This window comes from Lepisosteus oculatus, chromosome 14, assembly GCF_040954835.1.
Source record: "Lepisosteus oculatus isolate fLepOcu1 chromosome 14, fLepOcu1.hap2, whole genome shotgun sequence".
In the NCBI taxonomy this organism is placed as follows: domain Eukaryota; kingdom Metazoa; phylum Chordata; class Actinopteri; order Semionotiformes; family Lepisosteidae; genus Lepisosteus; species Lepisosteus oculatus.
The window spans coordinates 8,972,693-9,043,875 of NC_090709.1; the positions used below are offsets into that span (position 1 = coordinate 8,972,693).

General features: G+C 45.3%; 1 protein-coding gene, 2 long non-coding RNA genes and 6 other non-coding genes across 9 annotated transcripts; 6 read left to right on the plus strand and 3 right to left on the minus strand.

The window, feature by feature from the left end:
• Nucleotides 1-3,987: 3,987 nt before the first annotated feature.
• Nucleotides 3,988-6,029, plus strand: LOC138242879 (uncharacterized). Its single transcript, XR_011191748.1, has 3 exons — nucleotides 3,988-4,053; nucleotides 5,637-5,784; nucleotides 5,866-6,029. It is a non-coding gene; the product is annotated as an uncharacterized lncRNA (long non-coding RNA).
• A 1,956-nt stretch (nucleotides 6,030-7,985) lies between these two features.
• On the minus strand, nucleotides 7,986-8,058 carry trnak-uuu (transfer RNA lysine (anticodon UUU)). The gene has a single exon. It is a non-coding gene; the product is annotated as a tRNA-Lys (tRNA).
• A 1,490-nt stretch (nucleotides 8,059-9,548) lies between these two features.
• Nucleotides 9,549-9,620, plus strand: trnaa-cgc (transfer RNA alanine (anticodon CGC)). Its single transcript has one exon. It is a non-coding gene; the product is annotated as a tRNA-Ala (tRNA).
• Nucleotides 9,621-11,382: 1,762 nt separating this feature from the next.
• Nucleotides 11,383-11,476, plus strand: trnai-uau (transfer RNA isoleucine (anticodon UAU)). Its single transcript has 2 exons — nucleotides 11,383-11,420; nucleotides 11,441-11,476. It is a non-coding gene; the product is annotated as a tRNA-Ile (tRNA).
• A 5,177-nt stretch (nucleotides 11,477-16,653) lies between these two features.
• LOC138243396 (uncharacterized) lies at nucleotides 16,654-48,578 on the plus strand. The gene is made up of 13 exons (XM_069198960.1): nucleotides 16,654-16,714; nucleotides 16,855-17,211; nucleotides 17,404-17,560; nucleotides 17,723-17,951; nucleotides 18,042-18,140; nucleotides 18,231-18,347; nucleotides 46,829-47,257; nucleotides 47,359-47,474; nucleotides 47,551-47,657; nucleotides 47,712-47,865; nucleotides 47,943-48,060; nucleotides 48,259-48,359; nucleotides 48,437-48,578. Exons 1-13 carry the CDS (start codon nucleotides 16,654-16,656, stop codon nucleotides 48,576-48,578), a joined length of 2,187 nt encoding a protein of 728 aa, XP_069055061.1.
• On the plus strand, nucleotides 28,454-28,535 carry trnal-aag (transfer RNA leucine (anticodon AAG)). The gene has a single exon. It is a non-coding gene; the product is annotated as a tRNA-Leu (tRNA).
• trnat-agu (transfer RNA threonine (anticodon AGU)) lies at nucleotides 29,551-29,624 on the minus strand. The gene has a single exon. It is a non-coding gene; the product is annotated as a tRNA-Thr (tRNA).
• Nucleotides 48,579-48,687: 109 nt separating the features above from the next.
• On the plus strand, nucleotides 48,688-49,010 carry LOC138242961 (uncharacterized). The gene is made up of 2 exons (XR_011191842.1): nucleotides 48,688-48,839; nucleotides 48,919-49,010. It is a non-coding gene; the product is annotated as an uncharacterized lncRNA (long non-coding RNA).
• Nucleotides 49,011-51,879: 2,869 nt separating this feature from the next.
• trnaf-gaa (transfer RNA phenylalanine (anticodon GAA)) lies at nucleotides 51,880-51,952 on the minus strand. The gene has a single exon. It is a non-coding gene; the product is annotated as a tRNA-Phe (tRNA).
• Nucleotides 51,953-71,183: the final 19,231 nt, after the last annotated feature.

Sequence of the window (71,183 nt, forward strand, 5' to 3'; positions counted from 1 at the left end):
AACACATCTAACACAGTGCCTGAGGCTTTTTACTGTATATATCGTGTGTGCCGCAACTAGGAGTATACGGCACTCTGCACAGTGTACGAAGTAAATTATTTTAGCAGTAATTAATTTATTTACACATGTATAATAAATATAGTAATAAATATAATACATTAATTAATTACTGCGAAAATAATTTACTTCGTACACTTTGCAGAGTGCATATATGCGTTTATTAATGTCGTCGATTTTACGGTTGCAATTCGACGTTGATTATACGTCGCGGCGACGAGAATATACGTATATTTGACGAATCACTGCCCACTGGGAATGTTCAATTATGCGGGTGTTTACGCCAATTTAAGACATGTCATTGTAGCGGTGAGGCTTATTAATAAGAAAGAATTAAGTGTTCTGAGCTTTCCCAAATGGTCCCATCTCTGTTCATCTCTGTGGTGCAGCCACAGAGAAACTATTCATGCAGGCTGATTTAAGGTTCCTTTGATAAGGTTTCCTAGGACAGCTCCCAAAGGGGGATGCACTTAGCTAAGCCTGGCTATCATGATCAATGGTCATCCATTGGCGCCTATCTGTCTAGGGAGTGCCAGATGGACATCTGGACTGCATTCCTAAGTGTCAGGAGTAAATGACTCATATCTCACCTTGATCAACCAATCAGGGACTGGTAGGGCCGAGTAACCCACGTGGGACTCTGATGCCCATGGAACTTTCAGCCAATGAACGAGCTGAAGTTCCTCCAGGTAAAAACAGGCAACACAGAGAGCCTGAGGGATTTCTGGAGAATTCTGTGGACAATTCTAAAGGGAATTCAAAGTGAATTCCAGGGCAGGACGGCCCAGGAGCAGAAGGCTCCCAAGGGCAGGACATTCTCGCAGCACGCCTCCTGACCATCCTGAGACTCAGCCAGGACAACCACGGAACGGCCAGTGTGTCTGAGTGCCAGAACTTTCCTTTGTTCTAAGAGTCTAGAGCGGAGGTTGCCAGAGAGTAACCAGAGGATCCACCCGAGGTTAGCACCAGCAGCAGGCCTCGTGAACAGGTCGGAACTGTGGACAGCTGAATCACTATTCAGAACTAGCTCTTCATCAGGAATGAACTGGTCCTCTTCCTGACTTGCTGGGACCCACAGTCATCTTTTCTCCTGTGCACAAACTGTGCTAGTTAAAGCCAACACTAACTAGCTGGTCAGTGAGCATCAGCAGCGCACCGTCGCAAACCGCACAGCACAGCCTGGCACCGAGCCAGAGACCGCGGATTGGACAGCAACAAGCCTGCAACTGCTTCTTTGTGCCCGCAGGAGATCTAAATCCCCAAAGATTGGATGAGTATTCAACTTCACTACATTTCTGCTCGAGAATTCAATTGTTATCCCAACCAGTTGATATCAATTTAATTCCTAAGAGTTATGTACTTGTTTTGAGTATCTAATGTAGAAGTTTTAACCAAGTTCAATTACGAACCTATCTAAATGAATGATATACTGAACGTATGTCCTCTTGATATGTGTAACACTTTGTAACTGACTGAATATACACCTTTTGTATTCTGATAACCCTCTCGATAAGATCTGTTAGGTTTATATGCATATTCTATGTATTAATAAATGTATCCTCGCGTATTAGTACCTGTGTGTGTGCGTTGTTTGAGTTATATCGCATGGTTGGATTCTAAAGCCATCAAAAGAATCAACTTTGTGATTTACTGCTACAATTAATAATTGTCCCAGTAAATGCCCAAACCCTACAGAACTGGTGCCCTCAGAGAGCACACTACATTACATCATAAATGTTAATCGACCATCTAAAATAAAAATGAAATCGAAACATTTTATTGTCTGTGTGGTTATTATTCAAAAAAGAACGCAAAATATTATTTAAAATCAATACAATATTTTTATTATACATTCGCGGTTATATTGCTCAAGCTTTTTTTAATACGTTACATTCAAGCCATTTTATTACAAACATTTTTAACTACATTGCTCACGCTTTTTAATATACATTTCAAGTCATTTATCACAAACACACATACCCACAGAAAAAATGTTACAAAGTCAACCATGTGGGTCTAGGTATTAATGATCATCTCCTTTCTGCGGTTATCTTAGAGACCGGGTCGGGCGTTTTGACCGATGCTGCACACCCCAATGGGGCAGCCTTGAGTTTTTCAAGTAGCTCTCGGCTATCAGCGTTGGCTAGCAAGGTGCCCAGCATATTGATTTCTGCCATAGCCTCCATGAACACATCCCAACCTTTTGGCTTCTTACCGACCACAACTGCTTGCTGCTGCGTGAGAGCCCTGACAAGACCAATCATGTGAGAGCCCTCAACGGGTGACCCCTTGTACACAAATTCCCCCTTTTCATTCCAGGCTATTAATGGTTCATTGCGGGCCATGGTCTTTAACAATATCTCGGCATTTCTCCGGAACCGCTGAGACACGCTGTCCAAAATATACCCAAAGTCAGCGTCGCTCGATGACGGTGGTTGTGCTAATGTGCGTGATAGCTCGGCGGGTGCATTTTCCGGTAGTACAACAGTTAAAGTCCCCTTTTTCGGAAGTCCCCTGGCGTACTAATGTCAAATACGGTTGTAACACCTCACTGTACAATTTCACTTTTTCAAATTCGGCCAGATATGAGTTCTGAAGAATGTCTCTCATTTCATCATCCAACTGACGGGTTGTTCTTTTTCTTACATCGCTTTCGAGCCCAGACCGCTCTCGGAGTCGATCGAGCTGTTTCTGAGGTACCAGGTACATTTTTCAGCGTGCTCCATTATTGACATTGTACAAGCCCCGTAATCAATGGTACTGCAATACTCAACAGGGTCCCGATAAAACCGCCGGACTGGTTCACCAAGAGTCTCTTTCTTTTAAGAGAAAGACCCTTTCGACTCAGTCTTTATAAGCTTACGCTTTCTCTTCAAAGTCCCAAACTGCTTAGCAGATAACGGTATGTTCCCTTTCAAGGTATTCAAGGCGATTTCAGCTATGGCCTGTACAAGATCATTTGTAGCCCCGCAGAGAATAGCTTTCCGCTGACTGGGGCTGGCTTTCACCGGAAAATGTAAGAGAGTCAGGTTTCTCCGAACGACATGACAACGCCCTGAACATGTTTTTTCGACTGAGTCTGTGGTTGCGAGATCACCGACTTTTAGATTTTTTAAATACATAAGCCGTGGGTACATCTGGGGGGAAAAGACCTGTTCGCAAACAATAGTCATCTGGGGTGTCGTCATTTAAATCCACCAACAACTAACCGAAAGGTTTTTTAGTAGCGTCATCGAACACTTCCAAAAAAAATTTGGTTTTACCGGGGTACATCAGCAGTTTTAAAATAAGGTTTTTAACACTCCCAAACAGAAAACTACGCGAAGTAGGATCTTTCAGCGAATTAACATATTAACAAAAGAAGTAACGTTTGCCGTAAGTGGATCATAACACATCTTGACCACGCTTAAATTATATTAACCTTTGCTTGTTGATTTCAGATGTTTTGAGCTCGTTGACCCAGTTAACGTGTTGGCGCGTCGCAGTTTATTTTTTGAAGGTCCGGGGTCTGCACGGAGAGGGAAAATACCATTAGTGAAAGAACTCAACACCGCAAATTACCAAAAAACGGTGGGGGTTTTTATTATAGACACGTTTAAATGGCCATGCTAAAAGAATGTTTTATATAATACCGACCTCTTCTCTCAGGCGATCTGATAATATGCCCCGCACCCTCTGGTATGGCGTGAACATCTGCATGTGTCTCCACAAGGTTTTGCGGTGGGATTGTAAACCCCAAACGAGGTTTTTTAAATGTGTAGCTACTTGTCCCTTCGCCCGCGTCTGTGGAATAGACACATACGAGTTTTGGTGTGGAGTATATACCCCGGTGTCTTTAAGACTCACATGGTTGTAAAGCGTTATTCAAAACATTGTCGTAAATACTCACCAGTGTTGGGCTGTGCGGTAACTGGCCTTTTTACAGCTGTGGTTTTTGGGGCTAATGGAAATGAATGGATACACACAGTCACGACCACATTATGGAGCAACTCCCTGGTAATTCCATTATAATAATTCAATATTGTCTAGTATACAAATATTATACAACGTTTTGTAACTATATCAAACATGAGACATGCACCGTGACGTTGTAATTGTCTCACAAAAAGCCGGATATACATACCGCTGAAATTCGTGGAGTCCTGGCCTTCGTCTACCAAGTCGAGCAGTGTTAAGTCTGTAAATAGAATATCTTCAGACTGTTGAAATTGATCGGCGTGATCCATTCTGACAAGTTAGGCGATAACGTGAGACTGTAAGAAATGGAATGCAGCCAAAACTTCGCCTGTTAAACCGCTGGTACTTATACACAAACCGATAAACTCTTCTAAGAAACCCTCCCACATAAACCATTAATCTTCGGTATCGTTGGGTGTGCACGTACTGGGCTGTAGAAATTAAGAAACATTTTAGAAAACGTTTTAGTCCGTTATAATGTTAAAATCTATATTATTTTAAGACATACAACGGTGTCTAAATTTCATAGCTGTTAAACGTGGTGAAAATGTGTCGCGGTGTCTGTGTTTGATTCACCAACAGACCGCTAAGAATATTATCAAACAAAATGTTTTTTATTAACGCTATAAGAAAATGTATCTGTTCTTTATAGGCACTTGTTCACAAACCAAGCTTGACGTTTTGAGGTTTTATTTTTTAATAATGTTAAGAACATTTTTGCGTGAAATACATGGTGTGCTTGTAAATTAGAAAACTTTACATGAATTTAAAATGTTTGTAAACTTTTCCCTGGGGGTTTCTCCCACTACTCTGCATTCCAGAGCCTTTAAGTAACCCCTACACACCGACCGTCTCCAACAACATCACAAATTATCTCTACTGGGAAACAATTTTAGAACATTAGGACCAATCCGTTAAAGTATGAAAAACAACACCCCATCATTTTTTGTCTGTTAATACCTTAAAGACTTTTACGCTTGCGCTGTGTGGAAATTTATCTCAAACGTTCAAAAAAGCTGTGGCGCGAATGTGTTATTAAAAATAAACTGTGTCTTATTACGTTATTTTAAAAACTTAAAGACCAACCCCTGCATGTTTAAAATTTATTTTCTGGGGAAACACATCATTTGTGTTTGCGTTGCGTGTTAATACTTTAAAACTTATAAACTGATAAGTGAATATAGACCGTTATAATGTTAAAATCTATATTATTTTAAGACATACAACGATTTCTAAATTTCATAGCTGTTAAACGTGGTGTAAATGTGCCGCGGTGTCTGTGTTTGATTCACCAACAGACCGCTAAGAATATTATCAAACAAAATGTTTTTTATTAACGCTATAAGAAAACGTATCTGTTCTTTATAGGGACGTGTTCACAAAACAAGCTTGACGTTTTGAGGTTTTATTTTTTAATAATATTAAGAACATTTTTGTGTGAAATACATGGTGTGCTTGTAAATGAGAAAACTTAAAATTTATTTTCTGGGGAAACACAACATTTGTGTTTGCGTTGCGTGTTAATACTTTAAAACTTATGAACAGATGTGTGAATACTTTTCGCGCTCGATAAATCGGGGGGGGTCATCACAACCAATTGAAAAATGTCTTGTGTTATGTAGGCGTGTTACACCATTGGCGCATATTCTTAAACGCTCAGGCCTGACAGGGTCGCAGTGCGTGCTTGGAGCTGTCAGACACCGCAGAGGTGCTGAGATGGCTTCTTTGTGTGAAGAAACAACGGGGTCCGCTACTCTGCAAAGTGAAGAGGTAGGCGGCTAAAATATTTTTCTGATCGTGCTTGTATCGGTGCTTAGCCTATGTCATTTTAATACTTGGTCTTCTTTTTAGCAAAACCCGACCCCACCCTCTGCACCCTGTGACAGCGGCAGGGGTGTGAGTTCAGCTGGGGTACCAGATGTTGAAGAACTGCCGGGTGCTAGCGATGATGCCACGCTACAAATGGTAAATATTAACGAAAAACCTTAGCTCACAAGCGCGTTAAATGCTCGATATTTTAGGTACAAAGCATGTCTATTTTGTTAAGCCTTCCTTTTCTTTTTCCTTTAATAGAATAAAGAGGATGTGGACGGGTCAATCTTCAGCCTACCGGCACATGTGACTGTCTCGTGTCTATGCTAGTGTGTTCGCCCAAATGTTAATAAAGCTGATGCCTATGTCCCTAATGAGCCCGATGTTATGCCCCAGATTGTGAAAGCAGTAGTTTATTGCATCTTCAAACACTGTTTAAAGGGGGTCCTGGTTGATGACTGCCCGGCCTGTCTGATTGACCATCCCGGGCAGTGGGGTCACACATGCCTGTCTGGCGGCTACACAGATGGGTCTGAAGACGTGACGTTTGCCGCTTTAGAAATGTATAAGTCTCTCAGTTTAGCCCGAATTTTATCGGCTGTTCTGTACACCGCCCGGTGTCTGGGTTCGTACACCATTACAAATGACACTGAGCGGCGCATAAAACAGTTGCTAAAAAATATAATTGAGGACCGCTCCCCATACGAGCATGTACACACCACAGTTGAACAGCTGGATGGAAAATTAGTAGACGTGACTGAGTTGCAAAAGAAACACTATTCTTATTTTTACAGACGCAAAAAAAAAGATCTATGTAAAATGTGAATACAGATTTCACTCTGTTTTACAGACCCGGGTGTGCCATAGTCCGAAGAATGAAGAATTTCGAATGTCTGAATTCTTACTAAGAGTGCTTTACACACTTCTCTCTACAAAGCTTGATATGCAAAACAAAGAGTCGAATGCTAATGTCCTTAAATTTGTTAAAGAGATAGATGTGTATGTCAAGAACTTGAGTGAAATTATTGCGGATCTGATGTTTTCAGATCAGAAAAGGAAGCCTGGGGGGTTCTACAGTGTGTATTCCAAAATACAGCGTGTTTTGCACAGAACCTGTGGTAACACCATCCCGCTGATTACGCAGGCAAATTTTTCCGCACCAACATTTAATTGTTGAATGCAAACAGGAGCCGGTAACGCATGTGTGCTGCGTTGTTTCACTGTTTGAAAACCCCCTGTTGAAATAAAGCGGTTCATATTTCACATACTTGCAAACTGGAGTCTGTAACATGTGTAAAAAGTGCTGCTGCGCTGTTTCGGTGTTTGAAAACCCACTGTTGAAATAAAGCGGTTCACATTTCACATGGTGTTTGTCCTGTGAATTCTTTCCGTGAGACTTTACGCAGTCAGTGTGTGTGTGTGCTTGCACCCCTGCTGCTTTGGAGACACGGCTTGTGCAGCCGGACAACCACTCGGCCAACCGGCCGAGGCTGGCGCCGCTCACACCCCGGGATCTCGCGGCCTGCAACAGACTCCCCACGCCGCCGTAACTACCCGATTTCCTAGGGTTATAATAGAGCGCACTCAACCCCGCGGCAGACATGGTCCCCTTCCAAACCAATACACACTTGCACACACCTAAAGCGAGGGATGCGCCGCCTTGGGGCTTTGGGACCCTGAGGCGCCGGACCGACCGGCCGGGGGGAGGCGGGGGTTCCGACCCACACCATTGGCTCCTGAGGGGGTGGGACATGCACAAATAACAACACGCCATTGGATGGCAAGGGGCGGGACAACCAAACACCGCGGACGACCATTGGCTGGAAAAGGGGGGCGTGGTACCTGTCAAAAGTTTGACGAAAGGTGTCGCTTTATACTACTGATGTGCAGTGTGCCTTTCCTCTTGTCATATTCAAGAGTACTCACTGTGTGAGCTCCTCACTGCGTGTTCTGTACTCTACTGTGATTTAATTTAGATGATTACGTGGAGTAGAGTGACAAGATCTACTTGAACATTTTTGGTTTGTGAAATGAAACACTAAATACACTACTGTAAATACAGGTAATGGACATTTAAAATAACCACAGTACAGCTAGAAGAGTGAAAGATAAAAGACTATTTAGAATGACATTCGCAATAGACTTAAGAACAGTTCAACCGCCCGAATAGGGACTTGAACCCTGGGCCCTCAGATTAAAAGTTTGATGCTCTACCGACTGAGTTATCCAGGTTCTGAAAGAATGTTGACACTGTCGGGATCCTCGCAAGTCACGTGTCTCTTGTGCGGAAGAGCAGTCATTACCTGACCCGTCTGGAATGACCACTGACAGACTTTATCCAGAAGCGCCGGCACCACTCCCAGTAGAATGAGTGAGAAATACAGCATGACATGGGTAGTTAAGGGGCTCCCACAATCCATCTTTCCTCACATTACTGATTTTTTTCAATAGCATTTTGACCTTTTTTCACATTCAGATTTTTTTCACATTTAATAAAATCTTTTAATCAACAACATTAAAAAGAAAACAAATGGAACATTTTTTGGAACAATAATTAAAAAAAAACTTTCAATGCCTTGGTTGTATACGTTTATAAAGGGAGTTGCAACATTGCTGAAATGTAAAGAGCATTTCTGTAGAGAAAACAGCATTTTTTCTGCCTTGATGTTAAGCTTAGAGAGTCTGTCTTTCAGAAATTATATTTCTTAACACCTTGCACAGCCTCCCGACAGACTAACAAATATTTTTTGGAGAAATTGGCTCACACACCGGAAAACACTAACGTTTATTTATGTGAGAGTATGTAAAACTCAGGCTTTAACAGATGTTCATGGTGTTTCACACGGGGTGTTACCTGTTGTAGTGTTTCCAAAGATGTGTTAGCGGACCAAAGATTATCTTGAATAGATTTGTGTTTGTACTGGCTGGGATTCAAACACGTCTCAATTATTTGGAAGGCGCCTGTACCACCAACGCACTTCCGAGAAGCACCTGCAAATTATCACAATCCTCTCTCTCACCTACAAAGTTATGGAGACACAGACGTCCAATGAAAACTCAAGGCTCCACTCAAGGCTTTATTCACTCAAGGCTCCACTCTTTTGTTGTGATGTCATTTTAATTAATATTAGCTTTGATAAGGTGTCATTTTTGCCTCTTAAAGGTAAAGTCTGCTCCTTTCTTCCTGGTATAGAAATAACGTGTTCCATCTTTGTTTAAAAACACCACTAAAAGTAAATTATTCAGCTCTACCGCCTGTGTGCATTGACAAGACATCTCAAAAGGACATATTGAATAAGAACACGATCCTTCCTGTTACCATTCCTGTGCCAGGGCGTTGTTTCACCCTTTTACGTTAAATCATCAGTACTGCTGTTTTTCTATGCATAGTTTAATCAAGAGCACTTAAAAGATGCAAAAAGCTTTCAAATAAAATAGAATTGAAAGACAGTCGAGTAAGGACGTAGAAAAAAAGCACTCCCCCGTCTGGGAATCAACCACCGTCGCCCATGTAACTGGATACAAAAATAACAGATTAATTTGTGCCCAGTCTCTTGAAGCTTCGATGCGATTATTTTTCCTTCCTTATTTCTTCATTCCTATGAATTTACTCTGTAGTAGAAGAAACGCGAAAGTGGGAAACTGCAGGCATTCTTCGTGAGTGGTGGATTGTGATCAGTGAGCATTTGCACATCTCTAAGTCTGTTCCATAAACTTTCATCGGGGATGTAGCTCAGTAGTAGAGCACATGCTTCGCATGTATGAGGTCCCGGGTTCAATCCCTGGCATCTCCAGGTACTTTATGTTATAGTACTCACATCGCAATCTTCTGTTGAGTGAGAACTCTTTGCTCGTGTTCAGAGAGAGCCAGGTTTACACAACTAAATGCAGGCACACTCGACGTGCTGCAGAGTTGCGCTGCTGTTTTAAATGTACCTCATTTAGTTCTGTTTAATCTTAAATTATTTGAACTAATAATTTAGTTCAAATTCAGGAAATCCAGAGATTGCTTCACACTTGTCGTGGCTGTTGCAGAAAACACCTGTTGAATCTCACCCGGGATTTTTTGAGAGATCATTCAGCGAGCGAATCCTCCTTCTGAACCGCACTAAACTGAAAGCTTCACGAACTCCTCACTCCGTGTCCTGTACTGCTCTCGTGTAAATGTGAAGCACAGCCATAAACACACTTTGAACTTTTTCCGTTTGTTAAGGTAAATGCAAAAGAGCATGACAAGTATTGATCGTATAAAATATCCATGGCACAACTCGAGAAAGTACTGAAGGACTACACATCGACTCTTGATGATTACAAGAGATTCAAGAAACACAACCGTCCGCACCTGGGTTTGGATCCTGAACGCTAGAGTTAAAAGAACATAAGTGATGGATATGACCTATAAACTCTCTTAATTGTCTTATAGTTTATTAAATAAAACAATTTCTTAATAATTTCTTACTGTTGATAGACGATTTATTGAATTTTAACAAAATCACAATTACAAACTTTTTCTGTTAAACTGTTATTCACATATTCTAACGTAGATAAACGTTAGTGTCTTCCAGTGTGTGAGCCAATTTCTCCAAAAAATATTTGTTAGTCTGTCGGGAGGCTGTGCAAGGTCTTTAGAAATAGAATTTCTAAAAGACAGGCTCCCTAAGCTTAACATCAAGGCAGAAAAAATGCTGTTTTCTCTACAGAAATGCTCTTTAAATTTCATCACTGCTGCAACTCCCTTTATAAAGGGTGTGCACACGTATACAACCAAGGCATTGAAAGTTTTTTTTTAATTATTGTTCCAAAAAATGTTCCATTTGTTTTCTTAATGTTGTTGATTAAAAGATTTTATTAAATGTGAAAAAAATCTGAATGTGAAAAAAGGTCAAAATGCTATTGAAAAAAATCAGTAATGTGAGGAAAGATGGATTATGGGAGCCCCTTAACTACCCATGTCATGCTGTAGTTCTCACTCATTCTACTGGGAGTGGTGCCGTCGCTTCTGGATAAAGTCTGTCAGTGGTCATTTCAGACGGGTCAGGTATGACTGCTCTTCGGCACAAGAAGAGATATAACATCACAGCAGCACCATTTAAGGTGGAACGAAAAACGCGAATAAGAAGCCAACTTCAGCCTCGTAGCAGACCCTGGGAGGCACGCTCAAAATAATCATCTTTCCCAGTACTTAAGAGTCATATTTAGATCGCTTTACTGCAATTTTATTTGATTGATGGGAGATGTGAAGCCATCGAGCCTGTACTGCGCTTTCACATTGAAATTGAAGCCATTTCTCATGCTTCTCTCAGTGTCGGGGCTGCAATTGCGTGTAAAGGAGGCGACTTGAAAATGTCGCTACAAAAAATCCGCCGGGTTAATTTACTTGTCCGACCACCTCCCTCCGTCCCCCTTTGCTGTTAGCACAATTCTTTCAGTTTCTTTTCTTGTATTTTCCTTGCTATTTTACTGTTGCTTTTCCCCATGAGGAGATGGATCCACAACCGAAACTGTTTTCACCCTGTTTGTGTAACGTCAGTCTGTATGAGGAGCATATTTCGCACAGCTCCAGTGGCGCAATCGGTCAGCGCGCGGTACTTATACAGCAGTGCACAGCGGAGTCATGCCGAGGTTGTGAGTTCAAGCCTCACCTGGAGCAGTGTCTTTAGCTACTGAAAGCAACTGTCGAGTTTAGATACTCTTAGGTATCTGATGGAGATAAATTAACATCAAACGAACAAGTAAAGCAGTGTCTTTAGCTACTGAAAGCAACTGTCGAGTTTAGATACTCTTAGGTATCTGATGGAGATAAATTAACATCAAACGAACAAGTAAAGGTAAAACCTTACTTTTAAAGGTTTACTTCGAGTCACAATCAAAGAAGGCTCCACAGCTGAAACATTGTGTTTCCTTCTCTTTTCAGCATGGAATAAACCTATACTTTTTCCTTTGAAGCCCACCCATGCTGACGCAGCTCCCTACTTAAATTACCATCAGCTGTGTATCTCCAGCTGACCTGTACACAAATATATGAGAGAGGTCTACTGAGACGAGAGGAGCACTGGGCTTGATAAAGCTCTTGCATTAGATTATGTTTTTGTTGTTCCCCAGATTTGTTTTTGACCTCAATAACTACTACTCTGTTTCCCTTTTTTTAAAAAAAAGGCAAAACTGATGTTTTGTTTCTCCCTGTTGCTGATTGGTAGCTACAACGGGTCAGTTGCAACAAACTTGGCCTCTGAAATTTTTCAGCAGCTCTTTACTGAACCTGTTCTCAATTGCAACAAACCTAAAATAACAGCTGCTGCCCATTAGATGTTACTGAAGTAGCAGACTAAGCGAAACAATAGATTACATTGGAACTGTCCTGAATGTAGTGGAAATAATATCGTCATTAAGTAATGAACTGATGCACCACTTGTTTGAAAATTATTTTTATATTTAACTAAAATTGCTTTCCAGACACTACAATTATTCACAAGGAATTTTATCAATACATATTTTATTAATAAAAGCGTGATATCTTAATAATAAAGTTTAATGTTATCTTTAACATTAGTACTTTAGTAGCTGTATTATGCTTTTGGGAATTTCCAGGTATCCTGGTGGAGAGAACTGAAATTAAGGAAATACATATTTAAAGGGGTGTAAGTCTTAAATGTGTTCTGTCACATCTGGGTGTTAATTGAATAGATTTGTTGTATTATTTAATTTGATTTGACTCTACACTTGTGTTTCTTATGAGATAATATTGGGGATTTGCAGATACAGATAATAAGTTGTACTATACAGGCAAATGTATGGTTACCTTAATGAAGAAACTGTTATCATTACCCTTTTCAACGTTATTGTTTAAGACAGTCTTTCAGAACAGTATTCTCATGTTAGTGGCTATAGTCTAATGATAATGGTGGTGAAACAGGCGAATGTGTGGAAAGATTTGGAGATGGAACAGGAGACTCATACAGTCGATAGAAAGGTTGGGTAGGATTGCACACACCACCATGCCAGTGCTTAGTATAGTAGTTTAAAAACATAATAATTTATTTAACAACCTCAACTGCACTACTGAGAGCTCAGCTCCACTACTAGTAATACATAGCCCTTTTTGTCAATTAGATAGATGTGTTTTACTACATGTTAATTAGTGATTCTTTCCTTTTAACTGATTTAAAATAGAATCTCTATAAAACAGATAAATGTGTATGTGTCGCGCTGAAATTCACACATGAGGGAAGGCACACGAGTAAGGAAAGATATCGCGTTTAGGAAGAAATCCAGGGTGATGACCCCGGTGAATGGAAACAGCCTCATACATGAGTGGCATGTGCTCTACCACTGAACTGAACTCCCGACAACTACCTTTATCTGCAGCACTTTTAGGAAGAGTGAGGAGTCTACAAGTCCAGAAAATGTGAGGAGAATTCAGAACAGGAGGCTCTTCACCTTTCACCGGCTTTTGTTGGACGTCTAAGTGAATGACAAATTTTCACTTTTTGATTAAAGAAAATAAAAAACACCTTTCTTTCAGCCAGATTCATAATACAAAAAGCACAATGTAGTGAAGTGTTCCTATTTATTTAAATCCCAGTTCAAAATCAAATCTCATTGCCATAGTCCTGATTAGTTTAAATTTAAGCAATTAACCAGGCTTCTACTGTATAAACTTCTAGAGATATTACAAATTGTTTGAAGGGACATCATTTCAGATGGAAATTGACTTTTGTTCTAGAGGGATCACATTAAACCTTTCTTTTGGATTGAGAACAGGATCATGGTGAGATTCAAAACACATCTATCTTTGCTTCTTTCAAGGATGAATGGATTATTGAGATGCAAACATTGGTTCAAATCAAAACAAAATTGTGATATACAGTACTTCTGTTTTTATTTTCAGGTACCAAAATTTAGTCTTAGTTGTAAAATTCCATATTAATATTCAATATTAAGTGGATTCAAACATGCACAGTAGAGAAACGGAATAAAGAAGTAATTGTTTCACTAACATCTAAGTGCAACCTATAGATCGTCTTTGGCCATTGAATTGCATAAGGCACCGCACAACTTTTACTGGAGGAAATACTGTGTGTTCTGAGTGGCTGCATCTGTATATAATGTTATTCAGATAAGTTTAGGTGGAGGTCAAATTCTAACCTCTGTAATGTGCTCTCTGAAGGCACCAGTTTTGTAGGGTTTGGGCATTTACTGGGACAATTATTAATTGTAACAGTAAATCACAAAATGATTCTTTTCAGGTACTAGAACATGAGGATACATTTATTAATACATAAAATGCATGTAAACCTAACAGATCTTATCGTGAGGGTTATCAGAATACAAAAGGTGTATATTCAGTCAGTTACGAAGAGTTACACATATCAAGAGGACATATGTTCGGTATATCATTCATTTAGACCGTTTCGTAATTGAACTTGGTTACAACTTCTACATTAGATATTCAAAACAAGTACATAACACTTAGGAATTAAATTGATATCAACTGGTTGGGATAACAATTGAATTCTCGAGCAGTAATGCAGTGAAGTTTAATACTAAACAATTTCTGGGGATTCAGATCTCCTGCGGGCACAAAGAAACAGTTGCAGGCTGTTGCTGTCCAATCCGCGCTCTCTGGCTCCGTGCCAGGCTGTGCTGTGCGGCTTGCAACGGTGCTCTGCTGATGCTCTCTGAAGACCAGCTAGTTAGTGTTGGCTTTAACTAGCACAGTTGTGCACAGGAGAAAAGATGACTGTGGGACCCAGCAAGTCAGGAAGAGGACCGGTTCATTCCTGATGAAGTGCTAGTTCTGAATAATGATTAAGCTGTACATAGTTCCGATCTGTTCACGAGGCTTGCGGCTGATGCTAACCTTGGGTGGATCCTTTGGTTACTCGTGGCGACCTCTGCTCTCGACTCTTAGAACAAAGCAAAGTTCAGGCACTCGAACGCACTGGCTGTTACGTGGTTGTCCGGGCTGAGTTTTAGGATGGTCAGAAGACTGCCTGGGAATACCAAGCTTTTAAGCTTTTAAGCGCAGGAGGCGCCCTATCCCCGCTCGCTTGCTTATTCCCCTGTTCACACGTGCAGTGCGGCTTTTCCGTCTGTTTATTTGTCAGTTTTTGCGAGACACGAGTGCTTGTGTATTAGCGTGAGCGTTTTTTATTCTGATCATGAACAGTTTTACAAGTCTGCAAAGGATCGAGGAAAGGTTTATTGCCAGCTGAAAAGAGACACAGTGCTTCGGTTGTGGAGACTTGTTCAGCTGGCGTTCTGGGAGTCGCGTTGTAGTGGCAATGCTTGTTAATAAGTCAGAATAAAGTGTTGCTGTTCTTTCCCAAATGAGGTCCCATCTCTCTCATGGCACTTAGCTAAGCCTGGCTATCATGATCAATGGTCATCCATTGGCACCTATCTGTCTAGGGAGTGCCAGATGGACATCTGGACTGCATTCCTAGGTGTCAGGAGTAAGTGACTCATATCTCACCTTGATCAACCAATCAGGGAGTGGTAGGGCCGAGTAACCCACGTGGGTCTCTGATGCCCATGAAACTTTCAACCAATGAATGAGTTCCTCCAGGTAAAAACAGGCAACACAGAGCTCCAAGACTATTCAAAGGACTTTTCTAAAGAGAATTCAAAGGAGAATTCCAGGGGTGTGAGACAATTCCAGGGCAAGATGGCCCAGGAGCAGAAAGGCTCCCAAGGGCAGGACATTCTCGCAGCGCGCCTTCTGACCATCCTGAGACTCTTAGGTATCTGAGCCCAGACAACCATGGAACGGCCAGTGTGTCCGAGTGCCAGAACTTTCCTCTGTTCTAAGAGTCTAGAGTGGAGGTTGCCAGAGTGTAACCAGAGGATCCACCCGAGGTTAGCATCAGCAGCAAGCCTCGTGAACAGGTCAGAACTTTGGACAGCTGAATCACTATTCATACCTAGCGCTTCATCAGGAACGAACCGGTCCTCTTCCTGACTTGCTGGGACCCACAGTCATCTTTCTCCTGTGCACAAACTTTGCTAGTTAAAGCCAACACTAACTAGTTGGTCAGTGAGCATCAGCAGCGCACCATCGCAAGCCGCACAGCACAGCCTGGCACGGAGCCAGAAAGCCCGCAGGAGATCTGAATCCCCAGAGATTGGATGAGTATTCAACTTCAATATATTACAGCTCGAGAATTCAATTGTTATCCCAACCAGTTGATATCAATTTAGTTCTTAAGAGTTATGTACTTGTTTTGAGTATCCAATGTAGAAGTTATAACCAAGTTCATTTCCGAAACGGTCTAAATGAATGATATACTCAACGTATGGTCTCTTAATATGTGTAACTCTTCGTTACTGATTGAATATATACCTTTTGTATTCTGATACCCTCTCGATAAGATCTGTTAGGTTTACATGCATATTCTATGTATTAATAAATGTATCCTCGTGTATTAGTACCTGTGTGTGTGCATTGTTTGAGTTATATCGCATGGTTGGACTCTAAGGCCATTAAAAGAATCAATTTCGTGATTTACTGCTACAATTAATAATTGTCCCAGTAAATGCCCAAACCCTACAGAACTGGTGCCTCGTGAGAGCACACTACAGGGCTTAGCCCTCTTACATTTGCTAGTTCAAAGTTGTACAACCCATTTGTATCTGCTAGGCGGCGCAGTAGTCGTGCACAAAGAACGCTTTGAAAAGTGTCAAAAGCAAGTCATTCCGGATTGGTTGTTTGTGTTTTCTGTTCAGACGAGAAATGCTGAAATGATCTCTTGGCTCCTCGGTGGTCATTTCTGCTCCGTAAAGGAATCACAGCACACGTCGGCTTCCAGCATGGTGTTTCGGGACACGATGTCGGGGGTCGGAGAGAGCAATGTCTTCCTCGTAAGTATTGTAATGCCCTCGCCCAATGGTGAGGAGGAAGAGCACCTAGGCACTCATAGTACCGCGGAGCAGGTAGAGAGCAGCAGCAGCAGTCGCGGGGGCAGACTGGGCCTGCGAGCCGGAGCGCAGGCGTGCCGGTTCCTGCCCCTGAGTCACCCGGGGGGCCAGACAAGGCGGCGGGGGCCAAGCGTTGCGTGGAAGCTAGATGCTCTGTTGAGGACCTCTACCAGCGAAGCTGCAAGGGCCTTGATCCGGACAAGTGGCAGCAGCTCCAGGTGCTACTCGCCCAAAACGAGGACCTCTTTGTGGCGAGAGATGAGGACTGCACCCGCACTGCCCTGGCTCAACACGACATCGAGACTGGCGACGCTCGAGCCATCCGCATCCCACCTGGACGCATGGCTCACATCAAGCGGACCACCACCAAGGAAAAGATCTGGGAGATGGCCGCAGCAGGGGTGATTGAGCCCTCCGCGAGCCCACGACGCCGGCTGTACTGGTCCAAAAAAAAGACGACTCGTGGAGGTTCTTTGTTAACTACCGCAAACTGAACGAGGTCACCCGGAAGGATTCCTACCCAATGCCGAGGATAGACGACGCCTTGGATCACCGGGTCGACCTGGTTCAGCTCCCTGGACCACCGGCTACTGGCAGGTACTGCTCACTCGAAGATGTGTCATTCCCGTTGGCCTGTGCAATGCCCCGGCGATTTTCAAGAGGCTGATGGAGAGGGTGCTGGCATCGGTCCCGTGGAAACCGTGCTGTATCTGGACGACCTGCTGGTTCATGCCCAGGGTTTCGACCAGGCCTTGGCGAACCTCCAGGCAGTGCTGGCCTGCATCCGCCGTGCTGGCCTGAGGCTCAACCACCACAAGTGAAAGCTCCTGCGGCGGGAAGGAACCTTCCTGGGACATGTTGTTGGACCGCAAGGGGTGGCTACAGACCCAGGTAAGGTTGCTGCAGTGAGGGGATGGCCGACTCCCCGCACCGTCGCAGAGCTATGCAGGTTTCTGGGGTTGGCTTTGTATTATCTGAGGTTCGTCCGGGATTTTGCCAGCATCTCTCCCCCGCTGCACTGCCTCACAGACAAGGGCCGCTGTTTTGACTCGGACTGCGAGATGGCTTTCGGTCGGTTATGTGAAGCTCTGGTGGGGGCCCCCGTGCTAGACTACCCCGATCCGTGGTTACAGTATATCCTAGTTACCGACGTGAGTGTCTCGGAGGTGGGCGCGGTGTTGGCACAGGAGGGGCCAGATGGGGAGCGGGTAGTTGCCTACTAGAATCGGGCTTTGAATAAGGCTGAGCGGAACCCGTCGAGAGCTGCTGGCGGTGATGGCGGCGGTCCGCCACTTCAGGCCGTACCTGTTCGGGACCCGGTTCCGGTTGAGGACCGACCATGCGTCCATGCGTCCCTCACCTGGCTGCTCCACTTTAAGGAGCCGGAGGTGCAGATGGTGAGATGGATAGAGGTCTTGCAGGAGTATGACTTCACTGTCGTACACTGTGCCGGATCTCGCCATCTCAATGCCGACGTTCTCTCGCAGCGCCCCTGTGAGGCCGCGGACTGCTGCTACTGCGCCCAGCGGGAGCAGTGTGAGGGGGCCGTCCGCACCGTGGTGGAGTCGAGCGCTGTGGCCACGGCCCTGGAGGGGCCGCTGGGGGTGGGTCTGTCAGACGTGGTGCAGCTGATCCAGATGTGGGGCCGGTGCTCCGCTGGAAGGCAGCAGGGGCGCGGCCTATGCAAAAGGAGCTCGCCCCTCACCAAAAGTCCGTCAAGGCCCTCTGCACCCTGTGGGAGGCCTTGGAGGTAAAGGATGGGGTGCTGCGCCGGGGGTGGCAGGCACCCCCAAGTGGCAAGATACAGTAACAGCTGGTGGTGCCACAGTCGCTCCGCGCGGCTGTGCTCAGAGTGGTGCATGGCCAGCCGGGCGTGGGGCATTTCGGCTGTAAAAAAACCTGCAGCGTGTCCGAGGCCATTTTTATTGGGGTCTTTGCCACTGGGACGTGGAGCGGTACTGCCGAACGTGTGCATGGCGCAGAAAGGTCCCCTCTCCAACAACACCAGGTAGGGGCTCCTATGGAGCGGGTGGGGGTGGACGTTTTGGGCCGAGGCCAGAAACCGCTACAGATGCAGCCATTCAAAGTGAGTGGTACAGACACGTACCGGAGGTAATTGGCTACGGAGTCGCGCATCGTGGCGCAAGATGACGCAGGGTACAGCGGTACGTGATTGGTTGACCGACAGGGGCACTCGTGGTCCGTTGGTCTGTCGTAGAAAGACTTACAGTACAGTAAATGTCATTTTGAGCATCGAAGTCTTTAACTAAAGAGATACCGGAGTCAACAAGCATACTTTTAGAATTTGATTAAAAGGGAATATAATATGGAATCGCGTATCTAAAGAATTTAATAATGATATGATTATATTCGTGTACTGCGACAGGGCTGTGTAGGGCTGTTTCGCCTCCCTCTTCATGTGACTTCCCTTGTAGCCTACTGGTCTATGTGCCTGATTACCAACTCATGGGTTGTATGTTCAAGTCCAGTTGGTGCTGGACTTTTCTTTTAACAAACATTTCTTCGAAAAAATAGAATAGCGATGTTATGGACAATCAATTGACTTTTATATTTCAAAATATCACAACATGATCAATTCTAAGTCATTTTTGATAACAATGAATAGTCACCTTCTTCCCTTCTGACAACGGTCCCTGCTTCTGCTTCCTGCTTCTATTGTGTGTATGTGTGAGTAAATTTTTATAGAGAAATGGAGGCTGGACAGTATGTGTTACAATATAAACATTTATATTGATTTAAATCGTGTTTTGATTTAAATCACAAACGCGTGTTTAATTATATGTGTTTTTTTTATCATAATCAGGCTAATGCAACATAAATTGATACAGTATCTTTGTCTTCTAAGTATCTTAATAAACTTTCAGCATAGCTTTCTACCCGTTTAAATTTATATTTCTTGGGATTTTGGGATCAAACGTGGAAGGATTAGATTGTAATCGTTTTTATTTTTTAAATACGTTTTAGACAAGTGTAATCTATACCTGCCCAGACTGTACGCCTTCCTATACACCGCCTTTCATTCCTGTCCTGCTCTTCCCCGCGCACCCCAGCCGGGCGCTCTTCGGCCTCTGCCTGGGACGAATGTATATTTTGATATTTACACCCGGCGCGGCACCGAGGGAGAGCCTGCATTTATAACTTAGTTTTTAAAATTAGTCAAGCAATATGAAGCATCTCCTTTTACTTTTAAGTCCCTTAAATACATTGAGCACAGCTTTCTCACCACTTAAGATTGCTTTTCAATACCATCCTTACACAAAGCAGAAACTTTCCGATGACATACAGTACAAGTGGAAAGATTACAGATTTTAATCGTCTTTAATTTTGTTACGTTATATGTTTTAGGAACGTTTCATCTAAACAAACACCACAAAACTATTCTCGATTGTATTTCTGAATGTTATGTTACACCTACAGTAGTTCACTGCTTTAAATACATCGAATTAAGAAAGTTAGGTTTAGCACTTTAGATCTTTTTTTCTGAACCAGGGAAAATCTGATCATGTTTCTCTATAACAATAATAAAAAACTTTAATTCACATATCACCTTTAAAAGTGGCATCTCAAAGCAATACAGTAGATCGAAAAACAGTTAAAAGGGACCAAAGTAAATACCAGACAAACGCAAATGCGTTTTTCATAAAAATGCTTTTATTCATTCAGCAGAGAGTGAGAGGGACATCCAGCAGAGAGAGACACACACACCGGTTTCCATTGACAAAATTGGAATGTTTTGTTTGTGGACAGACTGTTAGACTAGAGGAAAAGAGCGCCTCCTTCTACAAAGCATTTCGTAGATCCGATCATGAATTCTTTTCCAGTCGCACGAAGTAAGGGTTGTAAAGCGCGAAGTAAAGCGCTGATTCTTATGGAACGCGTTCCGCCGGGGATTCAAAAAAATTATTTTTTTGTAATCGTGTATCTAAGGAAAATTGCAGTATAACTTTGTTCATGCACATCATTATACAGTATCTCATTTTGTATTTCGATTTAAAAAATTGTTTGCCCAGCCACTATTGTTGTTATTGTTTTTATCCTGTAAAGCGCTTTGAGGAGCACAGCTTTCTCACCACTTTCTCACCACACCATCCTTACACAAAACAGAAACTGATTGTATTTTCCGATGACATACAAGTGCAAAGATTACAGATTTAAATCGTCTTTTTTCTGAACCAGGGAAAATCTGATCATGTTTCTCTATAACAATAATAAAAAACTTTATTTTACATATCACCTTTAAAAGTGGCATCTCAAAGCAATACAGTAGACTGAAAAACAGTTAAAAGTGACCAAAGTAAATACCAGACAAACGCAAACGCGTTTTTAATAAAATGCTTTTATTCATTCAGCAGAGAGTGAGAGGGACATTCAGCAGAGAGAGACACACACACCGGTTTTCATTGTCAAAAAGTATTTTTTTTTTAACATTTTGTTTACATGTTTTGTTTGTGGACAGACTGTCCACAAACGTGAGACTGTCTTTCTCAGACTTACATTCCCGAATGTCCCCCGCCCCGGTCAACAATCCTAGGAAGAACACGAAACAGCCTGTTAATAAAATTGTTACAATTTTGTTCGGTCAGTTCTTCCTCCCAGAATTTATAGATCGCATCGATCAGTTCCTGCTTTGTGACGGGCTTAGCAGTTTTCCGAACGTAGTCTTTCAAACCATCTCTATCGGATTTAGATCTGGGGATTCGGCTGGAGTTTTCACCCAGTTCACTCCTTCTGCTACAAGCCTCGCCCTTGCTGCTGTGTGTTTCGGATCGTTGTCTTGAAACAGACGGTGCCTTGATCCAGACTGCTCCCTGATATATGGGGCAGCATGGTGTGTGACCACGACTTCCTCGAAGAATACACGGTCCATAATTCCTTTGAAAATAAGAAGTGGTCCCGGGCCTCTTCTAGATATACCCCCCCAGACGTGAACCTTCAGTGGATGTTTGGGCTTTGGCTTGTCCACATATCTCCCCTTTTTGCAAAATGCCATTGTTGAAAACTGTTCCAGAGCCACTGTTGTTTCGTCGGTGAAAAGTACATCCTGAAATGCCTCCCGCTGTTCAGTCCATTGGAACGCTTGCTTGAGTCTTTCCTCTTTGTTTTTTAGCCTTATCATGGGGCATGTGTTGGTTTTTCTGTATCTCCATCCAAGCCTCCTGCGTACTCTTCTTATCGATGTCGGGCTAATGGTCGCACCGAGGTCAGCCCATAGCCGTCTTTGGACTTGCATCACCGGTAGCTCATCATTTTCATCATTTAGTTTGTCGATAGCTCGCACAATAGGACTTGAAAAAAAAGAGATCAACAGTTAGTTTTAAAAATAATGTGCGTAGTTGTATTTACATGCAAGAAAGGTATTTTTAGAAATTTATTTACCTTTGAATCGTCCTCGGTTTAGATTCTCTTTGCCTCCTCTCCCCTTTATAATGCTGTCTCACTGTGCTTTCAGAAACGAAGATGTCCATCGAAGCCAACTGCTGTACAATGTCCCGTGTCGACTTCCCGTTTCTTTTCATCTTCTTTATGTGGTGTGAGAGAGTCTTCGTGATTTTGGTCATTGTCTGTCTCCTTACCAAAGCGATACAGTGGTGCAGCTTGAATTCTGTACCTATATACTGTATGGTATGGTACAGATAAAACTTACACCATACCGATGAGCTAATACAAGGGAAAGACACTCCTATTTTATTTAAAACACAATACGCCAGGAAATGTGTCTGATGCATTAGCAAGTTAAAACAATTGGGTCGAAAACCTGTGCGTAACACCATTTCCTTTTTCTGATCACTCGCTTTCTGGATACACGTCTCACCTGTCCTGTTCTTTGTTTTCCTGGTTTGCTGATTATGCCTGCTGCGGTCCACTCCTACCCTCACACCTAAAGAATAATATTTTAAATTTCTTGGCGCAGTTCATTAACCCTTGTATGTGCTGTCCGCGCCCAAAATGCAATTTAAAAAAAGTCAAAAACCGCACTCAAAATGCAATTTAGAGCTTTCTGGCAAGAGGAGACACCCAAATCAATGTAACATGCCAGAGTTTGTGCATGAACAGGGTTTTACTGCCTATTCCCTTTGATACCCAATTAAAAAAAAATGTTTTGAATCCCTGGCGGAACCGGGCATCCATGAATCAAGTAATAGGTTTATTCCATGCTGAAAAAAAGAAGAAAGAAAACACATTCCATAAGAATTGACTGAGCTCCGCTCTGTACCACGCAATGATCCCCCCGGAGTCTCTCCCCCGGGTTATTTGGGTTTTTAGACAGAGGGTAAAAAACTCTCTCTGGCTTGACCTCCCCCTCCATGGGTATTGTCTGTTTTGTTGTTAACAAGGCTCGCCAGCTAATGTGAATCATAACCTGTCTTTCTAGCTTTTAAAGTCGTGCGATGTGTAAGCCACAATTCAAATAGAGAAAAAAGACCTGACTGACAAGATTTAAGATGTGGCTGTCAATGTTGGATTAAAAAAAACACATTACCCGACGTTTGTTGCATTGCTTGAAAAATAACTTTATTTCGAGAGACTGGATAAGTAATTCAAGTGTTTTTTTTAACTTCCTGAAAAACAACTAATAATTTAACTATACGTGCAAACGTTTTATGATATGTCACTGTTGTGAATGTCTTTGGACATGTGCTGGCTGGACAGGAGGCTCTACTGTACACAGAGAGGGGCGGGAGGAGGGGACAAGCCGATACATACTCTTAGAGTTTGATTAATAGGGAATATAATACAAAAATATAGTACAACCACTTTTAAAGGTGATATGTGAATTAAAGTTTTTTATTATTGTTATAGAGAAACATGATCAGATTTTCCCTGGTTCAGAAAAAAAGATCTAAAGTGCTAAACCTAACTTTCTTAATTCGATGTATTTAAAGCAGTGAACTACTGTAGGTGTAACATAACATTCAGAAATACAATCGAGAATAGTTTTGTGGTGTTTGTTTAGATGAAATGTTCCTAAAACATATAACGTAACAAAATTAAAGACGATTAAAATCTGTAATCTTTCCACTTGTACTGTATGTCATGTGAAAGTTTCTGCTTTGTGTAAGGATGGTATCAAAAAGCAATCTTAAGTGGTGAGAAAGCTGTGCTCAACGTATTTAAGGGACTTAAAAGTAAAAGGAGATGCTTCATATTGCTTGACTAATTTTAAAAACTAAGTTATAAATGCAGACGCTCCCTCGGTGCCGCGCCGGGTGTAAATATCAAAATATACATTCGTCCTGGGCAGAGGCCGAAGAGCACCCAGCTGGGGTGCGTGGGGAAGAGCAGGACAGTATTGAAAGGCGAGGTTTAGGAAGGCATACAGTCTGGGCAGGTATAGATTACACTTTTCTAAAACGTATTTGAAAAATAAAAACGATTACAATCTAATCCTTCCACGTTTGATCCCAAAATCCCAAGAAATATAAATCTAAACGGGTAGAAAGCTATGCTGAAAGTTTATTAAGATACTTAGAAGACAAAGATACTGTATCAATTTATGTTGCATTAGCCTGATTATGATAAAAAACAGATATAATTAAACACACGTTTGCGATTTAAATCAAAACACGATTAAAATCAATATAAACGTTTATATTGTAACGCATACTGTCCAGCCTCCATTTCTCTATAAAAATTTACTCTATTACACACACACACAACAGAAGCAGGAAGCAGAAGCAGGGACCATTGTCAGAAGGGAAGAAGGTGACTATTCATTGTTATCAAAAATGACTTAGAATCGATCATGTTGTGATATTTTGAAATATAAAAGTCAATTGATTGTCCATAACATCGCTATTCTATTTTTTCAAAGAAATGTTTGTTAAAAGAAAAGTCCAGCACCAGCTGGATTTGAACACACAACCCATGAGTTGGTAATCAAGCACGTAGACCAGTAGGCTACAAGGGAAGTCGCATGAAGAGAAAGGCGAAACAGCCCTACACAGCCCTGTCGCAGTACACGAATATAATCATATCATTATTAAATTCTTTAGATACGCGATTCCATATTATATTAGCGGAAAAGCTTAAAACTACCACTTTTTCACACGCTATTTCACACACTAGTTAAGTACTTCGATGCTTAAAATCGTTAGGTAGAAATGGAATACCGGTGTGTATTTTTCCTTTAAAGTACCGATTCCTGGAATGACTCGCTGACACCCTTCTGAAGTGGTTCCATAAAATCTGGTATACGGAAAAGAAAGCATTGATAAAAAAGCCTGGATTCTCATGTATCTCATACAAGTATCTTTTAATACAGTCTTTGCTGTGCTCTTGAGTATCCTTGTGATATTTTGAGCTCTAGTTGAATGATAAGTGTCGCATTTTAAATCATTTTCGTAGTTAGAAATTATGAAACGCCCTGTTAAAAGCAAGGGAGTTTTTATGCCCGTTGAAGTAAAACAAAATGCCTGACGATTTAAATCAATATAAATGTTTATATTGTAACACATACTGTCCAGCCTCCATTTCTCTATAAAAATTTAAAGTATGGCTTGGACAGATTCCAAGTGCTTGTACAGATGCAGCCATTCAAAATGTGCGGGCGATACCGCATTATTTTGCGGTAAGCTGTACGCAGTCTACTGCAAGCTACCAGTAAATACCGCGAGTTACCGGTAAATACCGCTAGTTACCGTAAATTCTCCTATAATACGACAAGCAATATAATAGTATCCGGAATTTCCGCAAGGTGGAGCTAATAAAGCTCAACCTCTCATGTTTGAGCTGTGGCCATCAAAGTCTTTAACGAAGATATTACTAATAGTATTAATAATGAATGACCTTGGACAAGCTGTAAGTGTAAACTCAAAGTATTGCCCTGGTCAACATTCTTTTTTTCATTGACCGTCTTTGTAAAAGTAACACCACAGCTTTTCGCAATCACGCATTTGTTTCCAATCATGCAAAGTACAGTAATTTTTGAGAATCGATTCACCATGCCTTTCACATGCTCATAAAAGAGATTGATTTAGGAACATAAACATATTACCGTATGAAAACTGTACTGTATACAGTATGTATATGTATATTTAATGTCTTAACTGTGCCCGTTTAAGTATTGAATATTCATATCTAATTTTACCACTGAAGGGAAATCTTAGTAGCTGAGCATAAAAAGAATAGGAGCATATGTAATGTTGCCATAGCCAAATTAAATGTAATGTAGCTCTCTGAAGGCACCAGTTCTGTAGGGTTTGGGCATTTACTGGAACAATTATTAAATGTAGCAGTAAATCACAAAATTAATTATTTTGATGGCTTTAGAATCCAACCATGCGACATAACTTAAACAACGCACACACACAGGTACTAATACACGAGGATACATTTATTAATACATAGAATATGCATGTAAAACTAACAGATCTTATCGAGAGGGTTATCAGAATACAAAAGATATATATTCAATCAGTTACAAAGTGTTACACATATCAAGAGGACATACGTTCAGTATATCATTCATTTAGACCGTTTCGTAAATGAACTTTGTTATAACTTCTACATTAGATACTCAAAACAAGTACATACCTCTAAGGAATTAAATTGATATCAACTGGTTGGGATAACAATTGAATTCTCGAGCTGTAATGCATTGAAGTTGAATACTCATCCAATTTCTGGGGATTCAGATCTCCTGCGGGCACAAAGAAACAGTTGCAGGCTGTTGCTGTCCAATCAGCACTCTCTGGCTCCGTGCCAGGCTGTGCTGTGCGGCTTGCGACGGTGCGCTGCTGATGCTCTCTGAAGACCGGCTAGTTAGTGTTGGCTTTAACTAGCACAGTTGTGCACAGGAGAAAAGATGACTGTGGGACCCAGCAAGTCAGGAAGAGGACCGGTTCATTCTTGATGAAGTGCTAGTTCTGAATAATGATTAAGCTGTCCATAGTTCCGATCTGTTCACGAGGCTTGCTGCTGATGCTAACCTTGGGTGGATCCTTTGGTTACTCGTGGCGACCTCTGCTCTCGACTCTTAGAACAAAGGAAAGTTCTGGCACTCGGACACACTGACCGTTCCGTGGTTGTCCGGGCTGAGTCTCAGGATGGTCAGGAGGCGCTCTGCGAGAATGTCCTGCCCTTGGGAGCCTTCTGCTCCTGGGCCGTCCTGCCCTGGAATTCTCCTTTGAATTCCCTTTAGAATTGTCCACAGAATTCTCCACTGAATCCTACTGAATCTTACTGAATCTCACAGGCTCTCTGTGTTGCCTATTTTAACCTGGAGGAACTTCAGCTCATTCATTGGCTGAAAGTTCCATGGGCATCAGAGTCCCACGTGGGTTACTCGGCCCTACCAGTCCCTGATTGGTTGATCAAGGTGAGATATGAGTCACTTACTCCTGACACTTAGGAATGCAGTCCAGATGTCCAACTGGCACTCCCTAGACAGATAGGCACCAATGGATGACCATTGACCATGATAGCCAAGCTTAGCTAAGTGCATCCCCATTTGGGAGCTGTTTAGGAAACCTTAAATCAAAGGAAACCTTAAATCAACCTGCATGAATAGTTTCTCTGTGGCTGCACCACAGAGATGAACAAAGAGATGAGGCCTAATTTGGATAAGCTCAGAAACACTTAATTCTTTCTTATTAATAAGCCTCGCCGCTACAGTCTTAACACCGATACTACAGTGCGTAAATACTGCTCACGTATATGTTTCTAGGTTTATATTATACATTTCATACAGTCAAATTACTTTTGAGGAACTAATAAGAAGTGCGAAACGGTATGCGTTTTAGTATCGTTTTGTGCTGGGACCCGTGGATTGATTAGAGATATCAAGTACATACAAGTCATTTTTTAAATGTTGTAGTTCGTCTTGTAAAAATGTTACGAGTACATCATCTATCAACAATTACACAAGTTCTGTTTCCATATTGCGGATTTTGGTTACGTAATATTATTTTCTAGATTTCACGTTGTGAATATATGATTTGGGCAAACAGAGCCGCAAAGAAGTACATTATGGGTTGTTGTTTTTTTTTTGCAGTTTTATCTAGAACAAGCGATGCTTAAACCTTTGTCTGATTCTTGTGAAACTATCCACACGACACTTACAGTACCTACAGTATAGCACAGATCTGCAGTCCACCATTAGAATACTGTGGGTGTGTTGTATAAGCCATACCGCCCAAAAGAGTTCTAAAACAGGAGATGCATCCTCGTTTAGGAACGTGGTATAAAGTAAAAAGGTTTGGGAAGAGTCCTCCGTTTGAACAGTTCAAAATAGACGTAAAGGGGTATTTACGGACTCTTTCGAAATGTAAGAACAAGCTGTGCGGACCTTATCTTTATTTACCTTGTGTAATCGTTTTCCAAAAAGTGTAATTGTATTATAGCATGTGCCCCTGATGATTTTCTTGATACCTTATATGTGCTCTTGTTTGTATTGTATGTAGTTTTGTTGTTCAAATAAAAAATAAAAGACACAACTTTCCGGATGCGGCTGCTGTAAAAATAAAATGACATCAAGGGTGCTGTACACAGAGGTCTGAAACTTGCTTCGCAGCAGATCTTTATCCAGAGGTGTTAAAGAAGTCGAAATCTCGCCATGAGAGGGGAAGCATCTCAGAAAAAGCAGGTGCAGTCGATTCCACGGTCATAACGCCACTAAGTTGGGCAACAAGAGCAAAACCCAACTGGCTTCCTCCAGGCAAGTAGTGAGACAAAGAGAGAGGGCACAGCGGGTAGCGTGGCCGAGCAGTCTAAGGCGCTGGATTAAGGCTCCAGTCTCTGCAGGGGTGTGGGTTCGAATCCCACCGCTGCCAGGTGCTTCTGTCGAGACCTCCTTTCAGCTGACTTCAGACGAAAGGGAGGGAGCTGCTTTTTGGCAGTCTCTCGAGAAACTAAGTAAAGTGTTTAAAGATACTTTCTCAGTTTGACATCAAGGCACAAACCAAAATCCTTCTTGCGTCCTCTCAACCTAAATGCGTTTTGCCACTTTTTGCGTTATGCAGGGAACGACGTCTGCCGAGATCACTTTTGTGTCAATGCAAATCGTAGTGTCCCCTCCGCTTTAATGTTGGTTGTACTGGCGTGCTACTTCTGTCTGTGAAACTTGAATGTTCTGCTTCTTCACACCAAATCGTTGGCGGGGGTTGAGCTTGTTAAATCTTTGCGCATAGCGCTCCTTGGAAGTACTTTGTCCAAGTTCAAAAGCGATCGTGGGATTTACTTCATGCGTTCAAAAAGCATGCCTCGCACGACAGATTTAAATGGGGAATGGAGTCTGCTTCTTGCTGTTTTTCCTGTGGTTGCAGTTACAAAGTTGATCATGCTTTCACATTCTGTTAAATTCTGTATTCACTGGCTGAGCTTCATCAGTTGGTTCGAAAAGGAATCTCTGCTTCGGTTCCAGAAAACTCATCAGTGGTGTGTTTTTTTAAGTGCCCATGGCAGTCTTTTAAAGCTGGTAGTAATGGCGGCGAAGTTAATTTTTTATCCGCTTTAAAAGAATAAGGACGGGCTTGGGCAAGCTCCATTTACCACTCTTTCAGCTAACCGCCGAACTCGCAAACTGATTACACTGCAGAGCCACAGGCGCCTCGCTTTTCTCCATTCTCTGGGTCAGGTTGAAAAAAAAACTTTGCTGGTATTAGCTGGCCTGCTGGGAGCACCTCTTCTTCACTGATAAGCAAGATTTGTGTTTCATCTTTCGCAAGCTGTATAGATTTCTTTCAATACAAGTTGTTCCAGAAAGGAAACGAACACTTGCATTCACCTGGATTAAAAGGCATGGGATTTGCCCATAAGGATACATTCTGTACAGTAAGACAGGAAGAAAGGCACCGCTGGGAATCGGACCCAGGATCTCCTGTTTACTAGGCAGGCGCTTTAGCCAACTAAGCCACGGCGCCAGCAAAGTGCTGTCCTTTGACAGCCACTTGGACACGTCTCAACTGCTCTGAGACATCTGCGTTCGGTGTGCACCGAGCCTGCTCGCCTTGCAAGTTGCCTCATTTACATGCGATAGCTCCACCACTAAGAGAAAGGATGAGAAATGGCTTTTATCTGGCACTTTTCATGTCAGAGGATCTCAATCTGCTTTCCGTGTACAAGAGGATGTCCAACTCATGTAGCTAAAGTTGTAGACGACAGTGCTCCACTGAAATCTTGATCTCACAACCCTCGGCATGACTCCGCTGTGTTCTGCTTTAGACAAAAGGGGGGAATAGACTTCTTTCATCACACGTTTTGCACTGTTTACGGTGTTTGCAGTGCTCTTTCTTAAATGAAAACCAGGAATCGGCACCATATGAGGTGAGACTAGATAATATTGGAACAAGTAGCCTCGCCATTCCATGCGTGATGTGAGCAAAGTGTAATTCCTGTCTTTATAATGTGCTTGTTAGAGACTTAGCTGGCACCCAGAGCGCTTTAAATCCGGGAGTCAGCAGCCCAAGACAAGAGAGCTTCCTTCGTCTATGTTTTTTGCGTGGAGGGGGGACCCATGCGTGTGCTGCAAACGATCTTAGTATCGAAGTGCCGTCCCACATAACCGATCCGAACAATCTGCTTTACAGAGGAGCACTGCCGGAGCTTATGGTTGGCAAACTGAAGACCAGGCCGACCTCTTCTGTGACTCTTGAACACTGAATCTCAAGATTGTGAATTCAAGCTCCACGCTGACGGGAAATTCCATAGGTAATGATCACATTTTCTTGCATGCTAATCAAAAGAAATATTAAGAAACTTTTCCCCATACCAGTTTTTTACAAAAGTAAAGGCCCACGGCAGATGTGTGCCACATCACGTCCGAGTTTAGTGACAACTACCTCAGAGATTGGAAGCTGGGTAGTTTCAGATCAGATCACTTTTTTATCAAAGGTTCAAGCAAACCCAAATAGTTTTGCAAGAGACATTTCAGTATCCCAGTCAAATCCAGTACGATTGCTGGATCCTTCGAATTCGACTGAACTATAGCACAGATCTGCAGTCCACCATTAGAATACTGTGGGTGTGTTGTATAAGCCATACCGCCCAAAAGAGTTCTAAAACAGGAGATGCATCCTCGTTTAGGAACGTGGTATAAAGTGAAATGGTCTGGGAAGAGTCCTTCGTTTGAACAGTTCAAAATAGACGTAAAGGGGTATTTACGGACTCTTTCGAAATGTAAGAACAAGCTGTGCGGACCTTATCTTTATTTACCTTGTGTAATCGTTTTCCAAAAAGTGTAATTGTATTATAGCATGTGCCCCTGCCGATGTTATTGATATTTTATATGTGTTCTTGTTTGTATTGTATGTAGTTTTGTTGTTTTCAGCTGACTTCATATGAAAGGGAATGAATTGCTTTTTCTCAGTCTCTCGAGAAACTCAGTTTTAATGCTTTCCATTTTAATGTTGGTTGTGCTTGCGTGCTGCTTCTGTCTGTGAAACTTGAATGTTCTGCTTCTTCACACCGAATCGTTGGCAGGGGTTGAGCTTGTTATATAATAATTATAATAAATAACTTTATTTTATATTGCACCTTTAAAGGTGGCAATCTATATGAGAGCGCATGTAACAGCACAGGACACCCAGTTAGGAGCTCACACAGCTTTCAGCTCAGTGTGCAGCGCTCTCTTGCCTTCCTGAAGATGACGTAAAATTAGTTAAAATCATGTGATAGTTAACAAAGCTAAATAGTGAAACAGCCAGCACAAATGGTTGCGTTTGTGATTATGTCACTTCTCTACTACAGCAGTGTCGATAAAAGAAACTCTGAAACCACTAAAGCACTGCACAACTGAATTCGGGAGAATAATATTAGGGATTCTGAGCGATGTCTGCATACAAGCAATCCAATACAGATGCTGAAGTCTTTAAATATTGACTCTCCCTGTTGTGCTGCCTTTTCCTTGAAGGAAAACTATTCAACTGGAAGAATGTTTATCGCAGGTTTAAAACTTGCTGTTGCTATTTGGAGAAATCCACAAACTCGTGTTTTTCTTGTGTTTTAAAAGACAGCCATACCCACTGACAAAATAACGACACTGCTGCTGATTTTTTCTGGAGCCGAATCACAGTTGACCTTCACCAATTGATGAAGCCGACCCAGTGAATACTATGGCAGAAGGTGGAAGAGCGTTCAACTTTATAACTACCGCAACCACAGGAACAACAGCAAGAAGCAGAATCAATTTCTCATTGAATGGTGCTGTTGTTTGAGGTATGCGTTGTGAACGCATGCAGAGAATCCCACAATTTCTTCTAAACTTGATAAAGTATTCCTGATGGAGCGCTGTGTGCAAAGATTTCATAAACTGTACTCCTGCTGACAATTCGGTGTGAAAAAGCAGAACATTCGAGTTTCACTGACAAAAGCTGAATGCAAGCCAAAAGCAAAATTAAATGGTATTGACAGCACACTACGATTCGCACTGACTGAAAAGTTATCTCGGCAGCTGTTGTTCCCCGCATGAAGCTGAAAGGGTCAATGAGCATTTCTGTTGAGAAGACAAATTAAAGCTTTTTTCTCCCTTGATGTTGAGCTGACAAAGACTATCTTGAAAGATATCACAATCTCTCGACAGACTGTCGAATAAATTCTTAACTGATCAAATTCTCATCGGAAGCAAGGTCTTAACATAGAAGAAACTGGCAGCAGCGGAATTTGAACCCCAAAAAGACTGTAGCCTAAAACCCAACACCTTAGACCGCTCAGCCACACTACCTTCTGCAGCACATTCCTTCCTCACATTACTCAATTAAAGAACACTGGGCTTTAGCTCTTGTCCAACATGGAAACGACTGTCACTTGGTGAAATCTCAACTTCTTTGGCAGCTCTGAATATAGTTCTTCTTTGGAGCAGATTTCAGACCTTTTATTTAATTTATAAAGGAGGGCGCATTCCAAAATGTGTAATTCCTGTTTTAGAAAAGCTCTGGGCGGTGTGTCTTCTTTTAACGCACAAACAGTGTTCTAACTGTATACTGTAGATCAGTGCAGCTATCGTACTGGATTTAGCTGGGATTCTCAATTTTTTCTTAAGAAGGTATTCAGGGTTGCTTAAAACTTGAATAAAAAAGTGATCTGAAACTACCTACTGTACCTTCCAATCTCTGATGTTGCTGTAACTAAACTCAGATGTGGTCTTTTGCAGATGTGCAGTGTGCCTTTACTCTTGTCGTATTAAACATTACCTCTGTTGTTGGGCAGAGTTGAAGGGGAACAAACTGCACAGAAAATTACAGAACGATAAAATGTTTCTACACTTCAAAATGTCCCTTTAAAACCCTCCTCACACACGTCGGTGTGGGGAGTGGGCAGGTAGAGAGGTTTTACAGATGCTCATGATATTTCTCATGGGGTGTTACCTGTTGTAGTATCTCTCTCTGCGCCTCTGCGGCTGAAGTGTGAGGTAACGTTTTGAACAGCCTCTTTGTCTTACAAAACAAGAAATGAAAATCAACTGGTAAATTGAACAGTGCAGTAATCAGCACAGTATACATTAAGAAGCAATTAAACAAAAGATTAGCAAAAATTGAAGTTGAGTAGATTGGAGTAAGAAATTAATTCTATATGTAAGCAAACGAGAACCCACGCTGGGCATGAATCACACCAATCTTTCAGCATTTCTGAAACGTTTGATTGAATTGACAAAGAAATCCTCTCCCGATCTTCATCTTTGAAAAGGTTAACCTTTTGAGCCAGCAGGTGTAACACTGCAAAGCTGCCTGTTTCTCGCAGATGTTTGAAGCTGTAGATAAAGTTTTGCTTGTTGGTGCATTGGCTTAGCTGATTAGTGTGCCTGACTAAAAAACAAGAGATCCTGGGTGTGAATCCCAGTGGTAACTATTCATAAACAGCAGGCCAATCACTGCCAATATTTATGGAGCTCAATTTAAGGATGAAAGGATATGCATGTGTTACAGCTTTCTGCAGGTGTTTTATGTTTTAGCACAAGTGTTGGCTCTGTTGCACAATGGAGGGCGTGTTGGACTTCTAGATGTTAATAGAATTAAGTCATTCAAAGGTTGTGGGTTGGAGTCCACCCAGAGTCACATGTTATTTTGATTCAGACTTTCGAAATCCTCTAGGGATTGGTGTTGATCAAGTCAAATAGAGGACTTCTTATGAGTCGACAGTCGAAAATGAACAAGCGGCCACAAGGGAGAAATTAGCACTGGACCTGGTCGGTGATCGCATTATTCCTATCCTGTAGTCCTTGCACTGGTTCCCTGTCAAGTTTCATGTCGACTTTAAAATCCTCATGCTCACCTATGAGCCTCTCCATGGCTTGGCACCTCAGTACCTGTCTGAGCTCTTATTGCCCTACTCCCCTAATCGCAACCTTGGCTCTTCTAATTCTGGTCTCCTATCTGTCCCCCAAGCCCGTCTACGCTCTACGGGTGACAGGGCCTTCTCCGGTTATTCCCCCAACCTCTGGATCTCTATCCCCAAGGATATCAGAGAGTCACCTTGTCTAAACTCCTTCAAATCCAGACTCAGAGCCTCCTTCTTTAGAAGAGCCTTTAATTAACTATTCTTTACCCCTTTGCTCCTACTGTATTTAGTACCACCATCTACTGTCTCCTTTAACTGTGTATTCTCATCCTGCTTATCTTATGTATTTTTTCATTGTATTGTTCTCATTCTGCAAAGTGCTTTGAGAAGCCACCTTTAAAGGTGTTATATAAAGTAAAGTTTATTATTATTATTATTATTATTATTAATAATGAACAGTGCATTTAACACTGAGCACACTTGGTCCTTCTTTGAGAAGGACTGCAGGGGTAGGGAACAAGCTTTTCATGTGTGTTGTTGAAGACCATATCATCGCTTTGTTGCAGGAAATGTCTGAATGCCATCATCGGAGTAAGGACAGGATCAGGGTTTGGGGAAGTCTTTTTGATGCCTGAAACTGTGTGGTTCCTGGTTGTAACGGCTGACACTCTACACCTAAACAACAGAGAACACAGTTGACATCGCTGAACTGCCTAGCGGACATTTTGTCGCCTTCTTCTGACCTGTATTTAAAGCAATTCTCTAAAAACGTGGCACATTATATCTGTGGTACCTTTATGGAGGGTGAGCGCACTCATAAGGATCATAGATTCGATCACAAGCATCCAAAAATTAGCGTGAGAAAATGACATCACGCTATAAGGTTGAATGGCACGAGTTCTCCTTTTCCCTCTGTAGAAAATGTGTGTTTTAAAGGAGATGTCATGTTATTTTTTTGCCAGACAAAGCCATGCCGTAAGAACAGTGTGGTTATTTAAATGTATTGGTATGAAATTGGTTTAAATCAAAGGAATGTAACAACAAAAAATTAAGTGCTTCTTAACACAGAGATAGTTGGAGATATTTGGCAGCAGTGGGATTCCAACTTACCTCCCCAAAGAGTCTGGACCTTTAATCCAGCTCTTTAGAGTGCTCGGCTGCATTAGCCCTGACTGCCTCATACCTCACACTGGCTCAGAGAAAACTGGGTGGCTTGCAAAGACTGGTAGGAGAGGAAAGGAATAAATACTTATTTTTTATCTGCTAAAAGAAGAAAGGAAATATTTGATAATTGTCTAGCAGTTGTTTTGATCAAATTATTGTAATGCAGTGGCAGGTACAATTAAGGTATAATATGTACATGAACTGAGTCTGAAATCTGAGTTGGTGATGGCAACTGACTATCACTGGAGGACAGTTCACCATGAGTGGGTAAGCCTGCATAATGAGGGAGAAGAGATTGGCCTCTGTGGCGCAGTGTCCAGTGACACTAACTATCTGTCCTACTGTTCTCTGCTAACGTAGAGGGTGAATGTAAGGTTTCTTTTTTGTAAAATATTTTCGAGCACATTTTTGTTGCTGAAACTTTATCTTGTGCATTTGAATTAATTCCAATATTGTCACCTAATTCTATACATTGTTTCATCAGACTAGAACATTTAGAGGAGCTCAATTGCATTCATGAATTGCATAGTGATAGTATTTCTTGTCGTTTAAATATTTCAGTCAAAAATGTAGAGAAGGTGCTCCTGTTTTCACCATTATAAAAACTGTTTCACCAGTAATATTTACTCTCATAAAAGTATTGTAATTGTTTTGTTCTGTTCTGTGACAGTCTTGAGTGTCCTTCTCTTTTACTGCACTACACTTCTCCAGGAGCCAGTTCAGCACACGAGGATCCTCAGTCAAACAAACACTGCAATAGCTTGATAAAATACACTTCTCATCCTTTCTCTTAGTGTTGGTGCTACTATTCTATGCAAAGGAGGTGCCTTGACAATTAAAGGAGTCTTCATGAATGTGTTAATGGCAACCTCTCCACTGGCAATTGACCGGGCTTTTGAAGAAACCAATCTCATTCAACAACCATACAAATTGCATAGCTTAAGGCACATGAAGTGAAATTCGTGAGCAGATAGACACAAAACAATGTCGCTTCACATTATTTGCAAAGCTGTTTTGCTTGTCTAACCACCTCTTCCTACTTTGCAGTGAGCACATATATTTTATTTTCTTCTCTTATATTTTCCTTGATATTTTACTATCCCTTTCCCCCATGTGGAGATGAATCCACATCCAAAACCCCATGTTTCGCCCTGCATTTGTGCCAGTTTTACAATCTGTGTAAAAGCCTGCCTTACACAGGTCTAGTGGTACAATCAGTCAGTCTGGGTTACTTATATAGCTGTGTAGAGTGGAGTCATGCTGAGGTTATAAGTTCAAGCCTCCCCTGGAGCCATTAAGTCTTCTGAATGTTTTTCACTCATAAAAAGTTCATTCGCCGTAGCAGTTTCACTGTGACTTTGCAGGTAAAATATTCTTAATGAGAATAATATTTTGTATGCGATAAATAACCGCACCAGAAAATATTGGAGAGAAATGGCTTGTCGCGCTATTTTCAGCAGACACTCAGACACAGAAATGTCTTGTCATTAAAGAAAAGTTATGAAGAAGAGGTGTGACATCATTGCAAAGGCGATATTTTCTGATGTCTGTCTTGGTTAATAATCATTTGCGTGGGAATTACTTCTGTCATTATTACTAATACTGATAAAAACAGAACTCACAGCTCTCTGGATGTTGGTCATGACTCTAGAAAGTGTTTTTATTTGCAAGCGGCTCTGGAACTCAACACCTGTTGATGGGTCACTTCTGTCAGACACATCAGTGGAACCCAAGCCCACCTACACACACATTCACACACACTGATAGATACACTGTACACCTACACTCTCACACACATTTACATTCACAGACACATCACACCTTTATACACACAATAAGACACTTACACACTCACATATATACACTCACACATGCTATCATCATTAATACTCACATAGACGCAGGCACTACACACACTAACAGACATACCAACACATACACTTACAAATATAAAACTACACACTGACAGACACCACACACTCACAGACACACACCATACACACACATTCACAGGCATGCATTCACAGAAACAGACACTACGCATACTCACAGACACACAGACACACACTTATAGACACCAAACACTCAGAGACCTCACACGCTCACACACTAACAGCCCACACACGCATAGACACCACACATGCACAGACATGCACCCACACACGCACAGATACCACAAACACACTTATCCACAGATACACAATAACTAAAACAAATATAAATACTACTAATACTACAACAGTAACACTATCACTAAAACTGACACAAACTACTAATAATAACAGTAATGTTGTTACTAAAACTAACATTACTACTAGTGTTAATACTCTAACAGTAACACGATAATTATAATTAATATTAACATGAATATGAACATTAAAACTAAAACAATCAGTAGTGCCACTGTCATTAATACTCACATGAACACTAGCATTAAAACTACCAGTTGTACTCTCACTAATATTAACATGAAGACACTGATATTAGTATTAGTTGCTGCCCGTGACGTCACACCGCTCTCTGTGACAAATGCGAGACACTTAAACGCGTGCAGTGACGGAGCGCCTGTCGCCTTGGTTACCATTCTTATGATTTATAAACACTGGAAAAATGCATTTAAACTGTTACTTACATACATTTATGAACTTGAAATATAATTTTCTAGCTCTAGGATACAGTTACCTAAATAATAATATGAATAATCATTGTTTATTTTCAGATTGAACATTATTAACCCTATCTATCTATGAATTGGCTACATTACTCTGCTCTCCTCCCCACTGATAGCTGATGTGTGGTGAGCGTTCTGGCGCACTATGGCTGCCGTCGCATCATCCAGGTGGATGCTGCACATTGGTGGTGGTGGAGGGGATCCCCATTACCTGTAAAGCGCTTTGAGTGGAGTGTCCAGAAAGCGCTATATAAGTGTAAGCAATTATTATTATTATTATTATTTATTAACTGTTTTTTAGATATTTAAACAGGATCAAGAAAAGAATCAGTACTCACCAATCGGTGAAGTTAATCGATTTTTCTACGGTTCTTCAGTTGAAATAATTGGTTGTCGATAGATAAGTGATCAATAACTCTTCTCCGTGCTCCTCCCGCGCTCTTTCTCTCTCTGATCCCGGCTCTCTGGCTGGTGTCTGTGACGTCACAGCGCTTATTCTGACAGAGCAGAGTGCGTCTCTGCTGCTTTTGTGTGTCTTTTTCAGGAATACCAGAAGTACTCGAAATGTTGCAAATAGAAAAGCGTCTTTTTCGTTTTGTAAAAAAGTGAGTGCTGATTTTTATTTTAAACAGGAAATGCATGCATGTTGAAACACTAAATTCTATAAATAATTGAGAAATAATAAAGCCAGGAAAACATATATGTAAAAATACAATTTGATCACATAATTTACTTCATTACCTCTGGTGGTTAAATGTTTTTTTCTGTTGTGTTTTTTCTCTTGTACCTGTTTCTGATCCTCTGGTTGTAGTTATATTTGTAAATTCCATATGTTTAATTAAAAAAAGAGCGCGTCTCTGCTGGAGGAGACTCCTGTCCGGAGCCCGGAGGGCTTTTCATACAAATATAACATCTCCCCCCAAAAAAAAATGGGCTGTGAAGAGAGGCGATTTATAACAGTTGGAGGAGGAGAGCGACAAACCGAGGAATGAAATTCATTAAACAGAAAGAAAAAAGTTTACTTCACAGATTAATGCGTTACAAAGCGTACCCACGTGGAGCAGTAGAGAACGAGCACGAGTCCCTGAAATAAGCGCTTTTAAGGGTTTTACACGAATCATCAGAGTATAGAACCTAGGAGGATCAGACTCATGTTCCTGGAGGTTAAAATGTGTATCCTGGTTTCATTTCCACCCAGCTCTCAGCTCTATAGGTAGTCTGATGATTTAAATTAACTGTATAACTGTTACAAGACTTCATCTAATTGCACATTTATAAATGTGCAATTGTGAGAGCAGCTGATTCCCAGGTCTGGTGTAGAATCACCAGAGCACTGCTCAGAGATACAGACTGGTCAACTGGTCACTATTGTAGTCACGACCATCGGCCCATTGGCTACTAATAATCAATATACTGATCAGAGTGTCAATACTGCTGTTTATTACATAAATACTAATATAATTCCACACTCACTTGTGTTATAAAACACTTAAAAAACATGTTTGGAGGCTGATATACAGTAAAGAAAGTAATACTGAAGGGCTGGAAGTCCTGGAAAGGGTTAATAGAAGCTTCTTGCTTCTGCCCTGGAACAGAGCCCACAGCTGCCAGATCAGTGACCCCTGAGCCCAGTTCACAGAGAGGAGAACCAGGAGCTCTTCTGTGTTTCTAAGAGGACTGGGAGAAAGGAGAAAAGGGGGAGATGTGACTTGAGTCCAGGCTGTTCTGTCTGATATTGTTCATGTAGCAGCACTGATTGTCTGAATATCTTCTGGTTCTGGATTGTGAGGATAGAGAGCAGTACGGAGTTGAGCTTCTGTCTGAGTGTGAGTCTAAGCTGTGAATCTGACTGAGAAGAGAATAATGTTTTTTTTTTTATTCTGCCTCAGAATTTTTCTTATTTGCCAAGGGGTGTTACATCCCCTTCAGAAACTCTGCACAGACTGCCAGAGAGAAGAGGAGAGAGAGATGGACAGATAAGAGCACACGCAGCGAGAGAGACATACGTCTTGATTTACTTTGAATCAAGTGTTCATTTCTTTTCTGGAACAAGTTGTTTCTAAACTTCAAGAAATTCAAACAACTTATGAAAGATAAAATACAAGTCTTGCTTATCAGGACCGAAGAAATACCGCAGGAAAATTCCAGTGATTTTTCTCCTTTTAACGAAAAGTGGAGAAAAACAATGGCAGTGCATTTCCTTCGGCTTGATTTAGCTTAATACAAGTATTCACTTCCTTTTCTGTAGATTACAGCCTGCGAAAGATGAAATAAAGTTATTGGTTATTCATGGTCAGTGCAGGAGAAATACTGCTGGCTGGCAGGAAAATGTCAGTATTTTATTTTAGCTACAAACGTGTGAATGTCAAAAAACAACGGGAGTGTGTTTCTGTGTAGCTATTAAACAAAGGGCTGGTGGTTCAAACCCACTCAGGGATGCGCTTCAGATTGTTCCGCTCTCTGTTTAAACTTGATGGGATTTCTTTGCAAACCCTCTTGATCTTTGCAGGAAATGTGCATTTTACTCGTGTGGAACTACATGTAAACAATTAAGTACCTAAGTCAATGTTCAAGAGAACCATTTTCACGTGTGGAATTTTATCTTCAACTGGCTGTCAGGAGAATTCATTCATACACCCGTTGTATCCTTAGCAAAAATATTTTAAAATTAGATCACAGATTTGTTGGAGAACTTGACAATCCTTGACAATCATTAAATGAGCATTATACAAATGTGCGTTGATATTTTGTGTATGTACCTTAATTGTAATAAAAATAAACATAATTGATTTGATATGGATGTTCATTTGAAGGATTTGAGGAAACTATCAAGGATCTCAGAACAACCAAAGATACAGATGCAGCCATTCAAAATGGGTGAGGTATTTCGCGGCATACCGCGACACGCCCACCGGGGTATCACGCGGTTCACGTGTGTCACGTGACTAACTATCCGGCGCCGCCTTGTAAAACCGCCAGGGGGAGCTTAACCTCTCATGTACAGCATTTGAGCCTTTAATTTTGAACTGTGTATTACAGCATGTTAATCATCAGTCATTAAAATGTTGGTATATTTTATGAAAGCAAGATTGCTCAGTTGGACAAAAGTACACAACCTACTTTTATCAGAAATATTTATGCATCAAAGCCTTTACTGAAGATATTACTCATAGTATTAATAATGGATGACTTTGGACAAGCTGTATACTCAAAGTATAATTTCTTTAGCACATTTGTACAAGCACTTGGAATCTGTCCAAGCCATACTTTGTCAGGCATTTTGTTTTACTTCAACGGGCATAAAAACTTCCTTGCTTTTAACAGGGCGTTTCATAATTTCTAGCTACGAAAATGATTTAAAATGCGACACCTATCATTCAACTAGAGCTTAAAATATCACAAGGAAAAATACACTCCGGTATTCCATTTCTCCCTAAACATTGTAAGCTTCGAAGTCTTTAACTAACGTGATACCGGAGTCAACAAGCATACTTTTAGAATTTGATTAAAAGGGAATATAATATGGAATCGCGTATCTCAAGAATTTAATAACGGTATGATTATATCCGTGTACTGCGGCAGGGCTGTGTAAGGCTGTTTCGCCTGCCTGTTTATGTGAGCTGTCTTGTAGCCTACTGGTCTAGGTGCATGACTACCAACTGGCAGGTTGTGTGTTTAAATCCAGCTGGTGCTGGACCTTCCAGTTTTATTTATTTATTTTTTAATCGCGTAACATAAACATATTACTGTATGCAAACTGTACTGTATACAATATGTATATGTATATTTAATGTCTTAACTGTGCCCGTTTAAGTATTGAATATTCATATCTAATTTTACCACTGAAGGGAAATCTTAACATAAACATACAGTATATGGCTGGTCTCGGTACTTTAAAGAAAAAAATACACACCAGTATTCCATTTCTCCCTAAACATTGTAAGCTTCGAATGAAACCACTAAATAAAGACATAAATATAGAAATCTTAAGATTTGTTTTATTTAATGTTGGTAGCAGGATGAACTGTCAGAGTATATATTTTGTCGCAAAGTTGCTACAAGATGTTAACAGTGAAAAAGGTATTTAGAAATGAGTTATTTCAAGATGAAAAAGAAAACATACACGAAACATGGTTTCATTACGACCAGAATCGGTCTTGAGATATTTTTAACTTGATTTACAGTATTTGAGAGGTATGTCTTAACACCGATACTACAGTGCTTAAGTACTGCTCACGTATATGTTTCTAGGTTTATATTATGCATTTCATACGGTCAAATTACTTTTGAGCAACTAATAAGAAGCGCGAAACGGTATGCGTTTTAGTTTCGTTTTGTGCTGGAACCCGTGGATTGATTAGAGATATCAAGTACATACAAGTCATTTTTTAAATGTTGTAGTTCGTCTTGAAAAAATGTTACGAGTACATCATCTATCAACAATTACACAGGTTCTGTTTCCATATTGCGGATTTTGGTTAGGTATTATCAAATCCAGTGGCGCTGTGTGTTACTTTACTGAGTCCCATGTCACATGGTCTGTGATTGAAACCTGTAAAACCGGTTTAATTCGTCACAGCCAGCACTCTTCAGGTGTGAGGGTCTTCTGCTCAGAATGAAACGCTAAAATGTTTGTGTATATTCTAATGGTAGTGGGGGCAGGGTGTGTGGGAACAGGTTTGGTTGAAATTGCATTGGAGATCTATGTTCTTCACACCTGAAACATTTTCTCTGAAAGGATTTTCTTCGCAGTTTAACCGATCTTGTTACAGCATGTTACAGTTTACTATTATTAACCATGTTAATTTTAAGTGCTTAATGTAAAATCTTGTAAAAATATATTTTCATTGTTCAAATATACATTAATATACATTAAGTCTGATTATCATATAATAAGTTAAATACAAAACTAAAGAAAAAATAGGGTTAAATATAATTCAAAATATTTTGCTAACAATGTTAACTGTTTATGAATAATAAAATGTATTAACTAAGGAGTAGGATGGCACAGTTGTTAGTATGTTTTTTGTTTTGTTTCTTTTTCATAAATACAACAGTAGTACCTGATGTCTCAGTGGCTTTCAAAATTAAATTATGCATACAAACCTGTGAACTAGAAAGATAACTAAGATTTTAATACTAATTAATTTGAGCCTTTCCACCCCCTCTACATTCTCAGAGTAGAACAGACTAACCTTCTAATGAAAGACGGTCCACCCCCCACGGACAGGAAAAGTGCCCACAGGCATTTAAACTTAATATGGTCAGTAACAGTAAACAGTAACATGGTAAGAAGGAGCACGTACAAACGTTTTTGAAATAACCACATGTAAGACTCTGATGCTTAAAATGTTTAGGGAGAAAGTGGAATACTGGTGTGTATTTTTTCTTTAAACTACCAATACCAGCCATATACAGTCTGTAACGTAGGGATTTCTATATGTCTTTATTTAGTGGTTACATTAGTGACAAAGGCTAAACTTTTAGCTTCAGTAACGTGTACATATCTCCCCTTTTTATAAAACGACTTGGTTGAAAACTGTTCCAGAGCCACTGTTGTTTCATCAGTGAAAAGTACATCATGAAATGCCTCTCCCTGTTCAATCCACTGGAAAAAAGAAAAGGAGCATAAAGCTTCTGATGGTCATAAACGATATTCATTTAGGAGCAGCATCAGAGGTATGTTTTTAACTGCACTGCATTGGAGAGAATACCATAGTGTGTTTTTTTTTTTATTCCCTGGCGGAAACTGGCTTCCAGAAGAATCAGTATGGCTCAGAGATTAAATAAAACTTCACAGACATTAACGAAGAGCATAACGCGTGTACTGTATACACTGCAAGTACAACCCAACTCTCTGCAGGAGTGCTGGCTGTGACGAATTGAACCGGTTTCACGGATATTTTCAAAGTAGGAGGCGAGATTTCCAGCAAAAGACCCCCCCCTCAAAAACTCAGTAAATACAGTACTTACTAGTTAAAGGCTAGGCTCCCGACTATGGCGAAAGGAACCCTTCTTTCATTAGAAGACAATGAACATATTTTAGCCCTGAATGAATTAATAGCAAAAATGGTTTACATAAAAGACATTTTTCCAAGAAAGTTTAGCCTTTGTCACTAATGAAACCACTAAATAAAGACATAAATATAAAAATCTTAAGATTTTTAAAATACATGACTTTGCTAAAATTTATTTGAAAATAAAAACAATTACAACCGCCAGGGGAGAGAGAGAACAGGGGAGGGATGTTGGTTTTGCATAAGGGGCGGGGCTATGGAAATTAGGTCTGTTTGGGAATGTGTAGTTACATGTTCTGGCTGTTTGTGAATTATCGTTGTTGAGTATGGAGTGTTGAGGTATTGATTTTGTGTAATGCTTTATGTTGAAAATTGAGGTGGATTTTGTTTATGATAAACAGGATAAACTGGGATGGGAGGAAGGTTTGGTTTTGCATAAGGGGCGGGATTATGATAATTGGAGGACTTTGCGAGAGTAAAATGGTCTGATTATTTGATTTGTTTGATTATTTTTGTATTGTGGTTGTTATCTATGTTTTTGGTTGGTATTATGTTTATATGGTTGTTTTTGTTGGTTGGTTGTTATTATGGTTATTAATAATACGATCTATAGTTGAAATCTGAGCCTAAATAAAAAGAAAAAGCAAGTGATTAGGTTTATGAGCAATCTAATTACTTATTCGTTTAAAACGCTATATAAAATAAAGTTTATTATTAATTTGCTGGACAGGGCGGTGAACATTATTATGCATAAGACAATGATAACGATCCTGATCAGTTTAGAAATCTGTGTACGCTGTTAGGTTTTTACTTCTTAAACTTTTAAAATACACGTTTTGAATAGAAAGAAATCCTCTTCCTGGTACAGTATGTATAGCAAACCAGCACGTCTTTTTTCTCCAATCAGAGGGGTGTCAGATGGTGTCAGCCAATCACCATTCTGCGTTGGGTAGCAACGGGTGACTGTTCTCAGGCGGAAGATGTAAACAGCTTAATGTTCGTGTTAAATATTTTTTTTAATTAAAATTCATTCTATACAGCAATCGCATATTTGGGTACTGTTTCATAAAACTTTCATGCTTAAAATGTTTAGGGAGAAATGGAAGACTGGTGTGTATTTTTTCTTTAAACTACCAAGACCAGCCATACACAGTACAGTTTACATACATACAGTAATGTTTATGTTCCTAAATTAATATCGTTTATGACCTTCAGATGCGTTATGCTCCTCTTCTTTTTATGCTCAGCTACTAAAATTTCCCTTTAGTGGTAAAATCCATATAAATATTCAAAACTAAGCGGATTGAAACGTGCACAGTAAAGGCATTAAATGATTAAATCTTTGCACTACCAACCAATGCACCACGAGTGCCCCTGTCGGTCATTTTGGCCAGCCAATCACTTACCGCGGTGCCCTACGGTGCCCTGCGGTGGCTTGTGGGTAGGTTACTGTACCGCGGGTTTTTACCGCGCATTTTGAATGGCTGCATCTGTACATTTGGGCATCTGCTATTGGTAAAGATTAACGAATACAGTAAGTGTGAAGCTTGCACACACACGAGAGAAAAAAATCAAAAATCATCATCATTAAACTGATGGTGTGTATAGCAGAGGATGGTTTCGATCCATCGACCTCTGGATTATGGGCCCAGCACACTCCCGCTGCGCCACTATGCTGACAGCTGTCGCAGCGTGATTCAACACAACTGCTCTATCTTTGCTTTCTAAAAGTGCGCCCGAGATGAAAAGTCTAAACGGTAAACGCAGACGTCACTTTGAGCACTTGGTCTTTTATAGTACAAATATCACACGCTGCACTACATGGGCGTGTCTTCAAGATCGTTGTGAACCAAAGCTTCTGCTTTCCGAGGCAACTGATTCTTTCGTCGTTAATTCCCAAAGCTTCAATGAGAATCAGTGAAACGAAAACCAAACACATGTACACACTCGCGTCGTACCGTGAAAGAAAAATTATGGAAGCATTTGAGAAATAACAAGAGTAGTCTGAACATCTCCAACCTATCAACTGTTCTACAGTGATCGCTCCCTCTACACCCACTTTATAACACTGAAAATGATGCAGGAAGCACAGCAAAGTTCTAAAACCAGCGGTTGAAAAGCGTCTAGATACGTAAGATAACAATTTCTCAAAAGTAAAATCTTAATCTTTTAAATATTGTCATCCATATATTTTCGTTTTTCTCTTTTTTACATAACACGCTTTCGAGAAATAGACTGTCTTGTAATGAAATCTGCATTAGAAAATGTGTATCTAAATTAAAATCGGGAATATGTCTTTTGCGTTATTCAGCTTTCTTAGCGCTTGGGTCTCGATTCAGATATTGCAATGAAAGCAACAGGGGAGTAAGTTTTCCTTTTCTAAATCAAAGGTGGTCTGCTCACAAGGAAGTATACATGTTGATAGAACAGCCCCCTCGATAAAAGAAAGTGTGGACGGACGTGTCGCATGTTCCGTACTCTGTCTGACAGCGAGTTTAACACACTGTCCTTGGAAATTAGAAACTAATTGAACAATAAATTAATCTGAGCAAATTTTACACGCGTGGGTGATTTAATTCTGTCGAAATTACGTGGAACTCCTCCGCTGGGGTCAGATACACACGGGAAAGTGTTCAGGCGGCTTCACGGAGTCCCGCCTCAGACTGGAAGCAGGTTCTAATTAGACGCTGAGAACAATCCGGGTCTCTGTGTGTAATTGATTGTGTTGATTGAGCGGTAGTGCGACCATGTGTGTGGTAGCATAGTCCTGCTAGTATAAAAACCTAGTCACCGCGTTCACACTTTATGCTCTCTTGCTTCAACACAGTTTGGTGGTTTACGTGTCTTACTTCTGTAGCAGTTTAGCGGGACGTCAATTTGGCAATGCGCTCGTTTCTCTGTGCTGTGCCTGTGCGCAGGGGCCGGGCACTGATCTCCGCCGGGCCGGCTGGCTGGGACTCTCGGAAATTAGCGCTCCAGGCCGACCTCCCGGCTCCTGAAGACGCAGCCCAGTCGGAGGACGAGCCTGGCAGATGCGCCCTCCGAAGACCTGTCTGTAAGCGAGAACGACTCGCAGTCCTTGGCTCCCGACTTTCGCCGCCTTCCCGTGTCCAGAGACCCGTACTCGCCCTACTTCGACAAGGAGAAGATGAAGCCCGAAGCCGGCAGCCGCCCCTTACCCGCCTACATCAAGAGCATCCTGTTTCCTCCCCAGCGAGGGCGGCAGCTGGCTCGCCCGGCCATCGGGGGCACCCGAGGAGTGGCTGTGTGGTGCGACTCCAGCAGGATGTACGTGAGGGTCAGTCGGCTCCTGTTCGGCTTCAGCTGTCGGCCATCGGAGGTGACCTTGGGCAACTGCAGCGTCAGCCGAACCACACGCAGTTACTTCTACTTCATCTACGGGCTTCACGAGTGCGGCACCGAGCGATCGGTAAGCGGGTCTTCATCTACAGGCAGTGTATCGATGTGAGCAGTAGGGCCAGTGTCGGGGTTGCCTTTTCTGGGAATATCCCTTCCTCTGTGACCCTGCAGGTTGTCCAGGGCCGCCTGGTGTACTCCAACACTCTCCGCTATGCCCCGCCCTCCTCCAGTGCACCTGTGCATCGCTTCATTCCCTTCTCTGTGCCTGTCAAGTGCTCCTACAACAGGTAGGCAGGGCTCTGCTGCTGCGGAGAAGCTGCTGGGGAAAGTGTCCAGATGCCCCTCATCCCCTCTGTCCTGCAGGTTCCACTACTCCTACAAGGTTGGCTATGTCCCCACGTGGGCCAGGAGAAGGACCTTCTTCAAGGACCTGAAGAACAAGCACAGCTTTGTGCTGCTCACCACCAACTGTAAGCTCCTTGAGTGAGTGGCTCCTCCTGCCTTCTCTCTCTCCCTCTCTCCAGCCCGCTGGGTCCGGCTCTCTCCTAAGGATGAGTACTTCCAGGCCACTGCCTACTTTGCCACAGTAGAGCAGAGGCTGTACATCCACTCGTGTTACGTAACGGAGAAACCGGACCAGCACTCCCAGCCCCGTTTCCCCGTGATCGACAACTTGGGGTATGGCCCCTTCTGGGAGGAGAGGTGGGCAGGAGCCCTGAGAGCCTGCAGGGGTTCATCCTTGTCCTTGTCCCCAGGTGCATGGTGGACAGCAAGGCAGATGGCTGCCTGTCCAGGTTTGTCCCCTCCAAGCAGAAGGATGTGCTCCGCTTCACGATTGATGCCTTCCTCTTCCAGAAGAAGCTGTCCAGGAAGGTACTGCTCTCAAACGCTGCTCAGCCTTCTTGCTCTACTGATCCATGGTCTGCTTTCACATCCATGATCTAGATGTGAACCAGACTGTGGCAGCTGTAGTGCCTAGAGCTGCCAGCTTGCCTTCACTGATGGCAGAAGGTCCTTCTCTGTCCCTCTATTGGCCTTGATCCCTTAATGCTGTGACCTTCCCTCTTGTAGCATGAAGTGACTGAGCTGTACATGCACTGTGCCATGGCTGTGGCTCCTGCTAAAGCAACACCAGGGACCAAGTCCTGCACCTACAACAGGGAGGCGAAGAGGTACTTCTGCAAGGAGCCTGCTGAGGGTTCTCTGGGACATGCCAGGTGGAGGCCTCACCTGTCCTCCTCTCCTCCAGGTGGGAGGAGCTGTATGGTGACCATGAGGTCTGTGCCTGCTGTGAGTCCAGGTGTGCTGGCAGCCGGAATGAAGGTGGGTCTGGTTCTCTATCCCTTGTGGATGCATCTCTGCCCAAGAGACAACCATGCTTGGACAACTGAGGAATGATCCTGTGCTGGACAAAAGGACTGTGTAGATGAGTAGACTGTGGGTCTCTGGGTATAGCAGATCCCTCACTCCTGGGTGTTACTTGTCCACAGGTACCAGGAGCCTGGTGACCAGCAGTCGGGTGGCTGTGGCACCAGTAGAAGCTCCTCTGGATGTGGGAGCTGACTGGACTGAGGATGAGGAGGGAGACCCTCAGAGCTCCAGTGAGGATGTGGAGGGAGCAGAGGACTTTGGAGATATTGGCCAGTGGACAGGTAGGGTCTGGCAGGAGGAGCTCCTGTAGGGGTGGGTGTCCTGCAGTGTAGCTGGATTGTTCTCCTTTTTCCTCCCCAGGTGCCTGAATGAAGGCTCCAGCCTGGCCCTTGTGACTCTCCTGCCTCCACTTGCCTTGTAATGGCAACATCTCAATAAAGCTGTGAAAGACCCTTCTGCTTGCCCTTGTTTCTTTATGGTTTATAGGTTTGAATGGGGTGGAGAGATTCAAGGGAAGTGAGACCCATTAATCAATGGAAGTATTTGTGGGGGGGTTCCCCTTTCAGGAATGCTTCTTGTATTGCTGCCAATGAGGACTGAAAATGGCTGGAGTAATAAAGCATTGTAGTGGGGGAAGATGGCTGCATTATTCCTTGGGCAGGGCAGTGTGACTTTTTTTTTATTTACTGGGGGAGAGACAGAGGTGTTCAAGATACTGGAAATCCTCCCGTTTCCGAGAGGGGTAGTGCTTATGGAGTGTGAGTTGCTACTGTAGTGCCCAGTAAGAGTGAGATCTGGTGTCCTATTCTAGGCTGCACAAACTGTCTAAAATAAACACAAGGAAGGAATTGTCAACAGGGGCTTGGTGTAAAGTAGGCCTTCCTTCCTTAGCAAAGGAACAATACTGGTGCACAAACATCAGTGAATAATGGTGCAGTTAGAATCTCGGAGGTCTTGTCTTATGGGCGTTGGTTTCACAGCAGTGGTATTGGACAGTCATGAGAAGTATTAGGATTGAGACTGGAGATCCCAGTACTTGATCCGGAAGACAGGTGTTCACAACCACCTCTACCAGCAGCAAAGACTGTGTAGATTGAGACTGAACGCTTACTACACAAAGCCTCTCCACTGTTTCAGTGTCCCATGTCATGAATTTCAAGTGAATCCTAGTCTCCCTTTGTGACTACCTATAATTTGCACAAATCATGATGGCCCACTAACAATGTCAATTTTTAGCCCTACTGCACTGCCCTATTAAAGCTTCAAGGTTTTAGGATAAACTATTTTATAAAATGGTTCCAAAGGTGGCTTCTCGAAGTACTTGACATAATTACAATTAGAATACACAGGATAAAACAGTTCCAATAGACAGAGGAGACCATGGATGGTGGTACTAAGGAAAGTAGAAGCAGAGGGGTAAAGAATGGAACCAGTTCAGTAAAGGCTCTTCTACAGAAGAAGGTGTTGAGTCTGAATTTGAAGGATTTTAGGGAAGGTGACTCTGGTATCCTTGGGGAGAGAGTTCCAAAGCTTGGGGGCATAACAGCAGAAGGCCCTGTCACCCATACAGTGTAGACAGGCTTGGGGGACAGTTAGGAGACCAGAATAAGAAGAGCGAAGGTTATGAGGTGGGGAGCAGGGTGATAATAGATCAAACTGCTACTGAGGTGCAACTGAAATGTGATGGCATGTTCTACAATTTATGCAAGAAAGGGTAATGTTAGGCTTTTATGGACCGTTGGTACAACAGCAGTGTTCAAGGATTCATTTCTAATATTGAGGACAATGGGTTATATACCCATCGTTCTTACCAAAGGATCAGAGACCTTTTGCTATATAAAAAGACTCCTTTCCACCACTAATTTATACAGGTTTGGTTCATTTGGGTTTTATCATTTAAACATTTAAGTGAAGTCATTGTCCTGCTCGCAGCCGAGCCCGACACACGGTACAGTCTGGTTTCTGTCGCTGGGCGCTCACCCTGCGGTCCATATGGGTCCTAATGCCCCAGTATACGGCAGTGGCAATTTCCCTAAGGAAACAAATACTCCACATTAGTCTGAATGCCACATTCTTCATTGGTCCCATAACATCACAGAAATATAAAAACAAAACTACTCACTCTTTAATCTCGTCTAATCCAAGACACACCAAATATCACAGTCTTCTTTTAACACACGTGCTGTGATTCCTCTATGTAGCAGAAATGACAACCGAGGAGCCAAGAGATCATTTCAGCATTTCGCGTCTGAACGGAAAACACAAACGACCAACTTGGAATGACTTGCTTTTGACACTTTTCAAAGCGTTCTTTGTGCACGACAACTGCGCCACCAAGCAAACTACATAAATATGAGAAAACACGCAAGAGAGTTGTCACTCAGAGTGTCGAAGGGTCGATGTATACTGGGGCTCAGTTGAAATACAACGTCAGGACTTTTCCGAATTATGTCACACAAAGAGAGCACAGCCTTTTCCACCCTGCCACATGTAACTTGGTAACTCGCCGTGATCGTATAGTGGTCAGTACTTTGTGTTGTGGCCGCAACAATCCGGGTCACGGCAGAATAGGGGCGTCTGCTTTTACTACTTGCACGAATTAAGGCAAAAAAAAGCCAATCGATGTGAACGAACGGCGCTTTACAGAGGAGTACTGCCTGACTGGATCGTTGATGAACGACAGAGGCCACTCTGACCTCTTCTCAGTTTTCTTCAATGACTTACTAAGGATCTTCTTCACATTCGCCCATGCAGGGGAAGCCAGTTACACCAAAGCAAACGCAGGAAAGGGCATTTCAAGCAGAGACCAGGAGGGACTTGTTTACACCGAGAGTGGTCGGAGAATGGAACAATGCGCCCAGCCCTGTTGCTGGAGCCGATTCTTGATGAGATCTTGGGCTCACTAAGAGGCCCCCGCTGGATGCTAATCTTTCTGTTGTTCTTGCAGGTCCTGCGCTGCTTTTGAGCCGACAGAGCTCGTCCTGGTCTGTCGGCACAGCCCAATTGCAAATGATCGGCTCCGCGTACAGAAGGAACGTGCATTTGGTACAAGAGTGCACGAAGGCACCGGAAATACATTGAGAACAAATGACCAGTCGCTCAAGACCTCGATGAAGTACAGGAGCGTGCAAAACAAGGCTGTTTCAACCCGGTCTCGAACCGGGGACCTTTCGCGTGTTAGGCGAACGTGATAGCCGCTATACTACGGAAACCTGCAGGGACTGCTGCTGGTGTCTCACTTGCGTTTCGGGCTGAGAAAGGGAGGCGACACTTTAGGCAGGGGGCGCTGGAGAGAGGAACAAAGGGCGCGATGAAACAGAATGCCGAAACCCGGGATTGAATCAGGGAGCTTTAGATCTTCAGTCTAACGCTCTCCCAACTGAGCTATTTCGGCGGTGTGCAAAGCCCACAGCCACCTCCTCCAGCCTTCCTGTGTTGCGGAAGCGCACCAAGCGCACCAAGAGGAGCGGAAGAGTGTTGCAGGAACGTCACTCAAAAGGAAAGGAACATGTGACCGGTCGCTCAAGACCTCTGTGAAGTACAGGAGCGTACAAAAAGAGGCTGTTCCCGTCCGGTTTCAAACCGGGGATTTTTCACGTGGGAGGCAAACGTGATAACCGCTGCACTACGGAAACGGTGAGAAAAGGGGGCCACCGGCAGTGAGTATTCAACCTTATTGCATTACTGCTCCCAACCAGTTGATATCAATTTAATTCCTAAGGGTTATGTACATGTTTTGAGTATCTCATGTAGAAGTTGTAAACAAGTTCAATTACGAAACGGTCTAAATGAATGATATACTTATGTCCTCTTGATATGTGTAACTCTTTGTAACTGAATGAATTTATATCTTTTGTATTCTGATAACCCTTACGATAAGATCTGTTAGGTTTGTATGCATATTCTATATATTAACAAATGTATCCTCGTGTATTAGTACCTGTGTGTGCGTTGTTTGAGTTATGTCGCATGGTTGGATTCTAAGACCATTAAAATAATCAATTTTGTGATTTACTGCCACAAAAATAATTGTCCCAGTAAATGCCCAAACCCCTACAGAACTGGTGCCTCGTGAGAGAACACTACAACAGTGTGTGATATCCTGTCCCAGCCTGAGGAGCAGACAGCAAGCCTGTCTCTTAATAATACTAATAATACAGTGTGTGATTCCCTCCCCCAGCCAGAGTAACAGACAGTGAGCCTGTCTCTCAATAATAATACAGTGTGTGATCTCCTGTCCCAGCCTGGGAAACAGTGAGTCAGCCTCTCAATAATTATAATACAGTGTGATCTACTGTCCCAGCCAGAGGAACACACAGTGAGCCTGTATCTAAATAATAATAATACAGTGCGTGATCTCCTGTACTAGCCTGAGGAACAGACAGCGAGCCTGTCTCTCAATAATGATAACCTAGTGTGGAATGTCCTGTCCCAGTCTGAAGGACAAACAGTGAGCATGTCCCTCAGTAATAATAGAACAGTGTGTGATCTCCAGTCCCAGCAGGAGGAACAGACAGTGAGTCTGTATCTCAATACTAATAATACAGTGTGTGATCTCCTCTCCAAGCCTGGGGAACACTGAGGCTGTCTCTCAATACTAATAATACAGTGTGTGATATCCTGCCCCAGCCTGAGGAACAGACAGTGAGCCTGTCTCTCAATAATAATAATACAGTGTGTGATTTCCTGTCCCAGCCTGGGGAACAGTGAACCAGATACTCAATAATAATAATACAGTGTGTGATCTCCTGTCTCAGCCTGGGGAACACTGAGCCTGTCTCTCAATACTAATTATACAGTGTGTCATTTCCTGCCCCAGTCAGAGGAACAGACAGTGAGCCCGTCTCTCAATAATAATAATACAGAGTATGACCTCCTGTCCCAGCCTGGGGAACAGTGAGCTTGTCTCTCAATAATAATAATACAGTGTGTCATTTCCTGTCCCAGCCTGAGGAACAGTGAGCCTGTCTCTCAATAATAAAAATACAATGTGTTATCTCCTTTCCCGGCCTGGGGAACACTGAGGCTTTCTCTCAATAATAATAATACAGTGTGTGATCCTCTGTCCCAGCCTGAGGAACAGACAGTGAGCCTGTCTCTCAATAATAATACAGTGTGAATTCCTGTCTCAGCTTGTGGAACATACAGTGAGCCTGTCTCTCTATAATAATAATATAATGTATGACCTCCTGTCCCAGCCTGGGGAATATACAGTGAGCCTGTCTCACTATAATAATAATACAGTGTGGGATCTCCTGTCCCAGCCTGAGGAACAATGAGCCTGTCAATCAATAATAATACAGTATGTGATGTCCTGTCTTCGCCTGAGGAACAGAGAGTAAGCCTGTCTCTCAATAATAATAATACAGTGTGTGATCTCCTGTCCCAGCCTGAGGAACAAACAGTGAGCCTGTCTCAAAATAATAATAATACAGTGTGGGATCTCCTGTCCCAGCCTGGGGAACAGTGTGCCAGACTCTCAATAATATTAATAATAATAATACAATGTGATCTACTGTCCCAGATTGAGGAACAGACAGTGAGCCTGTCTCAATAATAATACAGTGTGTGACCATCTGTCCCAGACCGAGGAAAAGACAGTGAGTCTGTCTCTAAATAATAATAATACAGTGTGGGATCTCCTGTCCCAGCCTGGGGAACAGTGAGACAGACTCTCAATAATAATAATACAGTGTGATCTACTGTCCCAGCCTGAGGAACAGACAGTGAGTTTGTCTCTCAATAATAATACAGTGTTATCTCCTATCCCAGCCTGGGGAACAGACAGTGAGCCTGTCTCTCAATAATAATAATACAGTGTGTGATCTCCTGTCCCAGACTGAGGAACAGACAGTGAGACTGTCTCTCAATAATTATAATAACACTGTGTGAGCTCCTGACCCAGCCTGGGGAACATACATTGAGCCTTTCTCTCTATAATAATAATTCAGTGTGGGATCTCCTGTCCAACTCTGAGGAACAGACAGTGAGCCTGTCTCTAAATAATAATAATACAGTGTGTGATCCTCTGTCCCAGCCTGAGGAACAGACAGTGAGCTTGTCTCTCAATAATAATAATACAGTGTGTGATCTCCTGTCCCAGCCTGAGGAACAGTGAGCCTGTCAATCAATAATAATACAGTATGTGATGTCCTGTCTCAGCTTGAGGAACAGAGAGTAAGCCTGTCTCTCAATAATAAAATAGTGTGTGACCACCTTCTGTGGTCTGTTTCAAATCTGCCCGCGATGAGACACCGAGGAGAAATGGAGAGCCCTAGTCGCGCTAGAAAATCACCCGGGAAAGAGACTTTCAATGTAGGAAAGAAAAGTCGTTAGTAACAGACATAATATGTTTGTTTTGTTTTTTTAATCGCTGCGATGTGTGACTAAGCTCATAGGACTAAGAGTTGCCCCCTTTGTCTAGATCTGGTTACCTGCTCGTCGCTGGTGGGCCAGATCGTGTCCCCCGTCACTACACTGGGGCATTAAGACCCACACAGACCGCAGGGTGAGTGCCCCCTGCTGGCCCCACTGAGAGGTCGTATCCCACCTCCTCTGCTCTCTGCGAAAAGGAGTATCTTCAGGCCCTGACATCCCACCCCTGCCACTCTCTGCGTAAATAAGTATCATCAGCCCTGACATCCCACCCCTGCCACTCCCTGCGTAAAGAAGTGTCGTATGGCCTTGACATCACACCCCCACCACTCTCTGCGGAAAGCACTGCCGTATAGCCCTGACACCCAACCCTCCACTCTCTGCATTAAGCACTGTCGTATAGCCCTGACACCCACCCCTCCACTCTTTGAATAAAGCAGTGTCGTCAGGCCCTGACATCCCACCCCCGCCACTGTCTACGTAAAGTAGTATCGTCAGTGCCTGACATCCCACTCCCGCCACTCTCTGCATAAAGCAGTGTTGTCAAGCCCTGACATCCCTCCCCCGCCACTCTCTGTGTAAAGCACTGTCGTATGGCCCTGACATCACACCCCCACCACTCTCCGCGTAAAGGACTGCCGTATAACCCTGACACCCACCCCTCCACACTCTGCCGAAAGCACTGTCGTATAGCCCTGACATCCCACCCCTCCACTCTCTGCATAAAGCAGTGTCGTCAAGCCCTGACATCCCACCCCCACCACTCTCTGTGTAAAGCAGTGTCATATGGCCCTGACATCCTAGCCCCACCACTCTCTGTGTAAAGCAGTGTCATATGGCCCTGACATCTCACCCCCACCACTCTCTTTGTAAAGCACTGTTGTATGGCCCTGACATCACACCCCCACCACTCTCTGCGGAAAGCACTGTCGTATAGCCTTGACACCCACCTCTCCACTCTCTGTGTAAAGCAGTGTCATCTAGCCCTGACATCCCACCCCCTCCACTCTCTGAATAAAGAAGTGTCTTATGGCCCTGACACCCACCCCTCCATTCTCTGCATAAAGCAGTGTCGTCAGGTCCTGACATCCCACCCCTCCACTCTCTGCGTAATGTGGTATCGTCAGGCCTTGACATCCAACCCCCGCCACTCTCTGCGTAAAGCAGACATGTTACAGACATTTACAACAAAGACATATTATAAAATATTGACATATACTGTAGGCGGCTGGAGCATTATTGGGAGACAGACTCACTGTTCCTCAGGCTGTGACAGGAGATCACATACTGGGCTGCCAGATCAACTGAGTTCCCTCCTCCCTCTCCCAGTAGGATTGGGACCCGTTGTGATTCTGGCAGGTGTGGGAACTCTGGGATTAGATTTCTGAATTTCGGGAAGAATGTTTCTCTAATCCCAGAGTATCTGTCACAGTGCAGTAGGAAGTGCACCTCTGTCTCTATTTCTCCCCGCTGGCAGTGGGAGCACAGCCTGTCCTCTCTGGGCAGCCAGGTCTGCCTGTGTCGCCCAGTTTCTATGGCCAGGTTGTGGTCACTGAGCCTGTACTTCGTCAGGGTTTGTTTCTGTTTGTTATTTTTTATTTTGGTCAAATATTCAGCTAGTGTGTATTGTCTGTTTAAGTTTCTGTAGCATTCCAGTTTATGTTGTGTTTGTGTGTGTGTGTCCCAGTGTGTGACATATTGCTGTTTGATCTGTGCTGTGATGTGGTTGAGTCTGGGTTGTGGTGCCCTAGCAGTGCTGTCCTGAGGCTGGTTAGTGTCGGTGTCAATCACTGCGAGTGTGATCTCAGCAGAGTCTCTGTACTCTTGGGACACTTGACTCACCTGTCTCTCTCTTTCTCTCCCTGTGCTGTCCCTCTCCTGCCCCCTCTCTCCCTCTTCGGACTCCAGCTGGAGGAGGTCCAATCACCACCTCCTGTGAGACAGAAGAAAAATAAGGTGGGTAATGCTCTGATCCTCTCTTTACTCCTGTCCAGTGTCCAGTCAGTGTCCAGTCAGTGTGTCTGTATGAACCCCTCTCTCTCTCTCAGTGCAGTGTTCATGTACTGGAGTGTCCAGTCATGTGTCTGTATGAACCCCTCTCTCTCTCAGTGCAGTGTTCATGTACTGGAGTGTCCAGTCAGTGTGTCTGTATGAACCCCTCTCTCTCTCAGTGCAGTGTTCATGTCCTGGAGTGTCCAGTCATGTGTCTGTATGAACCCCTCTCTCTCTCAGTGCAGTGTTCATGTACTGGAGTGTCCAGTCAGTGTGTCTGTATCAACCCCTCTCTCTCTCAGTGCAGTGTTCATGTCCTGGAGTGTCCAGTCAGTGTGTCTGTATCAACCCCTCTCTCTCTCAGTGCAGTGTTCATGTCCTGGAGTGTCCAGTCCGACTCTTAACGTGACTCTCCTGTCTCTGCTTCAGAAGCGCTGGTGGGTCTTTTTAAACTCCCTGAGCTGCGTGTCGTTGGAGACAGATGATCAGGACGAGCCGATGGAGGCGGCGGAGACCGTAGCTCAGGAGAGGAAGAGCGAGGGAGAGGAGGAGCAGGCTGCCGGGAAGGACAAGAAGAGGAAGAGGAGGTGCAGGTGAGCAGACAGGGGGGCGCCGCCCGGTCGTGTCTGTGATTCAAGGAGGAGTCTCCTCTTGCTGTTTGATGTCATGGTGATGTCTGTGTCTGTGTCCCTCACACCTGCAATAACAATATTCTTTCCAGGTTCCTTTCCTGGTTCTGTGCCAGCTAAGAACTGGACTGGACTGGACTGGACTGGAGTTGAGGGACGCCAGACTGGACTGCACTGAAGCTGAGGGGCCCCAGACTGGACTGGACAGGAGCTGAGGGACACCAGACTGGACTGGACTGGAGCCTAGGGACACCAGACTGGACTGGACCGGAGCTGAGAGACACCAGACTGGACTGCACCGGAGCTGAGAGACACCAGACTGGACTGGACTGGAGCTGAGGGGCCCCAGACTGTGCTGGACCGAAGCTGAGGGACCCCAGTCTGTGCTGGGCCGAAGCTGAGGGACACCAGAATGTGCTGGACCGAAGCTGAGGGAACCCAGTCTGTGCTGGACCGAAGCTGAGGGACCCCAGTCTGGACTGCACTGGAGCTGAGGGGCCCCAGACTGGACTGGACTGGACTGAAGCTGAGGGGCCCCAAACTGGACTGGACTGAAGCTGAGGGACCCCAGACCCCAGTCTGGACTGAAGCTTGTAATTTTTGTTCTTTTGTTAAGCATCAATAAAAATTTTTTTTTAAAAATCTGTTTAGCTTTTGGTTTTTTCCCTCCCCCCCCCCCAAAGTTGCTGCTGGGAGAGGTGTGAGTTGGGCCAGCAGGGGGCGCTATCACCCTGCGGTCTGTGTGGGTCCTGATGCCCCAGTATAGTGACAGGGGACAGTGGACTGTAAACAGGCGCCGTCCTTCGGATGAGACGTCAAACCAAGGTCCTGACTCTCTGTGCTCATTAACAATCCCGGGGTGTTTCTGGAGAAGAGTAGGGGTGTTACCCCACTATCCTGGCCTGATTCCCCCCCTGGTCTTGACCCATCATGGCCTCCTAATCACCCCCCTCTCTGAACTGGCTCCATCCCTCTGCTCTCCTCCCCACTGGATCCCCCTGACCTGGGAAGAGCTCTGAGTGGAGAGTCCAGACGAATTAATTATTATTATTATTCGTGCTGCACTGGGCTTCAGTTCTGGCAGTGAGAGGGGGACTCTGTGATCAGTACAGATACTTATGACTGTATAATAATACACGATAGAAATGGAAAACAGGGTAGCGCTGTAGTCTCTTCGAAACGTTTTGAACTGCCAGAAGAAGTTTTCACAACCCGGACTCGTGAAGGTACAGGTCTTCTCCCATTGTCCGGAGCAAGGTGTATGGTGTCCTGGTGATTTCTCCCGTTTTGAACGGAGTTTAATGTCGCGTTTCTACTTTATTAGAGAGAGGCACTGAACATCCTGTGATGGACTGCTGTCCTGTCCAGGGTGTGTGAGTGTGTGTGTGTCCTGTGATGGACTGCTGTCCTGTCCAGGGTGTGTGAGTGTGTGTGTGTCCTGTGATGGACTGCTGTCCTGTCCAGGGTGTGTGAGTGTGTGTGTGTCCTGGGATGGACTGCTGTCCTGTCCAGGGTGTGTGTGTACTGTGATGGACTGGTATCCTGTGAAGGACTGGTGTCCTGTCCAGGGTGTGTGTGTGTCCTGTGATGGACTGGTGGATCACAATATTAATTCTCCTCCTTGATTCCCTCCTTCATCGCCAGAGTGAAAGCGGGACACGGCAGTAAAAGCTCAGCCCTGCGGCTGGTGGTCCTCTTGGCCACATGGGGGCGCTGTGGCTCCACGGGGGGGGGTTATGTTCAAGTCCCGCTGGGAATCGCACCGACGCGGCGGAGTTCGTGAACATCCCAGACACCAAGAAAACGAGAGAGAGAAAAAAGGTCGTTTTCGGGGTTCAAGAAGCATCCCCGAGATTCAGGGAGTTTCCCCGCTGAGCTTACTCTGCCGAGAACACGCAGGTTTTATTTTTTTCCCGTTCCCCCCCTCACACAGGCCGTTTCTGTAGCGTGAAGTTGTGTTTTTTTGCGCGGCGGTCCGTGAGGGGCAAAATTGTATTTATTTTTTTCCACGGTCTGAAACAGAAACGGCCGGGTGGTGTTGTAGAGAGGTCGACGTGCCTGGTTTTCCTCGTCTGCGAAGCCCGTTTTTTTTTTGGGGGGGGGGGGGTTGTGAGGTCCCACGCAGCGCTCTTAAAAGCAAATGGTGTTTCTTTTCCCCGCATGACGGGGGGGATCCCGTGTTTTTTGGACGTGGCGTGGCCCGAAATTTCCGCCCTTGGCCGCTAGAGGGGGGTGGAGGTTGGTCTTTCTTTGACTTGGGGGTCGGGGGGGGTGCTAATTTCACTGAACCAAACCCCACGGAAACCCGTGTTGGACGTGGGGGTGCTGAATGCGCCCTCCACATGATTTTGTTTTTAAATTCAAGTGCAGCTTTTGTAACCCTTGGGCCGGAAACAGCTGGACCCGTTTCCCCTTCCTGTCCGAGGTGGCGACTACCGGGGTCGTACAGGGACACCCGGCTGGCCGCTGAGAGTTGGAAAAATAAAATGTCCACCTAAAAAAAAAAACAACCGCGAAAAATGTCGGCCATTTTTGTTTCGCGGCCAAGCCGTGAGCGCGTCGGGGGCGACGTCACGGGGGCGTCACAATGAGCCGCCTGACGTCACAGAGCGGCGGAATCTAGCGGGGGGGCGGCGCCAGAGCCTCGTGAGCTCAGAGGAGTGAAGAGAGAGGAGGAGGAAAGGACTATATAGCGCTTTCTAAACACGTGTTTCTTCCAAAAAAGATTCGTGGGTTACTTCGACTTCAATCAAATAATAGTTCCAGCTTCAGATTCACTCTGAAGTATCCCCGTGAAATCGGTAAGTCAGTTAAAAATGCCGCTGTCGAGAAATAACAAAATAAGTTGAGAAATAAGTTGTTTTTTTTTCCCGTTACCCCACTCTTATGGGTGTGATCGTGCTGTAAAAAGATATTGAGAGGAGGTGCACCTCTACACAGAGAGTGGTGGGGGTGGGGAACAAGCTGCCCAGCCCTGTGGTTGAAGCCGATACCCTGGCTTCTCTCCAGACACAGCTGGGTGAGCTCCTCCAGTCAGGACAGGAGGCTCTACTATACACAGAGGGGGGCGGGGGTGGGGAACAAGCTGCCCAGCTGTGTGGCTCCGCCCCCTCCACTCCCCTCTGTGACTCTGCTTGTCTCGGCAGGGCGATGGACCGACAGAGATGCCGCACGGCCGTGCGCGGTCGCAGCAGGACCCGGGCCCGGCGAGGCGTCGTAAGTCCACCCCTCCCGCCCGCCATCCAGCGTCCAGCGTCCAGCCCTCCTCCGACTGGCCTCTCCGCCCCCAGCAGCGCTCGCTGTATTATAATAATAATAATAAACTTCACTGATAGAGCACCTTTCACACACATAGCAGCGCAAAGCGCTTGACAGACCAGGTCTCACGGTAACACCTCCAGACGAGGAGAGACACTTCCAGTGGTGATCTTGACTGAGGACACGCCTCGGCTCAAGAGACAGGGTCGCGGGTCCGAGGAAAACCAAGCTGCAGGTCCATTATGGCCTTCTGAGAGCACAGATTGCCTCTGGACGTCCTACACTCTTCCTGGACACACTGTAGAGACTCACCTGTCCGAACTCTCACTGGACACACTGTAGAGACTCACCTGTCCAGACTCTTACTGGACACACTGTACACACTCACCTGTCCAGACTCTCACTGGACACACTGTAGAGACTCACCTGTCCAGACTCTTACTGGACACACTGTACACACTCACCTGTCCAGACTCTTACTGGACACACTGTAGAGACTCACCTGTCCAGACTCTTACTGGACACACTGGTCAGACTCACCTGTCCAGACTCTCACTGGACACACTGTACACACTCACCTGTCCACACTCTCACTGGACACACTGTAGAGACTCACTTGTCCAAACTCTCACTGGACACACTGTAGAGACTGCCCAAGGCCCTTAGTCTCGACACGACTGGGCTGGGCTATTTGGTCAGAGCTGTCTCGGAGATGGGCTGTTTGGCGTCTTCACAGGTCACACCGGTCAGGCCGAACCCGGACTGGCAGCGGGAGAGGTCCTGGCCCAAGTCCCGGTGCTTTTCCGTAAGTCTGACCCGGTCGACTTCCGCGAGACTGGACCGGCCGCCCTGTGGTGGGCCCGGTGCCCCACATCTACCCTACAGCTCCCCCACTGACCCCTAAACTCCCGATACCCTACAGCTCCCCCCACTGACCCCTAAACTCCCGATACCCTACAGCTCCCCACTCTGGCCCCTAAACTCCCAATACCCTACAGCTCCCCACACTGACCCCTAAACTCCCGATACCCTACAGCTCCACACTCTGACCCCTAAACTCCCGATACCCTACAGCTCCCCACTCTGACCCCCACAGTCCTGATGGCCGAGAGGTCTCTGCTTGCTGTAGTGATTGAGTGAGCTCTGTGGACCTAACCTCTGTCTTGTGTCCTCGTTTCCAGCGTCTCCTAGTGGTCCGTCATTTCACCAGAGCTGAAGGTGAGATCTGGGGAGGAGACAGAGCACCCCCTAACACCCCTGAGCTAGGTTACAGGGTAAGACAGCTTCTTACTGTTGGACACACCTGTCCACACTCTTTCTGGACACACTGGACACACTTGCCTGTCCGGACTCTTACTGGACACACTGGACACACTCGCCTGTCCGGACTCTTACTGGACACACTGTACACACCCACCTGTCCAGACTCTCACTGGACACACTGTCCACACACCTGTCTGGGCTCTTATTGGACACACTGTCCACACTCACCTGTCCAGACTCTTACTGGACACACTGTACACACTCACCTGTCCACACTCTCACTGGACACACTGTACACACTCACCTGTCCAGACTCTTACTGGACACACTGTACACACTCACCTGTCCACACTCTCACTGGACACACTGTACACACTCACCTGTCCAGACTCTTACTGGACACACTGTACACACTCACCTGTCCAGGCGTAGTCTCTGCTCCTCATCCCCCCTGCGTTGTGTCTCCCCCTCTCCCTGCTGGACAGAATCCCGTGGTGTCTTCGTGTTTCCCCGAGTTCGTCCAGAAGCTGGAGAGGGCGGCCGAGCTGCAGCTGGAGCTCCCGGGGTCGCCCGGCTCGTCCCGCTCCGTCTCGTCCCGCTCGGGCTCGCCCAGCTCGTTCGGCTCGGTGTCCCCCCCCTCCTCGCCCGAGAGCCCCCTCCACTCCCCGGCCCCGGCCCCCCCCTCCGGCCCCCTCAGGCCCCTGACCGCCCCGCCCCGCCGCCCCCCCTTCCTCCCCGCCATGCCCCTCGAGCCCCCCCTGCTGCCCGGGGCGGTGCCCCTGCCCCTGCCCCCGCCCATCCTGCCCCCCATCGCCCACCCGGCCCCGCCAGGCCCCGCCTGGGGCTCCCCAGTGCGGAGGGCAGGGAGAGAGGCTGAGATGTCTGACGAGGCAAGTGGGGCAGAGTCTGTCCGTCTGTCCGTCTGTCTGTCCATCTGTCCTTCTGTCCATCTATCCTTCAGTCCATCTGTCCCTCTGTCCATCTGTCCCTCTGTCATTCTGTTCTTTTCTCTGTCCATCTGTCCATCTGTCTTTCTGTCCTTTTCTCTGCCTTTCTGTCCATCAGTCCATCTGTCCTTTTCTCTGTCTTTTTGTCCATCTGTACTTCTCTCTTTCTGTCTTTCTGTCCTTCTGTCTGAGTCTCTCCATGTCTCCCTGCTCTCTGTCTGTCCTGCGTTGTCCCAGCTGGGTCTCTCTCCCTGTGTCTCTCCGTGTGTCTCCCTGCTCTCTGTCTGTCCTGCGTTGTCCCAGCTGGGCCTGTCTCCCTGTGTCTCTCCGTGTGTCTCCCTGCTCTCTGTCTGTCCTGCATTGTCCCAGCTGGGCCTGTCTCCCTGTGTCTCTCCGTGTGTCTCCCTGCTCTCTGTCTGTCCTGCGTTGTCCCAGCTGGGTCTCTCTCCCTGTGTCTCTCCGTGTGTCTCCCTGCCTGTCTCTCTGTCTGTCCTGCGTTGTCCCAGCTGGGCCTGTCTCCTCTGCTCTCTGCCTTCAGCTCTGTTCGCCGATGTCCCGCCAGCCCGTCACTCTCTCAGCCTGTCTCTTGACTTGCAGGAGGAAGAGGAGGTGGAGACAGCTCTACTGGCAGGAGAGAGGAAGGAGGTCAGTGCTGGTCCCACCCTGCCCCCTGTCCTGTCTGTGGTGGAGTTTTGCCGTCTTGTCTGTCCCTGGGTCTCATTGTCTCTCTCTCTTTCAGCCCTGTCTGTCAGTGTCTCTCTTGGCCTGCTGTCTGCCTGTCCCTGCCTCTCTGTCTCTCTCTCTTTCAGCCCTGTCTGTCAGTGTCTCTCTCCTCCTCCTCTCTGTCCTCAGTGTGTCTTTCTCCTCCTCTCTGTCCTGTGGTGTCCAGGCAGTGTGTCTCTCTCCTCCTCCTCTCTGTCCTGTGGTGTCCAGTGGGTCAGTATTAGTGGGCTACACCCAGGCTCACTCACTGCGAGTGTGATCTCAGCAGAGTCTCTGTGCTCTTGGGACACTTGACTCACCTGTCTCTCTCTTTCTCTCCCTGTGCTGTCCCTCTCCTGCCCCCTCTCTCCCTCCTTGGACTCCAGCTGGAGGAGGTCCAATCACCACCTCCTGTGAGACAGAAGAAAAATAAGGTGGGTAATGCTCTGATCCTCTCTTTACTCCTGTCCAGTGTCCAGTCAGTGTCCAGTCAGTGTGTCTGTATGAACCCCTCTCTCTCTCAGTGCAGTGTTCATGTACTGGAGTGTCCAGTCAGTGTGTCTGTATGAACCCCTCTCTCTCTCAGTGCAGTGTTCATGTACTGGAGTGTCCAGTCAGTGTGTCTGTATGAACCCCTCTCTCTCTCAGTGCAGTGTTCATGTCCTGGAGTGTCCAGTCAGTGTGTCTGTATCAACCCCTCTCTCTCTCAGTGCAGTGTTCATGTACTGGAGTGTCCAGTCAGTGTGTCTGTATGAACCCCTCTCTCTCTCAGTGCAGTGTTCATGTACTGGAGTGTCCAGTCAGTGTGTCTGTATGAACCCCTCTCTCTCTCAGTGCAGTGTTCATGTCCTGGAGTGTCCAGTCAGTGTGTCTGTATCAACCCCTCTCTCTCTCAGTGCAGTGTTCATGTACTGGAGTGTTCAGTCCGACTCTTAACGTGACTCTCCTGTCTCTGCTTCAGAAGCGCCGATGCGTCTTTTTGAAGTCCCTGAGCTGCGTGTCAGTGGAGACAGAAGATCAGGACGAGCCGATGGAGGCGGCGGAGACCGTAGCTCAGGAAAGGAAGAGCGAGGGAGAGGAGGAGCAGGCTGCCGGGAAGGACAAGAAGAGGAAGAGGAGGTGCAGGTGAGCAGACAGGGGGGCGCCGCCCGGTCGTGTCTGTGATTCAAGGAGGAGTCTCCTCTTGCTGTTTGATGTCATGGTGATGTCTGTGTCTGTGTCCCTCACACCTGCAATAACAATATTCTTTCCAGGTTCCTTTCCTGGTTCTGTGCCAGCTAAGAACTGGACTGGACTGGACTGGACTGGAGTTGAGGGACGCCAGACTGGACTGCACTGAAGCTGAGGGGCCCCAGACTGGACTGGACAGGAGCTGAGGGACACCAGACTGGACTGGACTGGAGCCTAGGGACACCAGACTGGACCGGACCGGAGCTGAGAGACACCAGACTGGACTGGACTGGAGCTGAGGGGCCCCAGACTGTGCTGGACCGAAGCTGAGGGACCCCAGTCTGGACTGAAGCTGAGGGACACCAGACTGTGCTGGACCAAAGCTGAGGGAACCCAGTCTGTGCTGGACCGAAGCTGAGGGACCCCAGTCTGGACTGCACTGGAGCTGAGGGGCCCCAGACTGGACTGGACTGAAGCTGAGGGGCCCCAAACTGGACTGGACTGAAGCTGAGGGACCCCAGACCCCAGTCTGGACTGAAGCTTGTAATTTTTGTTCTTTTGTTAAGCATCAATAAAAATTTTTTTTTTAAAATCTGTTTAGCTTTTGGTTTTTTCCCTCCCCCCCCCCCAAAGTTGGTGCTGGGAGAGGTGTGAGTGGGGCCAGCAGGGGGCGCTCTCACCCTGCGGTCTGTGTGGGTCCTGATGCCCCAGTATAGTGACAGGGGACAGTGGACTGTAAACAGGCACCGTCCTTCGGATGAGACGTCAAACCAAGGTCCTGACTCTCTGTGCTCATTAACAATCCCGGGGTGTTTCTGGAGAAGAGTAGGGGTGTTACCCCACTATCCTGGCCTGATTCCCCCCCTGGTCTTGACCCATCATGGCCTCCTAATCACCCCCCTCTCTGAACTGGCTCCATCCCTCTGCTCTCCTCCCCACTGGATCCCCCTGACCTAGGAAGAGCTCTGAGTGGAGAGTCCAGACGAATTAATTATTATTATTATTCGTGCTGCACTGGGCTTCAGTTCTGGCAGTGAGAGGGGGACTCTGTGATCAGTACAGATACTTATGACTGTATAATAATACACGATAGAAATGGAAAACAGGGTAGCGCTGTAGTCTCTTCGAAACGTTTTGAACTGCCAGAAGAAGTTTTCACAACCCGGACTCGTGAAGGTACAGGTCTTCTCCCATTGTCCGGAACAAGGTGTATGGTGTCCTGGTGATTTCTCCCGTTTTGAACGGAGTTTAATGTCGCGTTTCTACTTTATTAGAGAGAGGCACTGAACATCCTGTGATGGACTGCTGTCCTGTCCAGGGTGTGTGAGTGTGTGTGTGTCCTGTGATGGACTGCTGTCCTGTCCAGGGTGTGTGAGTGTGTGTGTGTCCTGTGATGGACTGCTGTCCTGTCCAGGGTGTGTGAGTGTGTGTGTGTCCTGGGATGGACTGCTGTCCTGTCCAGGGTGTGTGTGTACTGTGATGGACTGGTATCCTGTGAAGGACTGGTGTCCTGTCCAGGGTGTGTGTGTGTCCTGTGATGGACTGGTGGATCACAAAATTAATTCTCCTCCTTGATTCCCTCCTTCATCGCCAGAGTGAAAGCGGGACACGGCAGTAAAAGCTCAGCCCTGCGGCTGGTGGTCCTCTTGGCCACACGGGGGCGCTGTGGCTCCACGGGGGGGGGTTATGTTCAAGTACCGCTGGGAATCGCACCGACGCGGCGGAGTTCGTGAACATCCCAGACACCAAGAAAACGAGAGAGAGAAAAAAGGTCGTTTTCGGGGTTCAAGAAGCAACCCCGAGATTCAGGGAGTTTCCCCGCTGAGCTTACTCTGCCGAGAACACGCAGGTTTTATTTTTTTCCCGTTCCCCCCCTCACACAGGCCGTTTCTGTAGCGTGAAGTTGTGTTTTTTTGCGCGGCGGTCCGTGAGGGGCGAAATTGTATTTATTTTTTTCCACGGTCTGAAACAGAAACGGCCGGGTGGTGTTGTAGAGAGGTCGACGTGCCTGGTTTTCCTCGTCTGCGAAGCCCGTTTTTTTTTTGGGGGGGGGGGGGTTGTGAGGTCCCACGCAGCGCTCGGAAAAGCAAATGGTGTTTCTTTTCCCCGCATGACGGGGGGGATCCCGTGTTTTTTGGACGTGGCGTGGCCCGAAATTTCCGCCCTTGGCCGCTAGAGGGGGGTGGAGGTTGGTCTTTCTTTGACTTGGGGGTCGGGGGGGGTGCTAATTTCACTGAACCAACCCCGTGTTGGACGTGGGGGTGCTGAATGCGCCCTCCACATGATTTTGTTTTTAAATTCAAGTGCAGCTTTTGTAACCCTTGGGCCGGAAACAGCTGGACCCGTTTCCCCTTCCTGTCCGAGGTGGCGACTACCGGGGTCGTACAGGGACACCCGGCTGGCCGCTGAGAGTTGGAAAAATAAAATGTCCACCTAAAAAAAAAAACAACCGCGAAAAATGTCGGCCACTTTTGTTTCGCGGCCAAGCCGTGAGCGCGTCGGGGGCGATGTCACGGGGGCGTCACAATGAGCCGCCTGACGTCACAGAGCGGCGGAATCTAGCGGGGGGGCGGCGCCGGAGCCTCGTGAGCTCAGAGGAGTGAAGAGAGAGGAGGAGGAAAGGACTATATAGCGCTTTCTAAACACGTGTTTCTTCCAAAAAAGATTCGTGGGTTACTTCGACTTCAATCAAATAATAGTTCCAGCTTCAGATTCACTCTGAAGTATCCCCGTGAAATCGGTAAGTCAGTTAAAAATGCCGCTGTCGAGAAATAACAAAATAAGTTGAGAAATAAGTTGTTTTTTTTTCCCGTTACCCCACTCTTATGGGTGTGATCGTGCTGTAAAAAGATATTGAGAGGAGGTGCACCTCTACACAGAGAGTGGTGGGGGTGGGGAACAAGCTGCCCAGCCCTGTGGTTGAAGCCGATACCCTGGCTTCTCTCCAGACACAGCTGGGTGAGCTCCTCCAGTCAGGACAGGAGGCTCTACTATACACAGAGGGGGGCGGGGGTGGGGAACAAGCTGCCCAGCTGTGTGGCTCCGCCCCCTCCACTCCCCTCTGTGACTCTGCTTGTCTCGGCAGGGCGATGGACCGACAGAGATGCCGCACGGCCGTGCGCGGTCGCAGCAGGACCCGGGCCCGGCGAGGCGTCGTAAGTCCACCCCTCCCGCCCGCCGTCCAGCGTCCAGCGTCCAGCCCTCCTCCGACTGGCCTCTCCGCCCCCAGCAGCGCTCGCTGTATTATAATAATAATAATAAACTTCACTGATAGAGCACCTTTCACACACATAGCAGCGCAAAGCGCTTGACAGACCAGGTCTCACGGTAACACCTCCAGACGAGGAGAGACACTTCCAGTGGTGATCTTGACTGAGGACACGCCTCGGCTCAAGAGACAGGGTCGCGGGTCCGAGGAAAACCAAGCTGCAGGTCCATTATGGCCTTCTGAGAGCACAGATTGCCTCTGGACGTCCTACACTCTTCCTGGACACACTGTAGAGACTCACCTGTCCGAACTCTCACTGGACACACTGTAGAGACTCACCTGTCCAGACTCTTACTGGACACACTGTACACACTCACCTGTCCAGACTCTCACTGGACACACTGTAGAGACTCACCTGTCCAGACTCTTACTGGACACACTGTACACACTCACCTGTCCAGACTCTTACTGGACACACTGTAGAGACTCACCTGTCCAGACTCTTACTGGACACACTGGTCAGACTCACCTGTCCAGACTCTCACTGGACACACTGTACACACTCACCTGTCCACACTCTCACTGGACACACTGTAGAGACTCACTTGTCCAAACTCTCACTGGACACACTGTAGAGACTGCCCAAGGCCCTTAGTCTCGACACGACTGGGCTGGGCTATTTGGTCAGAGCTGTCTCGGAGATGGGCTGTTTGGCGTCTTCACAGGTCACACCGGTCAGGCCGAACCCGGACTGGCAGCGGGAGAGGTCCTGGCCCAAGTCCCGGTGCTTTTCCGTAAGTCTGACCCGGTCGACTTCCGCGAGACTGGACCGGCCGCCCTGTGGTGGGCCCGGTGCCCCACATCTACCCTACAGCTCCCCCACTGACCCCTAAACTCCCGATACCCTACAGCTCCCCCCACTGACCCCTAAACTCCCGATACCCTACAGCTCCCCACTCTGGCCCCTAAACTCCCAATACCCTACAGCTCCCCACACTGACCCCTAAACTCCCGATACCCTACAGCTCCACACTCTGACCCCTAAACTCCCGATACCCTACAGCTCCCCACTCTGACCCCCACAGTCCTGATGGCCGAGAGGTCTCTGCTTGCTGTAGTGATTGAGTGAGCTCTGTGGACCTAACCTCTGTCTTGTGTCCTCGTTTCCAGCGTCTCCTAGTGGTCCGTCATTTCACCAGAGCTGAAGGTGAGATCTGGGGAGGAGACAGAGCACCCCCTAACACCCCTGAGCTAGGTTACAGGGTAAGACAGCTTCTTACTGTTGGACACACCTGTCCACACTCTTTCTGGACACACTGGACACACTTGCCTGTCCGGACTCTTACTGGACACACTGGACACACTCGCCTGTCCGGACTCTTACTGGACACACTGTACACACCCACCTGTCCAGACTCTCACTGGACACACTGTCCACACACCTGTCTGGGCTCTTATTGGACACACTGTCCACACTCACCTGTCCAGACTCTTACTGGACACACTGTACACACTCACCTGTCCACACTCTCACTGGACACACTGTACACACTCACCTGTCCAGACTCTTACTGGACACACTGTACACACTCACCTGTCCAGGCGTAGTCTCTGCTCCTCATCCCCCCTGCGTTGTGTCTCCCCCTCTCCCTGCTGGACAGAATCCCGTGGTGTCTTCGTGTTTCCCCGAGTTCGTCCAGAAGCTGGAGAGGGCGGCCGAGCTGCAGCTGGAGCTCCCGGGGTCGCCCGGCTCGTCCCGCTCCGTCTCGTCCCGCTCGGGCTCGCCCAGCTCGTTCGGCTCGGTGTCCCCCCCCTCCTCGCCCGAGAGCCCCCTCCACTCCCCGGCCCCGGCCCCCCCCTCCGGCCCCCTCAGGCCCCTGACCGCCCCGCCCCGCCGCCCCCCCTTCCTCCCCGCCATGCCCCTCGAGCCCCCCCTGCTGCCCGGGGCGGTGCCCCTGCCCCTGCCCCCGCCCATCCTGCCCCCCATCGCCCACCCGGCCCCGCCAGGCCCCGCCTGGGGCTCCCCAGTGCGGAGGGCAGGGAGAGAGGCTGAGATGTCTGACGAGGCAAGTGGGGCAGAGTCTGTCCGTCTGTCCGTCTGTCTGTCCATCTGTCCTTCTGTCCATCTATCCTTCAGTCCATCTGTCCCTCTGTCCATCTGTCCCTCTGTCATTCTGTTCTTTTCTCTGTCCATCTGTCCATCTGTCTTTCTGTCCTTTTCTCTGCCTTTCTGTCCATCAGTCCATCTGTCCTTTTCTCTGTCTTTTTGTCCATCTGTACTTCTCTCTTTCTGTCTTTCTGTCCTTCTGTCTGAGTCTCTCCATGTCTCCCTGCTCTCTGTCTGTCCTGCGTTGTCCCAGCTGGGTCTCTCTCCCTGTGTCTCTCCGTGTGTCTCCCTGCTCTCTGTCTGTCCTGCGTTGTCCCAGCTGGGCCTGTCTCCCTGTGTCTCTCCGTGTGTCTCCCTGCTCTCTGTCTGTCCTGCATTGTCCCAGCTGGGCCTGTCTCCCTGTGTCTCTCCGTGTGTCTCCCTGCTCTCTGTCTGTCCTGCGTTGTCCCAGCTGGGTCTCTCTCCCTGTGTCTCTCCGTGTGTCTCCCTGCCTGTCTCTCTGTCTGTCCTGCGTTGTCCCAGCTGTGTCTCCCTCCCTCCTCTCTCTCTCCATGTGTCTCCCTGCTCTCTGTCTGTCCTGCGTTATCCCAAATGGGTCTCTCTCCCTGTGTCTCTCCTTGTGTCTCCCTGCTCTCTGTCTGTCCTGCGTTGTCCCAGCTGGGCCTGTCTCCCTGTGTCTCTCCGTGTGTCTCCCTGTCTGTCTCTCTGTCTGTCCTGCGTTGTCCCAGCTGGGCCTGTCTCCTCTGCTCTCTGCCTTCAGCTCTGTTCGCCGATGTCCCGCCAGCCCGTCACTCTCTCAGCCTGTCTCTTGACTTGCAGGAGGAAGAGGAGGTGGAGACAGCTCTACCGGCAGGAGAGAGGAAGGAGGTCAGTGCTGGTCCCACCCTGCCCCCTGTCCTGTCTGTGGTTGAGTTTTGCCGTCTTGTCTGTCCCTGGGTCTCATTGTCTCTCTCTCTTTCAGCCCTGTCTGTCAG

What these genes read in the sequence shown, in the direction of transcription:
- LOC138243396 (XM_069198960.1), top strand. Translation starts at nt 16,654, where the DNA reads ATGTCGGGGGTCGGAGAGAGCAATGTCTTCCTCGTAAGTATTGTAATG. An exon ending in TGTAATGCCCTCGCCCAATG is followed by an intron (nt 16,715 to 16,854) that starts GTGAGGAGGAAG and finishes CCGGGGGGCCAG; the next exon opens with ACAAGGCGGCGGGGGCCAAG. An exon ending in CCCGTGATCGACAACTTGGG is followed by an intron (nt 47,866 to 47,942) that starts GTATGGCCCCTT and finishes CCTTGTCCCCAG; the next exon opens with GTGCATGGTGGACAGCAAGG.